Source organism: Leuciscus leuciscus (assembly GCF_965113295.1).
Source record: "Leuciscus leuciscus genome assembly, chromosome: 4".
Classification (NCBI taxonomy): Eukaryota; Metazoa; Chordata; class Actinopteri; order Cypriniformes; family Leuciscidae; genus Leuciscus; species Leuciscus leuciscus.
This window is the reverse complement of record NC_138728.1, coordinates 10,045,020-10,117,108: the sequence shown is the minus strand read 5'-3', so window position 1 is coordinate 10,117,108 and position 72,089 is coordinate 10,045,020. Positions and strand designations below refer to the sequence as shown.

Genomic DNA, 72,089 nt, shown 5'->3' with positions numbered 1-72,089 from the left:
TTTCATCTACATTTTTAACCTCGCTTCGCAAATCCAACCATACCAGTCAATTCTAGCTTATCTGCAATGGAGAAGTTCCCAGGCTAAATCTGCCCTGGAAGCCCTGTTTTTAGACGAATCCAAAAAACCTGTGACACGGTTTTGGTTCCAGAAACACCTCAAATCTGTTCTTCAACAGTCAGGCATTCCAGCGAAGAATTTTTCAAGTCACTCATTTCGCATCGGGGCAGCAACTTCAGCAGCCCAAAAAGGCCTCTCCCAACAGCAGATTCAAGCCCTTGGGAGATGGTCCTCCGATGCTTTCCAAAGCTATATCAGGACGAACCGGTTCCACATTAAAAAAGCTCACCAAACCCTCATCGAGTAAAAAAACAACAAAAAAAACAAACAAAAAAAACACCTTTCTCCTCTTTCTGTCCAGCGAGCATTGGTCTCACAGCGGACGGAGTGAGCTCTTTCCCAGTCGAGCACTTATGTTTTCTCTTTCATCCAGCGATGCAGTGTGAGAAAATCTCCTGGGCAAGCACTCATTTTCCTGTTTCCTTTCCGTCCAGCGAGCATTGGTCTCACAGCGGACGGAGTGAGCTCTTTCCAGTCGAGCACTTACGTTTTCTCTTTCATCCAGCGATGCAGTGTGAGAAAATCTCCTGGGCAAGCACTCATTTTCCTGTTTCCTTTCCGTCCAGCGAGCATTGGTCTCACAGCGGGCGGAGTGAGCTCTTTCCCAGTCGAGCACTTACGTTTTCTCTTTCATCCAGCGATGCAGTGTGAGAAAATCTCCTGGGCAAGCTCTCATTTTCCTGTTTCCTCTTTCTGTCCAGCGAGCATTGGCCTCACAGCGGACGGAGTGAGAACCTTCCCGGTAGAGCACTTACGTTTTCTCTTTCATCCAGCGATGCAGTGTGAGAAAATCTCCCGGGCAAGCGCTCATTTTTTCCGCTTCCTCTTTCCGTCCAACGAGCATCGGTCTCTCAGTGGACGGAGTGAGAACTTTCCCGGTAGAGCACTTACGTTTTCTCTTTCATCCAGCGAGCATTTGGTCTCACAGCGGATGCAGTGTGAGAAAATCTCCCGGGCAAGCACTCATTTTTCCTCCTTTCTGTTTCCTCTCTGTCCAGCGAGCATTTGGGCTTAGCGGAAAAGCGCAAATCCTCCCGATCGGTCACCGTAAACTACAACCGCTCCCCGTTCGCAGACTAACAGGGGCCGTCAGTCCAGGCAGTGCCATTACGGGCCTCCCCGGTCAAGCATCCAGGCCCCTTCTTGAGATGCCAGCCCGCCAAACTCGGCACTCATTTGGGGGGTCTTTAGTCCGGCGGCTGTCCTCTGCTCTTTAGCCTTTGGGGGGAGTACTCTGGGTTCGGGCCGAACTCCGAGCTCGGAGCCCTCCCTCCGGACAGCACGCCAAATACGCATTAAACTTTACCCTTCAAATTATATGTAAGTGTGAACTCGTGAAATTATGTTTTATTAACAAGGTTCGGGAGGAGCACGTTCAGATAATTAACACAGGTGGAGAGCACTCAGCAATCAATGGTAAGAGGTGCATATATACTCAGCAGTCTCACCTCATTACATTGACAGTTTTGCAGCATCCCTCCACCACCCCTTCTCCACCCTTCTAGTCCTAAACACTTACATACGGGGGGGGAGTACTCTGGGTTCGGGCCGAACTCCGAGCTCGGAGCCCTCCCTCCGGACAGCACGCCAAATACGCATTAAACTTTACCCTTCAAATTATCTGTAAGTGTGAACTCGTGAATTCGTGAAAAAAATAGTTCTACTTCTACTAAGTTTTCTAAAGTGTTTGAAGTGATCAGACTTACAAAAATCAGTCACCAGTCTTGCATCTCCGGTGTGCAGTGACAGGCTTTGATGCTGAATATAACCTGCAGTGTTTCTCTATCAATCTCCTTTAAGTTTATAGACTTTATCTCCATCCTGACTTATGAAATATATGATTCTATCCTCTGTGAAGTGTCTTTTCATGCTGGAGGAGGAGTCCTGTTCATCAGCGCAGATGTTCTCTTGATATATATGGAGAAAATAAAAATGCTGCTGTGTGATTTGTCAGTGATTGTGTTTGATGATTTCCTCTGTTGTGTCTAATAAGGGAACAGTGAGTGTCATTGGCAGCTGTGAGAGTCTCTCTCTCTTTAGGGGACTGACAGGAGCCAGTTTCTTCAGTGTGTGTGAGGGAGCAGAGGAGAAACAGAGTCAAACAAACAGTGTGACGAGCAGAAGAAGATGGAGGGATTTCTGACACTCGTTTTACTCTCCTCTATAGTCACTATAACCACATCTGGTAAGTAAAAAAAATAAGGTGAAATTATACATGTTTAAATGAGCAGTTAATATGATATATACAGTATATTATACCACTAGAAACTGAACAGAGGCCTGTGTAATATCTAGAAATATCACTGAAGAACTGTAGATCAAGAGGATGGGGTGTTGATTACTGTGGTCATAATCATCAGTTTGATGCTGGAGTCATTTGCTCAGGTGAGCGGCTCCATACATCACTCTGTTAATACATCACTGATCATGGTTCAACATGCACCAATACTCAACTTTTCTATATATCCTAATCATTTGTTAACAACATGCATTCATTACTTCAATGAGCTCACTGTATATGCCTTAAATTAATACATTGTTTAAATGAATACATTATTAGCTATAACTGTGTGATTTGTATTTCTGAAATACATAACTTGGACACAGTCACTCATCTCTGATAACAGATCACTCTAAATTGTAATGTGGACTCATGCATTTTCTGTAAAGCTGCTTTGAAACGATATGTTGTGAAAAGCGTTATACAACTTTTTTTTGAATGTTCATCCACAAATATTAAAACAACTTGGTGTAATTTGTTTTCAGAGATTTTTATAAGCAATTTGTTGAATAATTAACATGTGTTATTGTCTAAACAATTAATTATTTTTTTTCCATTCTAAAAATATTTAAGTAAAGGACAGTGACTTGCTGTTGCTTTATGTCTGTATAAAAATGATAGTGCCAGATGCCTCTTCAGGACATAACACATCCAGTTAAAGTGTTCTTCTGTGCTGTGCACTCTCTCAATATAATCAGAAACCACAAGACTTGTTGATGGGTCTCACCTGTGCTCTGGGAGGCTAGAGGTTCTTCGTGGGAACATTTGGTACACAGTGTGTGACGCTGCCTTTGACCAGCAGGATGCAGAGGTTGTGTGTAGAGAGCTGGAGTGTGGGGCTCCTGTACAGGTGCTGGGAGAAGATGCTTTTGGCAAAGGAGACGCTCAGATGTGGACACAAGAGATTCAGTGCAGAGGAAATGAGTCTCACATATATTTCTGTCCAACATCATCTTCTCTCAAAAACAACTGTACCCATGAGAATGACATTGGACTGTTATGTTCTGGTAATGAAGCAGAAAGATTTCAACTTATTGAGATAATCACAACGAAGCTTTTTTAAACATTCATTTTGAATATACTGTTTCAGTAAACTCTTTGTTCTTTGTCCAGGTTACTCTGACCTCAGACTGGTCAACGGTCCTGACGTCTGTTCTGGTCGAGTTGAACGTCAGTACTTCAGTAAATGGGGCACAGTGTGTGATGCATGCTGGGATATGAGAGCTGCCAGTGTCCTCTGTAGACAGCTGAATTGTGGGATTGCTGTGTCTGTTGTGGGATCAGACTGGTTTGGAGAGGGAAGTGGTGAAATCTGGGCTGATGTGTTTGATTGTGACGGGAATGAAACAAAACTCTCAGAATGTTCCGTCTCTTCATGGAGTCGAGCTGAATGTTCTCATAGACGAGATGTTGGAGTCGTCTGCTCTGGTGAGCAAATTCACACCGTGATAAAGTCATTGGTTTCAGATTAAAATGTTGTATACATTTTAGATAAATACTGAATGACTAATAAATACTCTCTCCAGAGAGTGAAGCTCATCTGAGGAACTGCAGCTCTCCACAAACTCTCAACTGCAGCTCCACACAACAGCTGTCAATCAAACACTTTGGTGAGAAAATCAACATCTGGGCAGATTCTTCAGTTGGTAATGATAAATAATGTTCATGTACAAGCACTGTTTTTCTCTCTCTGAATATCCGGTCGCGGGTCCATCAGGCTGGTGGGTTCTGGGGGAGACTGTGCAGGGAGGCTGGAGGTTTTTCACAGCGGCTCATGGGGGACAGTGTGTGATGACTCCTGGGATATTAAAGATGCCCATGTGGTGTGCAGACAGCTGCAGTGTGGAGTGGCCCTCAGTAACCAGCAGGTACCAGCCTGGTTTGGTCCTGGTTCTGGACCCATATGGCTGGATGAGGTGGAGTGTGAGGGGAATGAGACGTCCCTGTGGAACTGCTCTTCTCCAGGCTGGGGGAAACATGACTGTCAACACAAGGAGGATGTAGGAGTCGTGTGCTCAGGTGAACAGTAAAGTAATTTGATTGATTTTAATATAATTTCAAATGTTTAAAGGGATAATACGGAGCCCCTAAATCAGGGGTGGGGAACGTTGATCCATTCGGCTGCCTGCAACTTCAAGCTAAACTCTGCAGGACAATGGCCCTCCAGGATCAACGTTCCCCACCCCTGCCCTAAAGAGACGTGGTGGTGGAAATATTTTTAGGTTGGGAGACATTTTTTTTCCAAATCTTTTGCGTTCCCCCGAGAAACTTTGCGTTCCCTCGCAAAACTTTTGCGTTCCCAAAATATGATAAATTCACATAGGCTATTTGAACTTCCCGGATCAATATTCTTGAGCTAAACGTTCACTGTAAAAAGTAATACCTAGATCTAACTTATAAAAAGTGAGGCAAGTGGCTGCATTGGACGTTTTATGTTGATTCAACTTGCAGCCTTTTTTAAGTATATTGAACACTTTAACATTACTTAATACAAACGCAACAAAATCGAGTTGAGTTAACTAATAGTACTAGTATTACTCGGTTAGATAAACCTACTTTTATTGGTACAGGTAACTTATTTATGGGTTGCTACAAGTAACCTGTACTCATTTTAATTAGGTTTTATGAACTTTATTTTCTTAGTAAAATTAACTTAATCGTATGTGAATAAACATTTTAATTGAGTCCTGGCTAGATTAGAACCTCAGAAAATAAATCTAAATGTCTATATCCTGCACTACAGTGATTAACTTTACATAAACAGACTTTGTCAAAAGAAGAAAAAGATGAGAAGATTGATTGAAGACAATAATTTATTCAATGTCAAGTGTCAACCAGTGTCACTTTTAACAGTGACTACAAAACAGCAAATAAATGTGCCCGCACATGTACACTCTAATATAAAACAAACACTGTAGAAGTGTATTTTCAATCTGTTCTGAACAGTACATTGAAATATCCAAACTGCCCAATCTGCAATGTTTGAATAAACGTAAATGTGAGTCATAACATCACATTGTATCACACTGGAACTGCAATGTCAAAAATGACATGATGATGGCTTAGGATGCACGGGGTCCAATCCCACAAAAAGCCTCTGATATATCTCAAGTATACACCAGTTTTGAGGGGTACTTGCGGTCGAGAGCATAGGTAAGTCCAAACAGGAGGCAGCATGCTTTCGACAGGTTTGGCACACCTCTGACCACGGGCTGTCCTTATATGATAATCCCAATTGTGTCGGGGTGATGGCACATGTACATTTTCAGTGGGCAACTGCCAAGCTCAGCGTGCACCTCTGTTTCAGCCCGACTCTATTGGTGGAGACAAAAAAGAATGAAGAGTTTGGTCAGACAAATAGGAAATGAGATGAATATAGCAGGTAGAAGACATAAGAGAGAGACAAAGTCAAAATTGTACTTTTGTTGCTAAAGGTGGTGGATACTAGACGGATACTGTGACTAGAACATGTGACCAGAGTGAAGTCTACCATGACAATGCCATAGAGTGTGGGTACTAAACTATCATGATCTACTCTAGCATGAGTGTTGTCTTTTTCTGGTTCAAAGGATGCATTACAATAAAACGAATGCAATTGTCCTTGCCTGTACCTGATTGGTCATCACAAGCAAAATTATGTCCAAAAGACGTCATTTCAACGTCTTTGTCACAAAGACGTACGTTGAAAAGACGTCCACTGAGGAGCCAGAATGAAGGTTTTTACGTCTTTTTTTGAGGTGTTCTGTAATGAACGTTCATGGAACCTCCATACAAGGTTGAAAACTAGTTCAGATGTGGACAATGCGGACATATTTTCAACGTCGTTTAAGGTCTCATTTGGACAATTTATACTTATTCTAGACCAAATAAACACTCTCAGGATATATTAAATTAAAACTCACATTTATTTCAATGTAATTTCCAAGTGTAATTGCAAAGCAATTCACAGACAGTGAAGTTTCTTTTCATGATTTTTGGACAAACACGCACTGACACCTTTAGACAGCTTAGCATCTGTAATTCACACATATTTGGATTGTGAATGAAATCAGATTCGAACCAGGGACCTTAAGCTGCCTGCCCTAAGTAGACAGTAATGATTTCATGATTTTTGGACAAACACACACTGTCTGTGAGTTGCTTTGCAATTAGAAATTACGTTGAAATAAACATGAGTTTTAATTTAATGCATCCTGAAAGTGTTTATTTGGTCCAGAAACAGTTTAAATTGTCTAAATGAGACATTAAATTACGTAAAATATGTCCACATCTGAACTGGTTTTTAACCTTGTATGGAGGTTCCATGAACGTCTATATTGGACTTACAGAGCACGTCAAAAAAGACGTCATAACATTCATTCTGGCTCCTCAGTGGACGTCTCTTCAACATACGACTTTTTTGACAAAGACGTTGAAAAGACGTCTTTTGGACATAACTGTGCTCAATGGGACAGACATAAAAATAGACAAGTAGCTTTAAGCCCAATACATACGTGGTGCCACTGATGAGGTCTTCCTGTCTCTTCCCCATGTACTCAATCAGGCATCTCAGGACCACTTCTCTCCTTTTCTCCACAGAAGCAGATGAATCCTGTCAAAAAGTATAATCTGATCAAATTGTAATTGAATTATTTTTATATTTTATATTGAATTGAATTATAATTATTTTTCTTACCTGGATGTGAAGCTCGAAGACCCCAGGTAACAAAAGTGCTTGGGTATCTAAAGACCAGGAAAATGCATGTTAGAAAATCAGTTGTAATGTAACTTCTTTAAGTAATAGGTTAGAAATAGTTTAAGGGTTTTTTCAACCAAACATCTGTCATTAATTGACTATGCAGCATTAAAATAACGTGGATCAAATCTCTCAAATCAGACAGACTAAGCATACATCTCTACAGTCTAATCTGTGCATCTGCTTTAGTAATGCAAAAGTATACTAAAATAATCTCTGAGTCCTGTCAAAGACACACAAAACAAAGTGTTGTCCATAAAACACCACATCTTACTTTCCCTTATTTGCCCGCACAACTATTGCCTGAAGGCTCGAAATTGCGACCGTTTCGATCGCATATGATCCCGAAATTTAATCTGTGCAATATAAAAATATAACTGAGGGCATTTGTGCAACTAATTATTACCTACGTAACTTGTAGCCTATGTGTTTTTAAACACTGCTGCTGATAACGCGAGCACCCCACGACAGCTGCATCCCCCACCGGCCACCGTACTGTTCAAATTAATTTAAGTGATGTAGTCATTCCTACTTTGTGTTTTAAGGATACTTTGGCTTTAATTTTACCAATAATATCACTTTTAGTGTTAACTTAAACTAATATTTGACATTAAACAGTAAGCTAAAAGTCCTAAGTTAGATAAAACACGTTAACTAGTAACGTTACTATGCTAGTTTAAGTTTACGCTAACTAACGATTAAAAGTGATATTATTGGCAAAATTAAAGCCCAAGCCTTAAAACACATAGTAGGCATGACTACAGCACTCATTTCATATTAACAGCACGGTCTCAACCGCTGTTGTCTGCCGATCGACCACACTGTGCAGACATCTTAGCTTACCATGTGTGTGTGCAGGATAGCTAGCTATACAGTACAATTTGCAAACCTAACCTCAGCTCCCTAAGCGATTTCGCGTGACTTTACATCACCAGACATTCGGCTAAATTTGCTCAACTTACCGTGTTAATCAGACCCTGAAATTCAGATCCGCTGCAGCGACCAAACAGTTGAAGTGCCGAGGAAGATACTGCATCTGCCTGGAAGGTCCCCGCCAGTGAAAAAGGGATAATGCCAACTTATAAAATTTAAAATATTTACGTTTGATGAACACACCTGCCACATCGACAGCTGCTCAAATAAATTGTGCATTGTCAACTCACTTTTATTGCATTTGTTGTACACAACAACCACATACAAATAACTACCCAAATAAATTGCATGGGTTTTATTTAAAATATATTGTTATATAAAAACTGATATATTTTAAGTAAAGATGAAGTATTTTGATACTTTTTTGTATAAAACCAATAAAATAAACTAGATTACAAATATTTAAAATACATAAAACCTACTTTGTGGGTGTAGCACTTTTTACAGTGTTGTTAAAACACAAACGACACCTATTTACAATCATAGTAACCTAGACAACGAGCTACAACCCAATTCTCATCAAAACGAGCTTTATAATATTATTTTGTCTCTAGACGAATGAGAGACAAGTCCAAATAACTATTAAATAACTTCACACTGTTATACAGTGTAATGCCATCAAATTCAGTAAGCAAATATAATGCAAAAGCTGCGTACAGTACCAATATAATTTGTGTAAAGAATAGGCCTACTTATTTTTTATGTGCAATTACTTCCCAAACTAAGTGTTGTAGGCCTATAACCAACATTAGAGCAGTGATGTGTGCACTAAATTTGGTGTGTTACGGTGAAGTTATTGAATATTTGTCACAATATAAAATGTGCAAAAGCAGTGTAGTATGACCAGTGGGTCACCATTGATGTGTAAACGGAATTGGGTGGCACTACAGTTTGTAACATTGAAGTTAATGACTATTTTTGTATTTTTGACTATTAGTTGATACTGTAGTCGTTTTTTGGGGTTATATTGCACTTTGCAGACGTATTGTGTCTCTCAGCCGCCTGCTCATAAAGATCCATTTAGCCTATACTATAAAAGCTTGTTTTGATGAGAATTGGGTTGTAGATCGTTGTCTAGGTTACTGTGATTGTAAATAGGTGTCGTTTGTGTTTTAACAACGTTTAGCTCAAGAATATTGATCCAGGAAGTTCGAATAGCCTATGTGAATACTGCCAACTTCACTGAACTCCTTGAGTTAAGCACTGACCGCATTTCTTTATATTTGAGTCCAAGTTCAAACACTATGAAACGCTCCATTAACGTACGGAGCTCTGAAACACTGCCAGCGGGACATTAAACAGGAGTCTGTCCGAGCTCAAAACAGGTTTTGCATGGGAAAGCAAATATCTTTGCGAGGGAACGCAAAAGTTTTGCAAGGGAACGCAAAAGATTTGGAAAAAAAAATTCGTAGGCTCCGTAGGATAATGTGCAGCTGGTATTTTTTGCAAAATAAACACCAGGATAATCAGGAGTAGGCTATATTACAACAAAGACCATCTTACATCGATGGTCTGATAGACAGCGCTGCCATGGATGCCGCTACTTTTTAAATATTTTTTTATTGACCAAGCAGAATCAAGCAGTACATAAGTTTCATAGTATATTATGTTAGGGATAATGTATTTCGAGGCGGTTGTTATAGCGAATCAACCCCGACAGGCTGAGCGGGGCGGACCCGACGTGAAGCTGAGGGCCCTTGAATCAGCCTGAAGGGGTTGTTATTCGCTATAACAACCGCCTCGCTATACATTATCCCGCTTATTACATGGCTACCTACAAAATAAATAAATAATTTAACACAAAGTATTGATTTAAAAAGGAGTTTATTGATTTAAAAATGATTGTATTGCTTCCGCTAAAGAAAATAGTCAGAATTCAGGCTGATTCAAGATCCCTAACTTATGCTTTGCGTCGGGGTCCTGATCAGCCTGGTCCATACTTGGCGGGGTTGTATTCGCCATAGACATCATATATAATATCTATGGTATTCGCTATAACAACCGCCTCGCTCTACATTATCCCTTACATAATTAAGTATCTTTTTCAGATGCTACAGTGCTATAGCAGTGTGCATTAGCCTTGTATTAACCAGTTATTTTGGTGATATTTTAGCTCAACTTAAACTCCAATATTTTTAATGCACATCCTTTTCCATCTAGAGTTTAAAGAGATCAGGTTAACTGAGGGCTGTGAAGGGAATGTGGAGGTTTTCTACAATGGATCCTGGGGTAATGTGTGCTGGAACCAGATGGACAGAGACACAGCGAGTCTGATCTGTCAAGAGCTGAACTGTGGAAGATCTGGTGCTTTGTTTGTCAAGACTGATTCTACATCAAGACTGGAATCAGCTCGTAACTGGCTGGATAAAGTGAAATGAATGACTGTGATAATGATGAAGTGGCCAAGATCACCTGCTCAAGTGAGATTATGTTTAAATGTAAGATGGTCTCAGTAGTTATGTTTCTTTAAAGGTGCATTGCGCAAGTCTCTGAGTTTTTGCAGAACTATGCCCCCTCTGGCGGCAAGCGAAACTGCAGCCAGAAGTGTGCACGCTCACGGACAAAAGTTTTCTCTCCATCTTACGTGGAGTTTGCGTTGGTGTGTTAAATGAACTACAAGCCGGTCTCTTAGAATCCATCTTCTACGGAGAATGGCGGCGAATACACAAACCTGCCAGACAGCCAGGTGAGCGTGCCGTGAACGCGCATGACGTCACGCCCAGTCTAAAATTCCGGCCCGAATCCCTTTTATTTATTTTACTTTACAGGATTATAGAGACAATCTCAGTGATCAGCGAAGGGCTCATTCAGCCCATCAGGCAATTGTTTAAGCATGTATGGGTTAGAAAACGGGTATTTTTAACATGAAAAGTTGCTTAATGCACCTTTAAACACAATGTTTGTATATAATGTGGTGAATAAACTGTTTCTGAAACACTAAACTAATTTGATGGACAGAGCCTAAATCATTTATGAGGCTTAAATTATGTTTTCACATGTTTCACTGAGAGAAGTTATGATTTGAGTCCTAATGTTCAGTTCTCTTAATATTTAATCTCAGAGGAGGAAAGTCGTGAGTCTCCTCGGAGTCGTCTGACATGTTCTACCCAGTGGCGCCTCCAGGATTTTTTTCATAGGGTGGCCGAAAGGGGCCAGCAAAAATGTTAGGGTGGCACAATACTGTTGCATGCCTAAATCTAATGGCAGACAAAAAGTTTGGCGTTTTCATTACTTTTCAAGCATATAACGTTATAGGCTTCAAAACTTCAGTACTACTATTCATAGAGCAAAAAAAATAAAATAATAATTTGCTGTGCAATTTAACTGGAAGCAGCCTGTTTATTTGGAGTGCTCATTCATTTCAACAGAGAATAAAAGTAAACAAGAAAGCGTAGATTGTTAACTCATCACTTTATTAAAACAATTGTTACACTGCTGCAAATGTAATACAATGTAAAAAGTTGACCGAAACCTAACCGTAGACATTTTACAGTTAACAAAGAAACTTTTTACAAGTTATATTGCATATTATTCTTAGTCACATATTTATACTACAATTACTAATTATAAAATAATATTTTAGAATATTATTTAAGAATATAAAAGCAGAGTAAGAAGATATACTAATTCATATTGAGTTGTGTGCATAGGGTGTAAGAAGGCATAGGTTATGTAAATGCATTTTATATATGCAACAACCTAATATATATAATAAAGCCCTAACCATAACAGCACATTAGCTACTTTGTCTATTATCCATTTCCTTTGTCTGTAGTCACAGTTGTCTTTGCCTGTATTCGCTCAAAATCAAAACAGCTTTATTCTCCTGTTTCCATGTCTTCTTGCAAATACATCAACAAAATCTTCCAGGTTAATGGCCCGAGCTCTTTCTGATTCTACACTCAGAATTCCTAAATTACTCAGTCTTTCATCACTCATGGTGCTTCTTAGGTAGGTCTTAGTTCGCTTAAGTACAGAAAAACTACGCTCACAAGCTGCTGTGCTGACAGGCAATGCAAGTGCAATTTTACAGAGTTTAAAAAACTCATTAAACACCTCTTTAAAAGGCTCAATAAACACTGTCATTTCCAGTAGATTTTCTGGTGTTTTTAATCCATTTTTCTTCTTTCTCATAATTAGTCTTTTTATCTGAGGAACTTCATATTTCAGGTCATCAACGCTGCAGTTGTATTTCGAGGCAAACACAGAAATAGCATCTTGATCACAGAATGTTGGGCTGGAAGGGTTTACAGCCTGTATTCCAATCAGCGTGTCACAGTTGTCTTTAGAAAATCTTCTCTTTAATTCACAGAGCAGAACATCAAGGACAGGTATAAATGTGGATGTATGAAAGGTGTCTTTGTCCATTTCCATTTGTCTTTTTACTATTGGAGAGGTAACCCAATGTCCATCTAGTCTGGAGCTGACTTTTACTTCACGCTTTGGAGTTAAAGGTGAAATGTTGCACTGTTGGGCAAGATTCATACTATTGTCCCAGATCTGCTCAAAGTGTGATCTCTCTCTGTAGTCAGTAAAAGTCTCAATAAGAGAACCAACAAGGTCAATGGCAGTGCTAAGGTTAAGTTGTGGGGACTGTAAAACATCAGACAAGTGTTTTGCATCTCCAAAAACTTGAGTGAAGATTACGAGCAGTCCAACAAATTTCAAATCAATTTGAGCTAATATACCACGTGCCTCAACAGCCCTCTCTCCATTGGATTCCTGTGAAATTTCTTCAAGTACTTTGATGATAGCCGGTAGTCTGTCTTTCACAGTTTTACAGGCCAGATATCTACAAGCCCATCGAGTGTCTGATAGTCGTTGCATTTCACGAGGTGGCCCCTCATACATTTGCTTCTGAACATCTAACCACTTTTGGTGGACGTAAGACCCTGATATAAAGACATACAGCTTTTGAAGCAGTGAAAAGAAACAATGCGCATCAGGGACTGTTTTAACAGTGTCCACAAGTACAAGATTTAGGCAATGCGCATTGCAGTGCACATAGAATGCCAAAGGAGCTTCCTTTCTAATCCGTGCTTGTACCCCAGAGTTTTTCCCACTCATTACTGAGGCACCGTCGTATGCTTGGCCTACTAAATTATGTTTGTAATCAAGGCCATAAAGCTGAAGCTTTTGAATGATTTTGTCTGTTAGAGCCGCAGCATCCAAGTGTTGCGCAGCCTCAAAATGTAGTAAGCTTTCATGTACTGTGCCGCTGTAGTAATATCTTAAGACCATCGACATTTGCTCTTTCTTACTCACGTCTTTTGTTTCATCAACCATTACACTAAAGCATTCACTCTCTTTAACCTCCCTTATTATAGATGAACGGACCATTTCAGCAAGACAATTCAAAATTTCATTTTGTGTCCCGTGACCTGTGTAAGTTGCATTGTGTTGTTTTGACATCTTTCTTTTAACCGTTTCATCATGTTTAGCGATCAATTCCATTATAGCAAGGAAATTACCCTTATTACCATCCGTATCTCTGTGGCCTCGCTGAGCTATATTCTGTGTTGCTGTAAGTAGCAGTACCTCAGCAACTGTCTTTATATATTCACGATTTGCCTTGACCAGTTTATCGTATTCATTACTTAAGAGTTCAGCAGAGAAGAGCTGGTTGTAGCTGATCTTTTATACTCTGTCCATGCTAGCATTGCATTGATGTGAGATTCTGATTTTGTGTGCGCTGCAAACCCTCCGTCTTTGTAAGTGGCCTTTTTCCAGTTTCGAAAACCCTCAACAGATGTAAAGACTTGTTGTGGGAAAAATTAATCTTTTCTTTTGTCTTTATTTTCAATGATTTAACAAATGAATGCCATACATTCATTTGTCTGTATTTTGAGTTTATTTTATGATGTTAATACAGCTGCAGGGTGTGTGTGTGTGACTCAGAGGTGAGAAGATTAGGGGGTAAGGGGAGCCACAGGGGTTCCTCTGTGTCTTTTGTTTAGTGGGGGCTGTAAGAGATAGCTTTTGAAAGAGATAACACTATAAAAATGCGGGCCCACCTCTGCTCTGGGTCTCACTCCGCCTGCAGCTGGTCTGCGGGTGGACTGGGAACATTTCTTGCAAGAAATAAATATCTTTTAAGAACAATTTGATCCTGATGTCTCTTATGCCTGATGCTGTTTTGTTAGTTACTTGTTTTTGCCTCTACAAGTTGGTGTCAGAAACGTGGGATCCATGAGGTTTCTTCTGGCCCTGAGAAAGCGGATTGACGGACTGATCACCCTAAAGCACAAAAGGCTTTAGTCTTACCTCGCCGAATTGAGAGAGAAGAGCCAAAACTGCTATCAGGGCCAGGAGGAACCCACTGGATTCAGAAAGAACTCGGAGGCAGTAAAAGCATCTCGGGTAAGAGACAGTTAAATTATTAAATTCTTTGTTGGGTGTAAATTGATATAACTGTGAATGAACCATGTTGGCTGGAACTATCTCTTTGGTACGGGCAGAGAAGGTTTTCGAGGGAGAGATTGTAACAAGCAGGGCTCTACAGTGAGAGTATTTCACTCGCATTTACGTTTCATTTAGGAGTACATGTACTCCTTGGAAAAAAGTTAGCGTAGGGCCCTGTCAAGTCAATTTTATGCCGAAAACTAGCTCGTAGGTGGACGGAAGAGCCACAGCTGATTAAGTAGGTGGATGGAAGAGCCACAGCTGATTAAGTAAGTGGACGGAAGAACCACACCTGATTAATTAGGTTTACTCAAAATCTCTGTAACCTGAGAAAGTCTCGTAAAAGTGGACGGAAGAGCCACACCAGATTAATTAGGTGAACCAGAATTAATCGAGCGCTAGAAAGTGCTCACGGAAAGATTTTGAGTAAACCTACTAATTACTGGAAGCATATTTGCTAAACCTTGCCGATTTGAGGTGACAAAATCGGATCTGTCAGAGACGTCTCACAGATTATTAGACGCGCGTCGAAGGAAAATCCAGGAGAGATAGAAATCAGCCAATATGGGGTCATCTCAAAGCAAGCTTGAACAAAATTTTATAGGCTACACCAGGTTTTCTGTAAAATGGAAAAAATTACAGCCAGAAATGCATGCATGAAATTGGGAAACGAATGATTGTTAAACAAAGGGTTGTTGTAGTCGTGTTCAGCATGTAAAACTGTGAACAGACAGTAGTTTGTTGAACTGAAGAAGATTGTTGGATGGAAAATCAGATAAAAAAGAACAGAGTCGATAGGAGAAGGAACTGGCATGTAGGGAAAAGAGAATGTTTTTCCTGATGGAAAATACAAACAGTGAATTGTTGGATTGAACAGATACAGAGGAAACTGGCATGTAGGGGAAGATAAAATTCATATTTATGAACGCCTGATTAAGTCAAATTAAGTTGAAATGATATGAAAAGTGAGTTTTAGATAAAAATAAGGCATTGAGTATGATTAACAGGGATTAACATGATATAAAGATAAGGAATGTTTCATTAAGCAGAACGGGAAAAATTCTATATTTTAGAGATAAAATAATTATTGAAATGATGTTTATTTTGACAACCATTGTCTTTTGAACCTAAAGGGTCCAGCTATGCTGGGAGTATAGCAACAGCGCTTGCTTGTTCAACCCAGCTTCTGGATGTTAATATGTACGTGATTTGTAATCAGTGTTGATGATAACACAATTAGATAGATGTAAAGACAGCTATGTCCGAAGATTTGGGAAATCAATAATGTACAAAGTCAGATATTTTGTTGAAATTAAGTCATTGAAAGACAAGGACATTGTCTGTTTTATAAAGGAAATTATGGGTTGGAGATAATTTCCCTAGACACGTATGACTAAAAGTTAATCAGAAACTTTGTGAAACCCGCTTAGAATATTTAGATTTTCCATGTCGCTTATGAAAATTAATGTTCTGCCAATAATAATGATGTGGATGTGCTTTATTGTATTAATGTTATGAAAACAAGGTTATTTAAGAGTAGATTGCCATATTTTTATAACAAGAGTTGAAGGTGCAAACGGCTAGGATAGCTGTCTGTGTAATTTAGAGACTGAGAACAAGATTTGAGGAATCTTGTGATTTCTGTGGAACAGTAGAGATAAGTGGGACTGAATAATGATAATATTAAGTTGAATCTGCATACTAACCATTTGAATAAGCTATCAAACCAGTGTTAATGAAATTAATGACATGCTAAATTTCTTTATACTGTATGAAGAGTAACTGAATAGTCCTGATACAAAAGAGAGCAAATGCTGTAAGCAGCTCTGCTCTGAAGCTCTCAGTTTAAAGAGATTTGCAGATTATGTTTTTTGTAAAAGTTTGATTCTGATTGGAAAGATAAACTTTGACTGGCTCCAAACAAAGAAAGTGCCAAACTAACACAAATTTAAAGAAAAGTCTGTGTTAATATGGGTTAGAAAGTAGATCAGTGTTAATATGATGAAGATTGTGATTCGGCTATTGTAATTGAATTTAAAGCGGACAGTGGGGGAAAATGCAGAGAACTTATCAGGGGCTCTGTTTGCATTTCATGAATAAGAACACTCTGCTTCAGGGGTGTAAAGTAGGGTGGAGATGTTAGAAAGATCACAGGGATAAGACTGTAGGTAGAATAACAAAGAGTGTTTTATTGCGGTCAGCGGGGTCATTCAGTGACTGTAAAATGTGATGATATAGAGAGACAAATCTAACGAATGATTTATAGTGATAATCATAAAATGTATGACAAAGCAGAGAGTGCAGCCTCAAAAGCTAGTAGGAACCATAGAAGCAGATTGATAAACTCCTAGAGAAAACATTGAAGTCGGGTATTAAATTATGGTAATTGAAAACCTGACAACTAAAATTGAAATGAAATTTTAAACGTTATTAAGAACTAGAATAATTCTTATTATTTTTTAAGATAAAATAAACAGAAGCAGTGTTACAGGATTAACAGTTGCTAAATGTAAAATGTGTAAAAGGCATTTGATTAAACAAAAGCTTGTTGTTGACTATGAAAAGAGCTAACAGCTGATGTTTTGGGTTCAAAAGATAAGATTGTGAATTGGCCAAAACAGGTTTGCTTATCTGAATTTTGTATGTGCTGTGACTGAAACTGCCACAGTTTCAGTGCAACAGAGACTCATTCTGAGTGGAAATTTGTAATGTCTAAATTACAATACATGTAATTTATGGAAAAGATGCCTTAAGATGGTAGATAAAGTCTGAAGTTAAAAGTTTATGAAAATGCAGTGTATCAGTCCTGAGTGCCTCAAGAGTCTCTCTCTCATTCAATGTCAGCTGAAAGCTGTTGTCTGAGCCTGTGTAAAGCACAGTGTTTCAGTTGAAAATCATAGACACAGAGATGTTAAAGGAAATCATTGCCATTCAAAAGGGCAATTTGTACTTAAAACGTTTTAAAAGTAAAACTGAAAGACTTTAAAGAAGTCTTTAAAATAATACTGTTTTGAACTTGTTTATTTTAGGACCAGTGACTGTCTCATTTTAGCCTCCACCATAAAACAGGGCCGATGGCTCCGGCTACAGAAGTAACAGTACACTGAATGTACGATTGTGATCTAAATTCACTGAGTATAATCTAAGCAGCTAGGTTGCTGCCTTTAAAATGATTAATGAATTTAAGTGATTAAATACTGCTGTTATTAATCCGTCTCCCTATGTTTAACACTAGTAGGCAGTCCGAATGGCTCTGATGACTCTTGAATGCGCCTTTTCCTAAGCTCCAGAAAACAACAGATTATGTTGAAGAAAACGGTCACAGATTCTGTAATGGGGAAAAGCGGTTACCAGTGTGTACGAGTGATTACTTCAAAGACGGGTAAGATCTTAAGGCCAAAAGGACAACCTAAGACAGAAGGATCACGCAAAAACACTGGGCATTTCCTGATGGAGGTGTTTTTTATGTGAGATGGATATGAGAGTGGCGCTGATTGACTGAGTGGCGATCAGCCAGCCCGATCTCACGGGAAAACGTACAAATTCTACAAAGTGGCTTATTCGTACGAATTCATACGACCTGACTCGTACGAATTAGTACGATTTTTGCAAAATCGTACATATTTGACGAATTGGCCAATTCGTATGAATTCATACGAATGACCTACCCCTGACCCCGCCCCTAAACCTACCCATCACGTGGGTTTAGACAAATCGTACAAATTCGTACGAGTGAGGTCGTACGAATTAGTACGAATTAGCCAACTTTTTATCATTCGTACGAATTCGTACGAATTGGTCGTGAGATAGCGTTGGATCAGCTTCAGCAGATCATTGAGAGGCCAGATGAGCTGTAAGAAGTTCAGTCTGCCCCAGAAAATGTGAGCCCCTATACCACTCACAAGAAACCGCGTTGATTGTATGGCTTGTCCTCCATTGTGACGTGTCTGCATCTATGCCAGGGAGACAACACCCTGAAGAAAAGAAAATTATTGCTTAAGAGCTAATGGAAATAGGCTTTCAAGAGCCAACTGAGACCGTGAGGTGATTGTCATTATTTGTTGTGGAGACCGTAACAAGACGTATTAATTTATATAAGGAACATGATGTTGGTTGCCTTATGGGCAAAGAAAATTTTTGAACTTCTGAAGGTCGTTAGACATGGTGGTGGCTAAAGATGAGAACAGCTTGTGATGAGTCAAGAGAAATTTCTGAAAAAACGAAGGTTAGGTGAATTGAGTATTTAAACTAAAGATAACCTTAGAAAAGATCATAGCATAATGTATTTTAGATTATTGTAATGGTTCTAATTTGAGTCAAATATTTGTATTTTGACATTTGTGAACTATTAAGGATTGACTATGACTATGATTATTTTAGTTACAGTCCTAGGAGGCTGTTGAAAAGATTATTTGCTTATAGTGAGAGAGAAAGAGACTGCTTGAGTGGACTGCTGAGAGACTGCTTGATACTCTGTCTGTCTTTCTGTTATCAGTCAGCCAAAGAAAGCTGAAGCAAAGTAATAATGCACCAACACAATCCAGCTGACTTTTCTAAAATCAAATGAATAATGAACAGACATGCTTTGAAACTGGTTAAGAGGCCATAAATAAAAACATTAGATAAAAGATACAGGAAAATGTAAGGTTAAACTGTCATTTAAAATTTAAATATTTTTAGAGAAAATATATAAATTAGAAATATGAGCGGTTCATAGTCAGGGATGAGTGTGAGTGTTAATTCATGTTTTGAACAGTATGTGTTAGTTTAGGACAACCATTCTGTCTGAATAGTGTGTATAAATTTGTCATTTAACCTCTGGAAAGAGTGTTTTAGTATTAAGGCAAATGACAAATTTGAAAGTAAGCTGAGGATTGTGAGTCAATCTGATGAGAAGGCAACACAGAACATAGGACGAGCCTTAAGTTAATTGATCATCGAGCTCTGTCTGTTAATTGTTATTTTGGTCATTTATGATGTGCAGTAAATTTGAATTACTTTCTGGACAGGTTTAAGTATTGATGTGTACATTTTGTTTCAGAGGCAGAGAAAGATGTCTAAAGGAAATTTGGCTTAAGGACAACGTTTGGGTTAGCAAACTTTATCCAAAACAAATGTTACCAAATAAATATTAACAAATATTGCAGTTTTTCCTGTAGCTCAAACATTAGAGTGTGACACCTGTAACGCCAAGGTCATGGGTTCAATTTCCGAGGGAAAGCAAGAACTGATAAGAATGTAAATGTGTACCTTGAAATGGAAGTCACTATGGACGTCTGATAAAAGTAAGAGAATTTTATTACGTTAAATTTATGCACGAGATGAGTGTCGTGCATAAAGAGGAGGATGAATATGCTCGAGGCGGGAACAAGAGAACGCACAGTAAAACAAGTGGTCAGATGAGTCTTTGAACTTTTTAGTATGGATAATTTGTATTCAGGCCACAAACAAAGACATTTCGGCCTCACAGGGGGGGGGGCTAAACCCACTGTCTTCACAGCAGGCTGAGAGGTTATCTAGCTTTGACCTCATCGGTATGTGAGGACAGTAAAAGTCCAGGAGGAACCCACTGGTGGTCAGATAAGAGCCTTTCAACTCTTCAGGGGGTCAGAAGGACAATTTGGGGTTCACATTTGCTGAAAGCCATCGCACAGGTGGGAAGATAAATGTTGGGAGGACATTGGGTTTAATTGTGTGCATTGTTTGTATTTTAAGTGTGCTAATAACAAGAATTGTTTCGACAGGAAACGCCAGGGCAGATGTGGCAGCACAGCAGACAAAAGAAAACTATGTGACAATAACCTCAACATTTGTTTTTCTTTACAGAAGATGCAGACTTTTACACACACACACACACACACACACACACACACACACACACACACACACACACACACACACACACACACACACACACACACACACACACACACACACACACACACACACAAATGGTCAGATAAGAGCCTTTCAACTCTTCAGGGGGGGGCTTGAACTCTTCAGGGGGGGCCTGAACTCTTCAGGGGGGCACCTTGCGCATAACTTAACATTTTTCATTTTGCAGGATGTCAGAACGGATTGAACCAAACAGAACTGATTCTGTATTGTTTTGTTAACATGAGCAACATGGGTTGAATGTTTTTTAGGGGAACAAGGACCCTGAGTGCTATTCAATGAGCAAGAAATTATCCGGTGATATGTTTCAGGTTGAAAATTTCACAGGTCACACCAAAGGGACGGCAAGACAAGCGGTCACTAACAAAATCACTTAAGGTCTGCTTTCGCAGGTGACAGCAGACAGTAAATGACTCATTCCAGTGGGGGTGCGATCGTGATCTAAGGGAAAATCTTGTAAGGATTTGAAAATGATTGAAGAGTGTTAGACCTGGGTCCAAGCATCTGACCTTAACCACACCAACCAACGTCAGCAACCCAAAACGCCAACGCAAAGAATAAAGTGGGGGATCAATGATATGTGCTAGAAACTATCTACCCCGCCAACGTTGGAAAAATCCTCTCTACGGCATGCAAAGTGTCATATTGGTGAAGATGGAACGTCCATGAGGCAACGAGATGATCAACATATCTGGAGAAAATGTTGACCAATTAATGGTTGAAGAAAAGTTTTGTGATTTTTTTTATTTGATTGAATCAAATTAGGGCTTAGTATTGATATAAATCTAATCATTTGACTTGTGCAAAGAAAAATGTGTTTTCAGGTAGAAGATTTATTAATTAATGTGAAGTATGGTGATAAGAAAAAAAAAACGGTATGTAATGGAAAAGTCGGGTTAGATTTTATTAAATAGATTTTAATTAAATACAGCTTTAGAAGTAAAACCATTTCCTGACAAAATATTGTGATTAATTGAAAAAGCTACATATACAAATACATAGTGTTATGATTGTATGTGTTATTCTGATAATTTTGTTATTAATGGGTACAGTCTATCCTAGGGATGAACAAAATATGCAGATGGTACGAGTGACGGAAGTTGCAATTATAATCATTTACGTTTTTCTTACTATATGCTTTGAGCTATGTCTGGGATGACTGAGGGTCTGGTTCTCAACCAGGAAAATGCGATAACAATGTTTGTTCATTTTTAGCCCGGTTTCAGGCAAAATGCTTATTTATTTGATACAAGCTTTTTACTTTTTCAAAGTTCAAGTAGAGTGATCAGGTATACGAGAATCAGACATGAAGGATATAACTGTGATGTAAGAAACTTGAATTAATTCTAGTCTTATGTAAAGACTTGAATTGATTCTATTCTGAAGATTTAATAGCGTAATGGGTTTAATTAAAATTAGAAAACAAGGCTGAATTTTTATATATAGTTTATCAGAGAATGATAAAGAGGAGGAATTGTTGTGGGAAAAATTAATCTTTTCTTTTGTCTTTATTTTCAATGATTTAACAAATGAATGCCATACATTCATTTGTCTGTATTTTGAGTTTATTTTATGATGTTAATACAGCTGCAGGTGTGTGTGTGTGTGTGTGTGTGTGTGTGTGTGTGTGTGTGTGTGTGTGTGTGACTCAGAGGTGAGAAGATTAGGGGGTAAGGGGAGCCACAGGGGTTCCTCTGTGTCTTTTGTTTAGTGGGGGCTGTAAGAGATAGCTTTTGAAAGAGATAACACTATAAAAATGCGGGCCCACCTCTGCTCTGGGTCTCACTCCGCCTGCAGCTGGTCTGCGGGTGGACTGGGAACATTTCTTGCAAGAAATAAATATCTTTTAAGAACAATTTGATCCTGATGTCTCTTATGCCTGATGCTGTTTTGTTAGTTACTTGTTTTTGCCTCTACAGACTGAATCAGATTTTGGAAGACAGAAGTGTCTGCAGGCGTAGCAGTAAGCAGAGTCCTTACTTTGAGAGTATTCAAGCCATTTGTGAGTCTTAAACCATTCTGCTTTAAAACAGCGTCTTCTATCCCCCTGGGCAGTTCTTGGAAAGAGCTTTAGATGGGGCTGTTTAGGATCCTCATCTCTTGATTTTGATATATCTAATGAAGCAAAAAGCAGCATTAATAGTGCAATTCTTTAAGTATATGATCATTCATTATATGATTTATTTAATGCTTATGTTTTAGACAGATACATCTCCCCAGTTTACTTAAAATATTTACAAATGATATTTACAAAATGATTTTAAAGTCTAAATAAAGTAGTGCTCACCAATCTTTTTAAATTCAAGGCCCAATTACAATTTCTACTCAAAATGTCATAAAAAGCCAAATGCTAACAAATATCCTTATTTTTACTTGTTTTAATTCATTTGAAAAAAAATATAAAATTATTTTAAGACCCCCTTGGACATTTGTTAAGGTCCCCTGAGAAAAGCCTAAACACCTTCAGGAATATTTGCTAAGTGTGCTGTTAGTGAGTGCAGCACAGCAGTCCGTACCTGATGGGTCACAGTCTGTGTGTGCAGTTGTCTCTTCCAGCTGCTGTCGGTCCGTCTCTTCCAGCTGCTGTCGGTCCGTCTCTTCCAGCTGCTGTCTGTCCGTCTCTTGTCTGTCCGTCTCTTCCAGCTGCTGTCTGTCCGTCTCTTCCAGCTGGTGTCTGTCCGTCTCTTGTCTGTCCGTCTCTTCCAGCTGCTGTCTGTCCGTCTCTTCCAGCTGCTGTCTGTCCGTCTCTTCCAGCTGCTGTCTGTCCGTCTCTTCCAGCTGCTGTCGGTCCGTCTCTTCCAGCTGCTGTCGGTCCGTCTCTTCCAGCTGCTGTCTGTCCGTCTCTTGTCTGTCCGTCTCTTCCAGCTGCTGTCTGTCCGTCTCTTCCAGCTGGTGTCTGTCCGTCTCTTGTCTGTCCGTCTCTTCCAGCTGCTGTCTGTCCGTCTCTTCCAGCTGCTGTCTGTCCGTCTCTTCCAGCTGCTGTCGGTCCGTCTCTTCCAGCTGCTGTCGGTCCGTCTCTTCCAGCTGCTGTCTGTCCGTCTCTTCCAGCTGCTGTCTGTCCGTCTCTTCCAGCTGCTGTCGGTCCGTCTCTTCCAGCTGCTGTCGGTCCGTCTCTTCCAGCTGCTGTCTGTTGCATTCTGTACTCTCTTGGACTTGGTCCTCCATCCTAACTGCCTCATCACCTTTCTCAGAATGTACAGACCTTTTGCTGAAGAAGGTGGATATGTCGACTGCCTTCCTCTTCATTTTGATTAATCATAAACCCTATATTTGTGTGAAAATATCCAGTCAGAGTTTAAATTGCATATTTTCTGTTTCTGTTGTTTAGACATATATTAATAAAATAGTACTTGTCACAATAGTCTAATAAATTAATGGGAAACACTGACTAACTGTTCTACATTTGTAACCTTAGAGCAAATGACAGTGCATTAAATGTTACCCAAATCTGCAATAATTTATAGACAAATTGATGGAGTAATATTAAGGGTTCATTAACCCAAAAATGAAAAATCAGTCATTAAATATTCATCCTCATGTTGTTCCAAACCCTTAAGACCTTCGTTTATCTTTGGAACACAAATTAAGATATTTTTGATGAAATCCGAGAGCTGACCCTCCCATAGACAGCAAGGGTACTACTACGTTCAAGGCCCAGAAAAGTATCAAGATGATCAAAGAAAATAACAGCTTTATTCCACATTTTCGTCTCTCCACTTGTGGAAGCGCGCGTGACGCACCATGACGCACGCGTGTGGCACCGCCGGGGCTGTTGCTTTCGTGATTTGTTGGCAAGCAGCTTACAGGTGCATTACCGCCCGCGCCACCGACTGGACTGGAGCGTGGACCAGGATATTTGCATATACACGGTGCCGACCCAGATAAGGCGTTATGACATTGAACACATGAGCCGCCCGTGCCTTGTTTACACACGGAGAAAAAGACTCTGTTATATGTTCTCCATGCCTATGTATGCTTTGGCAATGCAAAATGTGCTTCTTTCATGCCAATAAAGCTGTTTAAATTTAATTGAAAGACTCACGCTGTATGAAATCTATCGAGTCGGTCAGCGCCACCACCAACACATGCAAGTGACGCAGACAGAGATGAAAATTTGGAATAAAGCTGTTATTTTTGTTTTATTTGCGCAAGTATTCTCGTAGCTTCGTAAAATTACAGTTTAACCACTGATGTCACATAGACTACTTTTTCGATCATCTAGGAACTTTTCTGGGCCTTGAACGTCATACTCTGCTGTCTTAATTTGCATTCTGAAGATGAACGGAGGTCTTACACGTTTAGAAATGACACGAATGTGAGCAATTAATGACAGAATCTTTATATGACATACGAAAACCAAGTTTTACTTACATTATAAGTTTCCTCTCCTGCGTTGCTTGATCCTCCTGAACTTGAACGAACCATGTGCTGCATGCTTCGCGGTATTGCGGCTGGCGGCTGCACGTGCGCGAAGTTGCCGCAATGCACGTAAAGAGGGGGAGGGGTTGAGAGCGTATTATACAGTTCATATAATAGGCTACAAGTTTATTATTTAAATTTTTTAATATAGTGTTTCATTAATGTCTATGTTAATTTATAAAATAAAATCACTATACTAAAAACTCCACTCTTTCTGGTTGGGGGGGCCAATGGGGTGGCCAGTGTCATTTTGGGGGTGGCCGTGGCCCCCCCTGGCCCCCCCTTGGAGGCGCCACTGGTTCTACCTCTCCATCTCCTCACCAGAGACAGTGTTCAAGTAAGATTTTTAATTTTAGACTGTTTTCCATTAAAATGTGCATTTTAAAGAATTTACTTGCATTTAAAAATCATAATCAAATTCATAAATGTAATCTACTAATCATACATTTAAAGCCGTCTTAGTTAAGTTTCTGTGTTTTGTTGTAAATGGTGTCCTGAAGCTGGTCAGTGATGTTTCTGTGTGTGATTTAGATCATGTTCCTCTCAGACTGATTGGAGGTTTGGGCCGGTGCTCTGGGAGGCTGGAGGTGTATCATAACGCTGTGTGGGGTTCAGTCTGTGCTGATCTGTGGGACATCAGCGATGCTCAGGTGGTCTGCAGGCAGCTGGGTTGTGGAGCAGCACTGAGGGCTGATGGGAATCAGTCTTTGGTGCTGGTGAAGGTGTTGTGTGGCTGAACAGAGTCGAGTGCAGAGGGAATGAGATTCACCTGTGGGACTGTCCTCTCTCCCTGAAGAACCACACTGACTGCTCCCACAAAGAGCACGCTGGACTCACCTGTGCAAGTCAGAGCAAAACACTGACCAATATTAGTCATTTTCACATCATTTTAGTGCTAATAACTGTGTATTTGCATGATTTTTAATCTTTCTTTGTCTTTTTTGTCAGATTTGACAGATGTGTCAGTGTCCACTACTCCTGCCACAACAACATCAGCTTCTCCTCCAGTTTCTCAGACAGTGCGCTCAACATCAGTCACTCCTCCACAAACTCCTCCAGTGTCTCCTGTGCTTGTGATTGTACTGGGAGTTTTGCTCTTACTGCTCTTAGTGCCACTGCTTATACTGATTCAGCAGAACAGAGTGATGAGGAGAGGTAGGAGAGATCCAGAGACTGTCATATTGTGTCTTATTCAGTGTGTGATCAGTCATGTGTTGTGAACTGACAGCAGGTTTGTCTGTCTACACTCACAGCTCTCTCTAAGAGGAGACACAGGACGACGACTGAGGCCGTTTATGAGGAGATTCATCACAGACACAATCACTTCACTCAGAGAGGTGAGACATGAGATGTGAATCTTATTTAATATGATTAATAAGTGAGTCTGTCAGACACTTGATGTTCATCTATTATTAGTCCTGTTAAACCTCCGGCTTTAAACCAGAGAATTCCTCACAGAAAACCACAGAGCTGCAGGTGCATGTTTATGTGTGTGTGTGTGTGTGTGTGTGTGTGTGTCAGTGAGTGTCTCTTCCTGTGTGTATTTTAAGGGTAATAAGGAGGGGTTTGTAGCCTGGTTAAAACCAGACTCTTCTCAGTTGAAACTGAGTATAGGATCTGGGGAAGCTATGTAGACAAATCATTTCCAAAGGGGTGTCACCAACCGACGCAATTGGATAGTCATAAAACCAATCAGATCGATGAAGGAGATGATGTATGCTTCGGGTGTTGTTCTTTGCTCCGGTTTTAACGAAAACGGTAAGTTTAAATCGCTCAAAACAGACGCGATAACTGATTCGTTTATATACTGTCTATGATTCGAACGAGTGATGTTCCACGGCGGCATCCATCTTTGTAGTGAAATCTCCTTCAGCGTCGCTGCGCTGTCGTCATCATGTAAATCCCTCCCCAAACGTTTCTGATTGGTGCCGCGATTTCGGCGGCACAGAAATGAGTTTGAATGGGCTCTTCTCCAGACTATCCTGGAGAGAGAATTAAAATTCGCCGGAAGTAGTCTGGGTTTTCCCAGGCTAAGGGGTTAGTAAGTCAAGGTGCAGTTGTGTGTGTGTGTGTGTGTGTGTGTGTGTGTGTGTGTGTGTGTGTGTGTGTGTGTGTGTGTGTGTGTGTGTGTGTGTGTGTGTGTGTGTATTTGTCTCTTCCTGTGTGTATTTCTGGAAGGCAGTGAGGAATGGGTTCATGTGAGGATACATGTGTGTTTGCTAATAGGCCTAAAACTTAGGATTTTCTGCCTCTAATGCTTTTAAAATGTATGTTATTAATATTTGTGTTGTAAGTAACACAATGCTTTATGATCCAAATGAGAAATGGGGATTCAGTCTGTATGGAATGATGAACATGTTTCTGACTGTTCTGCTGTCCTTTAACAGGAAGTCTCGTCTCTGAAGAACTGCATTCTGGGTATGAAGATGCTGATGAGCTTTGTAGGAGCCGCATTTGAGTTTATTTTTGGTTTCATAATTTACTTATAATTGTCTTTTCTATTGCATTTGAGTGGTACACCTTCTACAGCCAGAGAGGGCGCTATCCTATAAGTTGGAGCATGTAGCGCAGAAGGAGAGACAGAAGGAGAAGGCGTGCCAGCAGATACAGTCTTTGACCTCGGCCTGGATCTGCGTTACTGGAGCGCTACAAAGGAATGTTTAAAGACATTTAAACCAGTTTTCATTTTTGTTTATGTACTTTATATTTATTTGCAATAAATACCGACAAACATTCAACGACAACACTCTTGGATTTTCTTGGATTCGGGCTGTGAGTCTGACCCCGTGCTCGCATTCTCCAGGTGGTTGGAAACAATAACAGGGGGTTACAGGAAAAACCCAACATTGTTTTTTGCCACTACATTTCGTCAAAGACTTGCTGTGAATTGATCAAAAACGGATTTATGTTGAAACTACGCGATATGAAGACAAAGGAAACGTTGGTCTAAGTGTGGCAAGCCAAACAAAGAAACACTTCGATGGAGGTATGTGCTTTCAAAGTGAATAATATTTGAAGGATATAGAAACAAATCTCACCACAGCTTTGTGAGTTGGTGAACTGTGACAAACAAATAAGAGCGGTGAAAACACAGCCAAATTGGAACGAATGAAATGCAACGATATGTTGATTTTTGGAAAGAATATGAACTGCTTTCTACATTTTTGAGAACTTTTGCATTGATTGAAGTAAGATAAATACTTTCTGAGATTTTGGGAAGTTTTTTTTTTTTTTTTTTTTGAGAATAATGGCTGATTCTAACGAAGAAGAAACAAACCCTGTTAAAGACATGAATGAAACTGTCGCGCAATTGCGCTCATCTAGAGGAGGAAAAATGTCACATGTAACACGGAGAATGAACATTGTGAATGATTTAATGACTAGTCCGGAATTTCTGGATGAAGTTAAACAAAACATGATTAAGTTTAATGAATTTCTTGAAGAGTTCAAAGCCGTGCATGCCTCCTATAGTGAAGTATTGGATGAGGAAGCAAATCAAGAAGACCACGAAACATGGTATCAGCCTAGATGTGTACAGATAACGGCTTTTATGGCTAACGTTGAAAAATGGATTTCAGCCATAGAAAACCCAGGTTCCCAAGCCATAGTTGAAGCCACCTCTTCTGTCAGCCAAGGAGAAGATTCTGATACTGATAGTGATGCACAATCATTTGGATCACATACATCGTCTGTGTCATTGCGCATCAGTGCAGAGGCAGAAAGAGTGGCTTTAATGGCTAAAGCTGCAAAGCTGCAGGAAAGGCATGCAATTGAGGAGCAGGAGCATATTCTGAGAAAAAAGAGAGAAACTTTAGAGTTGCATTCTGAAATTGAAGCCACTACTGCAAAAATTAATTATCTGAAAGAAGCTGAAATAGAAATGTATAAACCTGCCCAGTCTGATGTCACAGTTCAGATGCCTTTGTTGGGTGCAGAAGCAGATGAAGTGAAGACAAAATCAACAGTGACACATGTACCATTGGATGAAAAGCTTGAAAGCTCACTTTATTTTCATGACAGGACTTCCCCAGTAGTTAAAACTAGGCCAGGTGTTCAGGTTCAATTTCCGCTTCGCAGCAGACCTGTTTGCCAGCCCATGGCTGGCAGTGATATCCGGCCACAACTACAGCAGACCTCGGCTCACAGTATTCCCCCTGTCATTTCCCAGCCAGCAAGGTCAGTCCCAGCCATTCAGTCCACTGTACCTCAAGGGCAAATTCCTACACACAGTTCAGCACAAGAAAGCCACATGATTAAAATTCTGGAAAAGCAGAGTGAATTAACAAGGATTCTTATGAAACAGCAACTTCTGTCTACACTACCGCAGGGTAGCATTCCACTCTTTGATGGACAAGTTCTTGAGTACAAGTCATTCATTCACTCCTTTGAAATTATGGTTGAAAGTAAAACTGATAACAATAAAGATAGATTGCAGTTTCTTATTCAATATACTAGAGGCCTAGCACAAAGGCTAGTCAAGAGCTGTGAGTACTTGTCACAAGATAGAGGCTACAAGAGAGCAAAGGAGTTGCTAAAGGAAAATTTTGGAAACGAATACAAGATCTCTTGTGCTTACTTGGAAAAAGCCCTATCCTGGTCCCAAATCAAATCTGAGGATTTTAAATCGCTACAGGATTATGCCATGTTCCTTAGGAGCTGCTGCAATGCTATGGAGGAAATGGAATATATGGAGGAGCTGGATACAGTTTCCAACATGAGAAGCATTGTGCTCAAGCTACCATACAAGCTTCGGGAGAGATGGCGTAACAAGGCTTATGAGCTGCAAGAACAACGTAGTCGTAGGGTAAGGATTTTAGATCTAGTCTGCTTTATTGAAAGACAAGCTCGCATAGCAGCTGATCCAGTATTTGGTGATCTTCAAGATCAGTCAGCTAGTAGAGGAAAGGCTAGATCCCCAGTCAAACCACAGGCCTCGAAGTCATCTGGCAGTAGTTTTGCCACTAGTATAGCTATTGCCCAAAAGCAGATGAAGTTTGATCTTTCTTGCCCCTTCTGTAGCTCAAGACACACATTGGACTTGTGTAAAGACTTTTTAAAGATAACACATAGAGACAAGCTCAGTTTTATAAAGACCAAAGGCATATGTTTTGGATGTCTCTCCACAGGCCACATTAGCAGAGACTGCAAAAGGCGTCTCAGCTGTAAAGTATGTAAGCAAGCTCACCCTAGTGTCCTACATATTGAGGCCAAGGATAGTATCATCAAAAAGGCAGAAATATCCTCTGATGTTACAGGCAATGCATCAGCAGGGTTATGTGGTCATATAGGGGCCGGAGACCAAGAGAGTGTGCTGTCCATTGTCCCAGTTCAGGTTAAGGCAGCAAAGGGCAGCCAAGTCTTACAGGTGTATGCTCTCCTGGACCCTGGATCCTCCGCCACCTTCTGCTCCGAGGATCTTATGTTTCGGCTCAATCTGAAGGGAAGAAAAACACACATTCTTCTACGCACAATGAATCAAGAAAAAACTGTTCCAACTCATGTCGTCTCTGAAATGGAAGTTTCAGCACTGAACAGCAATAACTTCTTACCTCTTCCTGATCTCTTCACTCAAAAAGAAATGCCAGTTACCACAAACAGCATTCCCAAGCAGAAAGACTTAGCACAATGGAAGTATCTAAGTCGAGTCAAACTTCCCAGCATTAATTCAAAGGTGGAGCTGTTGATTGGCACAAATGCTCCAAAGTGCATAGAACCATGGGAAGTTGTTAATAGTCAAGGTGGGGGCCCCTACGCAGTTAGAACCTTATTGGGGTGGGTTGTAAACGGGCCACTGAGAAGTGCTGATGGCAGTGCAGAGAATGTGACTGTGAATCGGATATCAGTTACAAGTCTAGAACAGCTTCTGATCTCACAGTATAATCAGGATTTCAGTGAGGTAGCATCTGAGGAGAAGACCGAAATGTCAGTTGAGGACAGAAGGTTTTTAGAGATAGCCAATGAGGCGGTCTTACAAGATGGACATTACTATCTGAAGTTGCCCTTTAGGAAAACTGATGTCAGCATGCCTAACAATCGCCAAGTTGCAGAACAGCGCCTCCAAACCCTGAAAAGGAAAATGAAAAAAGATGAACAATACAAACAGGAATATGTTGCCTTTATCAATGACATCTTTGAAAATCATTATGCAGAGGAGGTCCCAGAGGAAGAACTCACACAGGCACCTGGAAAGGTATGGTACATACCACACCACGGAGTGTATCACCCCAAAAAGAAGAAACTTAGAGTGGTGTTTGATTGTGCAGCTACTTACAAAGGTGTATCCCTCAACACAGAGCTACTACAGGGTCCTGATCTGACCAATTCTCTTGTCGGAGTCATTTGGAGATTCCGCAAAGAACCCATTGGAATTATGGCTGACGTTAAGTCAATGTTCCATCAGGTGGGAGTAGAGAAATCAGGTGTGGACTACTTGCGCTTCCTGTGGTGGCCACAGGGTGACACCAGTCAAACCCCAAAGGAATACCGTATGCTTGTGCACATATTTGGTGCAGTGTCCTCCCCAAGTTGCGCAAGTTTTGCATTACGAAAAACTGCTGATGACAATGAAAGCTGTTTTCCCCTTCAGGTAGCTGAAACAATCCGGCACAACTTTTATGTGGATGATTGTGTTAAGTCCGTGGTTGAAGAGTCTGAAGCCATCCAGCTAGTAAAAGACCTCACTGCACTATGCTACAAAGGTGGATTTCAGCTGACTCAATGGGTCAGCAATAATCGGGCAGTTCTAGCATCCATTCCAAAAGAAAAATGGGCAAAAGAAATCAAAACACTGGATCTTGACAAAGACAGCCTACCAATGGAAAGAGCCCTGGGATTGCAGTGGTGCGTGGACTCTGACCATTTCCAGTTTAACATCAATTTAAGCCAGAAGCCACATACCCGCAGAGGCATACTTTCTGTTGTAAGTTCCATTTTTTATCCCCTCGGTTTTCTTGCTCCTCTCATTCTCCCAGCCAAGCAGTTGCTACAGGAGCTCTGCCAGAGAGGCTTTGGATGGGACGAACCTTTACCCCAAGCTGTAGTAGACAGGTGGGAAGGATGGACAAACAGTTTAGAAAGAATAAAAAGCTTCAGTGTTGCACGTTGTTTGAAACCAAAAGGCTATGGAACAACAAAGTGTGCAGAACTACACCATTTTGCTGACGCCAGTGAGAATGGCTATGGCTCAGTGAGCTACATAAGACAAGCTAATGAACAGGACATTGTACATGTCACTTTTCTCATGGGAAAGTCCAGAGTCCTTCCTTTAAAGAACATCACAGTACCACGTCTGGAGCTGGCCGCTGCAGCATTGTTGGTAAAGGTGGACAAAATGCTAAGGAGAGAACTACATCTACCCTTAAAGCCCTCCGTTTTCTGGACTGATAGCCAAACCGTACTTCAGTACATTAGAAGTGACACTGCAAGATTTAAAACGTATGTAGCCAACAGGGTCTCGCTGATTCGGGATAACTCGGAGCTGTCTCAATGGAGATACGCAAGAAGTAAAGACAATCCAGCTGATGATTCCTCGAGAGGATTGAGTGCAGGTAAATTCATGGAACAAAGGAGGTGGATGCATGGCCCAGAGTTCCTATGGAAACCTGAGGAAAGTTGGTTAGAGGTGGAGGCATTGGGCTCAGTGTTACAGGATGATCCAGAGGTCAGGAGAAACACTACTGTGTTTACAACAGTGGTAAACACTGAAACACCCACAGACCAGCTTATTTCATACTTTTCAAATTGGATTAGGCTACTTAAAGCAGTGGCATGGTACATCAAACTAAAAAAGGCCTTGATACTGAGAATCAAAAAACAAAAGGGCTTCCCATCGTATCAAGTCACTACCCGCTCCCACAGCCAAAAGGTGAACCCAAAACTTGAGGGCGGTGGACAGCTCCTCACAGTGGAAGATCTCTTACAGGCAGAAAGGTCAGTTATCTCTTATGTTCAGAGGCAAGCATTCCCAGCTGAAATTACAACACTGCAAATGACCCCACCTAAAGTGAAAAGGAGCAGCAGGATCTGTAGGCTTGATCCTGTGCTAGATGAAGGCATCTTAAGAGTAGGTGGCCGGATGCATAAATCTGCCATGCCTGATGAAACTAAACACCCCTGTATCTTGCCCAAAGATTCACACGTTTCAATTCTTCTTTTAAGACACATTCATGAACGTTGTGGTCACAGTGGCAGGAACCACATGCTCTCAGAGCTCCGTAAGAAATATTGGATTATTAAGGCCAACTCCTTAGCAAGAAAGGTGCTCTCAAGATGTGTCATGTGTCGACGTGTGAAGGGCAAAGCAGGTGAGCAAAAAATGGCAGATTTGCCGCTAGAAAGAATCCTACCTGACCTCCCTCCCTTTACCAATGTCGGATTGGACTACTTTGGCCCGATTGAAGTGAGGCGAGGAAGAAGCACCATCAAAAGGTATGGAGTTCTGTTTACATGTATGTCTAGCAGAGCTGTTCATTTGGAAGTAGCTTTCTCATTAGACACTGACTCATGCATCCACGCTTTGAGGAGATTTGTTTGCAGGAGGGGGCAGATTAAGCACATCAGATCTGACAACGGAACGAACTTGGTGGGTGCTCAGGTGGAGCTCAAGAAAGCTCTGATGACACTGGACAAGTTGAAGATCCAGGATGCCCTGCTTCCTGATGGAATCAAGTGGAGTTTCAACCCACCAGCTGCATCGCACCATGGCGGAGTCTGGGAAAGGCTTATAAGATCTGTTCGTTATGTGCTGTACTCCACACTCCATCAACAGTCCATCGATGATGAGGGTCTTCAAACTCTATTCTGTGAGGTAGAGGCTATTCTAAACAACCGTCCTCTCTCCACAGTGTCCTCAGACCCATATGACCTAGAACCGCTGACCCCAAACCACCTTCTCCTGCTGAAAACTCAGCCCATTATGCCTCCTGGAATCTTCCTGAAATCAGACCTTTATGCTAGACGCCGCTGGAAACAGGTCCAGTACATGGCAGATCTCTTCTGGCATAGATGGACCAAAGAATACCTTCTTCTACTCCAGGAAAGGCAAAAATGGACTGTAGTGAAGAAGAACCTGAATGTTGGAGATCTTGTTCTGGTGGTTGACCCCACTGCTCCTAGAGGGTCATGGCCATTAGGAAGAGTTCTAGAGACCAAGCCTGATCGAAAGGGGCTGGTCCGATCCGTGAAGCTCCAGACACAGACTTCAATCCTTGATAGGCCCATTACCAAGCTGTGCCGAATTCTGGAAAATGAAGAGTGTCCAGTGCCCCTTAAAGATCACCAATAAGGGATGTAATGTATACATATACATATTTTTCTAAAAGTGTTAAGAGATTATTTGATTTCTGGCTCCTTTTTTGTATTTATTTTTAATTGATTCTATAGAGAACAATTAGGGGCCGGTGTGTAGGAGCCGCATTTGAGTTTATTTTTGGTTTCATAATTTACTTATAATTGTCTTTTCTATTGCATTTGAGTGGTACACCTTCTACAGCCAGAGAGGGCGCTATCCTATAAGTTGGAGCATGTAGCGCAGAAGGAGAGACAGAAGGAGAAGGCGTGCCAGCAGATACAGTCTTTGACCTCGGCCTGGATCTGCGTTACTGGAGCGCTACAAAGGAATGTTTAAAGACATTTAAACCAGTTTTCATTTTTGTTTATGTACTTTATATTTATTTGCAATAAATACCGACAAACATTCAACGACAACACTCTTGGATTTTCTTGGATTCGGGCTGTGAGTCTGACCCCGTGCTCGCATTCTCCAGGTGGTTGGAAACAATAACAGGGGGTTACAGGAAAAACCCAACATTGTTTTTTGCCACTACAAGCTTCTCTCAGGTTAGAGCTGAAGTAGATCCAAATCAATAATTTGATTTACATATATAAAAAAAATATTTACACATTTTAACACTAATTCAACTGTTCACAATACTAAAACTTTTATCTTATTAGAAAAAGAGTTCAAGACTGCATATTATGATGTCACCAATGGCAGTGTCCTGAAAGGTCAGTGATCCTGCTGTGTCCCAATCAGAGGCTGTGTCCTCCGGAGGTCGCATCTGAAGACTGCATACGTCATTGAGGTGGTCTCGTATAAGACAAATTACCGTTAGATTGCAAAGTAAGAAAGAAATTTCAGTATTTTACACCTCATGAGGAATAACAGTCAATTTTATTCTCTTAAATAAGACATCCTTGATGAGGTATACAGCCTTCAAATGTGACGACCGGAGGACACAGACTCTGAATTGGGACACAGCTAACATTCATTACCCAAAACCTGCAACAGTATATTTTACATCTATTTTGTTTCCCAAAATATAAAAAAAATTCCTAAATTATACATGTTTTGATGCAGAAGAGATGATGAAGGAAATCACACCGGTATACTATTATGATGTCATCACTGACGGACTGAAACCAGATCGTGAGACAGGTGTCGATCGGTTATTCTATAATAGAAAGAAATATTTAAAATATATTAAAATCTGTATATATATATATACAGTACATAATAAATTGTCTCATGTTAAATTTACAGAATACACTCCTGAGAGTTATGATGATGTAATGACAAGTGGACAGAACTCTATCAAAAATGGTGTTTACTTTTTATTGTTATCGGTGTATTTTCCATAATCCTTTTATAGTGATTTATGATATTATGTATTAATCCCATTACATTGTAAGATATAATGCAATGTTTGTTCTGTCTATATGTTCATGTGTAGTGGACACACCAGAGCATTATGATGATGTCATCATTAATGAACAGATCTTTCAAGAAGTAAAAGGTGAGTCACACAGAACTGCATTTCATTATCACCCTTCACCCACTAATATTGAACATTTCTACCATTAATGAATCATCACGACTTTATCAGGAGTAAATCTAATAATCTCAGACAGTCATGAGGTGAAAGAGATCAATGACATCATTAATGACACAAGCTGATTTACAAACTACAATGTGAGGTTTTTATTTCACATGTGAATCAGAGGGAGATCAGGAGGAGTATGATGATGTGAAGAACAGCAATGAAGATGAGAGGAACCTGTTGGGTAGGTTATTGTTACATTTCTATAACCTATATCTACTTTTATTTGTTATGTTTCTCATTTAAACTACATGTAAATATTACAATGAAAATGTTTTTAAAAACAGACTATGATGATGTGGAGGAGTCAAATAAAGAGGGAGGAGCCATATGACTCACTGACCACACCCACTGCCTCTTCATCAAATCATATTACAGTTCCTGGAGCTACTGGGAGATTCTTTTGTTGTTTCTAATGCATCAGTGCCTTATGTTTTTATGCTATTTCAAATCTTTTTGTATGAAATGCTACATGCCGCAAAATTTGATTCAGTGTTTGGCCTGTTATTTTTCTATTGATCAACGGATACTCAAAAGATATGTTTTTTAATCAATTAATTAATTTGTATTATGAATTCATTTTTTTAAAGAACATTTGCAGGATAGTGAACAAAAGAAAATGTAGGGAAATAATTTTTAGTTACAGTATTTTAGGCAGTTGACAGCACTATCCAATGACAACATTTAAAATCAATTTAGAGCATAACAATTCCCAATGCAGTTTTATTTAATACATTTTAGTGATAACAACAAAAAGGTAAGCAAAGATAATTGTACGAATAATTTTGGTCATCAATATTAAATAACACACATTTAAACACCGATCTCAACTTCAGTTTATTGTGTGATGGTCCATTTTAAATTTAAAATGCATTAAATAATTGTACGTTTTTTTGTCTTATTTTGTGGTAGATCAAATATTTTGCATTAGCTCTTCTGCAGATTATTTTGGACTGTCCATTCTTGGTTTTTCTTTTCAACAACTTTTCAAAATTTCATAATTTCAAAAGTTCATAATTAATTTCATAATTTCAAAATTTCATCTTTCAAAAATTCATACAGACAGACATAAGAAGACATGCATCAATAATTTGCCAAAGACTTGACAGGGTGCTGAATATGTTTACATGATATTAAATACAGTACATTCACTAAGACAAGGTAAACGTATAAATATATTCCATCTTTTCTTTTCTTCTTATCTAATCATATTAAAAAGAGTAAACTAATCCAGTTACCTCAACATGAAAGTAACATGATAATACTGAATTATTTTATTTATTATAATTTTTATTTAGTATTTATTATATCTATATTACTTCAAGACCACACATGCAAATAAAGAAACACAAACAGCATTTTTGTATTGATTCTCAAAACAAAGTAATAAATAACAACAGAATACAAAAAAAAAAAAAAACTGGGGGGGATTACAAATAATGAGAATTACATTACACTGAAAAAAGGAAAATAATTGCAAAAAGATAATGTTTCTAAGACTTTATTGTTCTCAGACAATGTATAATTGAAAATAGGTATTTTTTAAAGTTCTTTCATAAAAATAAGAAAGAGAGGTTTAGCATTTAGATTTATGAATGTGGAATTTAGCGAGTAACAAGATCAGATTAATTACATAATTGACATTTGTTTAGATTGATCATAATCAACAAAGCCTATATCACATCCTTCCAATACAACAGACATTCATTATAAATTTCATTCCAAATAAATCCTGAAACATCTTGCCAAAACATTTTCGTGATTGGTAAAAAGGAAAGAGATTTAAGCATCCACACTTTTTTCACTACAGATATAGGCCTTGTATTCCAACTGCATTATTCCTGTAAGCGGTCACTGGTGGTTAAGGAATGTCCTGATGGAATAGTGTACGGACTGATCTATTATTATTTTTATTGGGTGAAGCAAAACACAATTTGCCAACAGGAGTATTGACCAAACTCAGAGAGACTGGAAGTAGAGATCGAGCATCTCTCAATAATAAAGCAAGAACACCTGAAGGGATTGAACCCTTCAAACATGAACAGCATCAGATGGTTGTGACGCCAAGTTCGCTATAAAACACGGTGAGTTTCGGTGTAATGAATGGATACATTGTATTTCAGTCATGGACATGGATTGAGTTGGAATTGTTGATATGCTAAATCAACTCAGTAATGTAGCGGGGATGTTCAAATGGAAAGTTCAGACGGAATGGAGCAAGCGCGATAAACTGAGTTCAATAATGGATGTTGCTGTTCTAGAAATGTATTTACAATAAAATCACTGACCAGCACACGTATAATTTGATGTTCTGTTGGTCTAGGGGGAGATATTAACTGTTAAAAAGTATTATTTTATTTTTCCCATTTAAAAAAACAAGACGTTTTATAATTTGCCCCTTTCTTTTATGGCTTCATTTGACAGTTTCATTAATAAACACTTACCTTTAGAAACGATTCTTATTATTAGGTTCTTATTATGATAAGAGAACCTGCTGAAAATAAAATAAGCTTCTCACTCTCACTGCTACAGTAGCTTATATTTACATCATTGTCATTCTGTGTACTGTGTATTACAATAGTGGAAGCTTGTTTCCGCCACAGAAAAAAAAATATAAAAAAATAAATTGCGACTTTTTATCTCACAATTCTGACTTTTTTTCTCAGAATTGCGAGATATGAAGTCAGAATTGTGAGATATAAAGTCGCAATTCTGAGAAATAAAGTCGCAATTGCAAGATATAAAGTCAGAATTCTGAGAAAAAAAGTCAGAATTGCGTGATATAAAGTCAGAATTGCGAGATATAAAGTCAGAATTCTGACTTTTTTCTCGCAATTGCGACTTTATATCACGCAATTCTGACTTTATAAAACATAATTGCGAGATATAAAGATGAATTATGAACAGATTAAGGAGTATTTCGATCGTAGTTTTACAAATGATGAAATTCTTGCCGTACTAGCTGAACGGCATGGAATAGCTCTGAGCAAACACACTCTTGAGAGGATTTTAAGCACTTTGGCGCAGAAAGAACAAAACGGATGTGGCGGAGGTGGCAGCTTTCATAGAACAACAACTTCAAACATCTGGGCAATGTCATGGCTATAGATGGATGCACCAAATATGTTGGATGAATGGGACTGTAACTGATAGGGAAACAGTGAGAGTTCTGCTGTATGGAGCTTATAATATGACAATATGATTTGAATTTGAATTGTGTAGGCTACATTTGAATTATTTAGGCTACAAGACGTGTAATCTAACAAATTTGAATTTTGTGTGGTATTTTAAATAGTTCTGAATTTGATTTCTTTAAAATAATATTGAACATTTGAAATTTAACGAATTGAAATGTTTTTATGGCTTAATTTATTAGACATGTATTTTCAAACAGCTATTTTTTTGTTCTGAATTCTTAGACTGCAAATATTCAGTTTTAAAAAATACAGATTCAAGAAGAAATCCAGAACTTCAAATTCAGTTTTCTAAAATTCAAACCGCGGAAAAATCAGATCTTACAGAAAGTAGGTCACAGGTCATCCACAGGGAAGAGTAAAGGATCTAAGAAAAGTCGAACAGAGCATTTTGGCTGCCGCAAATGCGGTGGTGGTTCAAGATAATCCGTGTATCTTTCGTTCAGTCGTTTTTATTATTATTTAATATTAAGAGTAGAAAAATGAGAAAACAGCTTGAGTATTAGATTTCTAATATTCTAGTAATAATAGTCCGCTGCAGCAGTTGCACGGAGATTCACAAAACTTAACGCGTGTATTGCAACTAGGCTACATTTTCTCATCAAACAAATAGATTAACGAATGGCTCGGTACAACAGAAGAGCTTAGACAGGGCTTTCTCTCTGTGTAGACCAGCAGTTGGTCTGAATTTGCTATAACCTATACTGTAGCCTATTTTCCGGACTAGGCTAACACGTTTTTATCATGAATATATAATGCATTTAACGTTAAATAATCTGAATGTTGACTTTCAAAAGGCGCGTCAAGAAGGCTATTCTCTGTATTTTGGTTCATTTTTGGTGAGTGCCAGAAAGATCTTAAAGGAGACCGAGACGCGCTAAAGCAGCGCATCATCTTGTTTTATTTATTTTTCAATGGCATGGTATTTTGTAGTCATTTTGAATGTACACAAATAAAAATATACATTTTACTGTTTCGAATGATGTCATATTATCTGTCTGACTATAAATAACAGAGTATTAAGTTATTTCCCAGCAGTGGAACAAATCCAAGTGATGGCGCTCGCGCATCGCGCTCTCACACAACATAGTATCAGTTCTGGCGTTGCTTCATATCGCAGACTGCTCATTATCAAAATGAAACACAGTCAACCAAACATATAAAAAGTTCTTCTGCCTAATTTAATTGGTCTGTTGTACAGTATAAAGGGCAAGCTGTGCCGCACAGTCCTACTTGTTATTCCAAACATTTCCCTTGCTGTGAAGATGATGATGATTTAGCCTATAGCCTACTATAGGCCTACGTGTATCTTGGGACTCGACTGAAGTATGACGCCTTCTTTATATTAATAGTTAGCATCCAAATGTTACATTGCAAATATGAAAACTTTTGACTGAATGAGAGATGCGCGACGTTTCGATTTAAATAAATTTGTTTAGGCTTGGCATTTAAAATAGGCTAAATGTTGTTTGTAATAAAGGGCACAATATAGGCTATTTTATAGCTATGTAGCCTATATATAATTTTATTATACATGGCTACTTATTTTTCATTCTTGTTGTTTTCTACATTCATTTAAGGATTTGTCATACAGTAAGGGAAAGTAAAATAGGCTACACATAGCCTACATGTTAATAGTGTTTATCATGTAAATGTTGTATTTTATTTACAGGTCTTTACACTATTGCTGAATAGGCTAATATTAAAATGTGTTTTTTTTTTACGACGATGACGCGCGCGCGTTTCTCTCTCAACATGATCTGGTGTGACTTGCACTCAGGTGCATGCGACTTATTTTCTGGCAAATACGGTCAGTTAAAAAATGTTGCTGTATTACAAAATGCATAGAGTGGAGACCATTTGGGCAACCCCCACCCACATTTGGGCTTAATCACTGTTATTATTAGGGGGTCCTTGGAAATGTATTTAGGTGTAGACAAAATCAGTTATGTTTATTTCATATATGAATGTACATTGCATCTCCCGGACACTAGCCATTAGCCTACTTCTTTGGCCTATTTTTTTTAGCTGGCCAATTCTCAAAATCTGTGTGGAAAAGCTGCGGAGCGCGGAGAGAACGCAAAATGGCTTTGCTTTGTAAGTTTTTTTTATTTAGTTTTCAGGTTTTTTATTATTATTTATTTTGGAAGTTTAGTTGCCAGAGAAAATAACACACAGTTTTGTTTGACATCAATTGATACGCAATATTAATTACATAAATACATAAATAAATAAATAAATGTAATGTCAAAGAATGCACAAAGCGTATCATTTTGAGATGTAAATTATAATACATTTTAATTAAAATAAAACACAAGGCCTACATCATAAAACTCAGAAGATTATGTATTTTAATATCTCTGATAGTCAGTCTGAATGACAGTTCATGCGTGAACGTTAGGCCTATAGCCTATACCCAATCAATGCATTATTCTTTCCTTTATGTATTAGTGTGTGTTTAAATAATTTAATTTACTACTAATTATATTGATTTATATCTTAATTTATTTTCTTTTTTTAACTTACCGGGCAAATATGCAGGCTATGACAGCCGTCATTTACCCTGCCATACCCAGCTGATGCAAAGCGTAGGTTAATTTATATCTACACAGAGAGAAAGTCCTGTCTAGGCTCTTCTGTTGTGCCGAGCCATTCGTTAATCTATTTGTTTGATGAGAAAATGTAGCCTATAGTTGCAATACACGCATTAAGTTTTGTGAATTTTTACAAAAGGACTATTATTACTAGAATATTAGAAATCGAATATTCAAGCTGTTTTCTAATTTTTCTACTCTTAATATTAAATAATAATAAAAACGACTGAACGAAAGATACACGGATTCTCTTGAACCACCACCGCATTTGCGGCAGCCAAAATGCTCTGTTCGACTTTTCTTAGATCCTTTACTCTTCCCTGTGGATGACCTGTGACCTACTTTCTGTAAGATCTGATTTTTCCGCGGTTTGAATTTTAGAAAACTGAATTTGAAGTTCTGGATTTCTTCTTCATCTTGAAAACTTGAATCTGTATTTTTTAAAACTGAATATTTGCAGTCTAAGAATTCAGAACAAAAAAATAGCTGTTTGAAAATACATGTCTAATAAATTCAGCCATAAACATATCATTTCAATTCCTTAAATTTCAAATGTTCAATATTCGTTTAAAGAAATCAAATTCAGAACTATTTAAAATACCACACAAAATTCAAATTTGTTAGATTACACGTCTTGTAGCCTAAATAATTCAAATTTACTCAATTCAAATTCAAATCATATTGTCATAAGCTCCATACAGCAGAACTCTCACTGTTTCCCTATCAGTTACAGTCCCATTCATCCAACATATTTACATTTACATTTACATTTATTCATTTAGCTGACGCTTATATCCGAAGCGACTTACAATTGCTATATATGTCAGAGGTCGCACGCCTCTGGAGCAACTAGGGGTTAAGTGTCTTGCTCAGGGACACATTGGTGTCTCATAGTGGATTCGAACCCGGGTCTCTCACACCAAAGGCATGTGTCTTATCCATTGCGCCATCACCACCCAATAGATGGATTGGTGCATCCATCTATAGCCATGACATTGCCCAGATGTTTGAAGTTGTTGTTCTATGAAAGCTGCCACCTCCGCCACATCCGTTTTGTTCTTTCTGCGCCAAAGTGCTTAAAATCCTCTCAAGAGTGTGTTTGCTCCATGCCGTTCAGCTAGTACGGCAAGAATTTCATCATTTGTAAAACTACGATCGAAATACTCCTTAATCTGTTCATAATTCATCATGTGTCGGGTCGCGTGCGTCAGATCAATGAGCGTACCAGTCGGCAAGTCATAATTTCGATTTAGTTATGTCATAATTTTGACTTTTAAAGTCATAATTTCGACTTTTTAATCTCATAATTTTGATTTGGTATGTCAAAATTGTGACTTTTTATCTCATAATTACGACTTTTAAAGTCATAATTTCGACTTACTATGTCAAAATTTCAACTTGGTATGTCAAAAGTTTGACTTTTTATCACATAATTATGACTTTTAAAGTGGTAACACTTTATATTACGACCCGCAAACTACTGCGTAAGTAAACCGAAATTACGGTGTACGTTTCTGTAATTATAGTGTACTTCCGTGTAGGTATAAGGGAACAATATGTTAAGTTTTGGGTAATAAAGGGGTAACAAGCAGATATACAACCTTCAAAGAACTTCGTAAGTAAACCGAAATTACGGTGTACGTTTCTGTAATTATAGTGTACCTCCGTGTAGGTATAAGGGAACAATATGTTAAGTTTTGGGTAATAAAGGGGTACAACCAGATATACAAGCAAATTATTTATAATGTAATTATTTTAAAACTAACATGTACCTATTCTGTTAATATATTCCAGGAAAATTTTTTACGTCTGTAGTATATACAATTTTTTATCAAATTTCTGGCAAAATATGTTCTTGTGCAATGTAGTTACAGGGTAATTTTGACATATGTGGGTTGTAAATTAAACTTACTAAACTACTTAACGTTAAGCCCAAAAAAATGGTTTCTGCTATGATTTTAATTTAGAACGTACCATGTAGTACTTAGTACTTACCTTATCACATTGTATTGCAATGACACTTAAATGTCAGGGCAAATATACTGTGTAATTAAACGTTTTTTTTTTTGTTTTTGTTTTTTTTATAAGAGTACCTTTCTCTGTAATTACTGTGCAAATAGTGTTGTTTCGTATTGTTACACAGTAAGTAGTGTTTGTTACCCGTTTCAACGGTGTATTTACAGGGTAAGTGTAACTCCTGCGGGCTGTAAATTAAAGTGGTGCTTGTTACCCCCTTGTTCTGTGTATAGTTACAGGGTAAGTGCAGTAAATATACAATAAAGGATCCCATTTAATTTCTGACTTTTAATTTATAGATGTTTTATATTTTATAGTGATAATGACTAGTGCAGCAGAAAATGTTTTTAAAAAAAGGCATAGTTGTTCTGGCAGCAACAAAAAACAAAAAAGCATGAATCACAAACCTGCTGTGGCACTATAGGAACAGTATATCTTTGTGCCATTGCAGATGGGACAGCAGACTTCATCTTTTCAATTTCCTTTTAAAAAAAATCACACTCATCTTTGAGCAAGGTGATCTCTGCTTTAAGAGTGATAATCTTAACTTTAATTTTCAGCCCGCAGGAGTTACACTTACCCTGTAACTACACAGAACAAGGGGGTAACAAGTGCCACTTTAATTTACAGCCCGCAGGAGTTACACTTACCCTGTAACTACACAGTTGAAACGGGTAACAAACACTACTTACTATGTAACAATACGAAACAACACTATTTGCACAGTAATTACAGAGAAAGGTACTCTTATTAAAAAAATAAATTAAAAACAATAACTTTTAATTACACAGTATATTGCAAGTGTCATTGCAATACAATGTGATAAGGTAAGTACTAAGTACTACATGGTACGTTCTAAATTAAAATCATAGCAGAAACTAATTTTTTTGGCTTAACGTTAAGTAGTTTAGTAAGAAAAGCCAATAACTAGCATTGCCAATGTTTTTCGAAATCAGCTGTTTATAAAATTGTTTCAGTTTCAATTTTTATCATACTGTGCTTACATACAATGATATATATATATATATATAATTTACAACCCACATATGTCAAAATTATCCTGTAACTACATTGCACAAGAACATATTTTGCCAGAAATGTGATAAAAACTTTTATATACTACAGACGTACAATTTTTGCCTGGAATATATTAACAGAATAGGTACCTGTTAGTTTTAAAATAATTACATTATAAATAATTTGCTTGTATATCTGGTTGTACCCCTTTATTACCCAAAACTTAACATATTGTTCCCTTATACCTACACGGAGGTACACTATAATTACAGAAACGTACACCGTAATTTCGGTTTACTTACGCAGTAGTTTGCGGGTCGTAATATAAAGTGTTACCAAAAGCTCTTACATTTCAACTTTTGTTTTTGTTATTGTTGTTGTTGGCTAGACAAAGTCTAAATTATGCAATCACATAGCTTTATGGTTTAAGCAATAGGCCATCGTATGACTAACTTTATTGATATAATTTAATTCGTTTTTAGTCGGGGCACTATGCACAACTACATATTGTAATTAAATAAAATAATACATTTTAATGATGGCAGTTGGAATGTAGGCTATTGTGACGTAGCTATTTATACTACACAAAGCTCAACATATTCTCTGGTAGGATCTTTATTTTTGGTTCGTTGGTCACTTATTTCCACGACAACTGCATTAATTAGCCGCACTACATGTGACCATAGACAGTCCTTTCCTCCAGGACCACGGACAGCGACCGCTACAACTCGGATTCCGGGGGGAAACACTCGCCATTGGAAGGTACTCAAAATACGACAGAATTAATACAATGATATTTCATAAACTTTCGAGACAGGGAGGGTTTTTTTTTTGCATTTCTCCAGGTTATATAAAAAGATTTAGGCCATATTTAAAACAAGTTGATTATACACTCCTGGGGGATGGCTAAACACTAAGCTATTAATTGTCTTAACCACAAATCATTGGTCAGGAAATTAGCACAAAATTAAGCTAATGCATTACTGAAAGAGCCATTGCTGTCTCAGAAAAAAAAACACACATCAACGACAGAATTAAGTTTTTTGGCTGAATATGGGAAGTTGTGTGAATTGGTGATGCTCCAGAGAGAGGCGTTGTCTTCTGAAATCTGGTGAGAAATATAATAATAAATGCATTGTGTCATTGTGTGGGAGCCTTTTTTGCTGCTGGTATTGGTGAGCTGCTTTACTTAATGCTTTGAAGTACAGGAGAATATTGTAGAATGGCTTGCTTCCCACAAATGATAAGTTGTTATCTAAAGAGGAATGATCGGATGTTATTTTTCAACAAGACAATAACCCTGCCAAAATTGCAAAGACATCCAAGAAGTGGCTTGAGAACAAGTCCCTCAGGCCTGGTCAGAGTCCAGATTTGAACCCTATAGTGAATATTTGGTCTCAAATGAACTTGATGACATTTTCAACTACTCATGAACTGTTCAAAGCCATTAACATTGAATGGAACAACACAGACTCTTCCTGTAATAAGCTGTCATCAAGTTGGGGAAGGCTATTTCAATGCAAAGTTACTTTTATCTACATTATTTGTGCAATTCTTGCTAATTTCCTGACCAGTGATTTGTGATTAAAATGGTTAAGACCATTAAAAGACCACTTCATATTTTGCCATTTTTGGCTTGTACCTTTTTTTCTTTCTTTCCAGAAGAGTGTATATTACCTGATATAAAAAAGCACCAGGAAGCAAACAATAATAATACAATTATTATAAGAAAAAAAAACAGTAGAAGCAGTAATTGTAGGCAGTTCACACACAGTCTTTCTGTTCATTTGGCTCCTCTTCCACATTCTCTGTTAAAAAAGGAAAAAAAGAAATAAAATGAATAAATATCATCATAATTTACAGACTAGACATGCACCAGCTGGTGACTACTTGAGCTGACAGCCAATGAAAATAAGTAAGATGGTGAACAAATTATTTATTTTAGATGAAGTTGGTTGCCGGAGGTGAACATTATAAGACGCATCTGATTGAAACCCCCTCAGACTCTTCCCTTACAGCTCCAACATTTCATTCACAAGAGATGACATCATCATAATTCTTCAGCGTTTACTCTAAAGATGTACAGCAGATGTAAATATTTTTCATATCAAAACAAACCGTGAAAAACTAGACTGTAAAAATCACCTTCTCTCATGGTTGTGGCATCATCATAGGTCTCATTCGTGCTATCTGTGTCAAAATAAAGAGATAACATCACTGTCTCTAAACAAGCACTAAGTGATATCTGCTCTCCTATTTCATATTTATTTTGAAGTAATAATTTATGGAAAAATTCTCACAATTGAGTATATCAGTGATTGCATCATAGTCCTCTGGAGCCTCTTTATCCATTTCGTCTGCATCAATTAAAAATAAAGCATACCAATAAATCATACACTCAGAAAAGTCAGTTGAAACCAGGCACAATATACTGTGTTAAAATCAGTAAAGAAATTACAGAACATTTTGAAAATTACCAGTACCCTTTCTTCTTTTTTTCCTTTTTTTTTCTTACAGTGTAGAACCAGTATAACAACCAAAAAGTTGTTAAATGCTAAACTGCATTCAGAAACTGAGTTCAGAAACGCTGACATGGATGTCTCTCCTCACACTAACACCTGTGTGCGCTCTCACTGACTGCAGTACAAACACAGCGCTGTGGTTTTCACAGCTGAATTCAGTGGTTAACGGCAGGAAGCCTAACAGGATTAACATTTCTTAACTTTAACTGTCAAAAAGACCTGTAGAATCATTAAACGTCAGGATGGTCAAATAAAATAAAATGAACAAATACTTTCATCGCTTTGACTATTCACATCTACAGTATAAATAGTTTTGTCATTATTATTAATAATGGTGATCATTTTAGCAGCCTCACCCTTCTGAGTGATGAGACTGTGTCTGGGCCTGTAATGGATCTCCTCATAAACGGCCTCAGTCGTCGTCGTGTGTCTCCTCTTAGAGAGAGCTGTGAGTGTAGACAGACAAACCTGCTGTCAGTTCACAACACATGACTGATCACACACTGAATAACACACAATATGACAGTCTCTGGATCTCTCCTACCTCTCCTCATCACTCTGTTCTGCTGAATCAGTATAAGCAGTGGCACTAAGAGCAGTAAGAGCAAAACTCCCAGTACAACCACAGAGAGAGACACTGGAGGAGTTTGTGGAGGAGTGACTGATGTTGAGCGCACTGTCTGAGAAACTGGAGGAGAAGCTGATGTTGTTGTGGCAGGAGTAGTGGACACTGACAAATCTGACAAAACAGACACAAACACATTCAAAATCATGTAAATACACAGTTAGCAGCACTAAAATGATGTGAAAATCACTATTATCAGTCAGTGTTTTGCTCTGACTTGCACAGGTGAGTCCAGCGTGCTCTTTGTGGGAGCAGTCAGTGTGGTTCTTCCGGGAGAGAGGACAGTCCCACAGGTGAATCTCATTCCCTCTGCACTCGACTCTGTTCAGCCACACAACACCTTCACCAGCACCAAAGACTGAATTCCCATCAGCCCTCAGTGCTGCTCCACAACCCAGCTGCCTGCAGACCACCTGAGCATCGCTGATGTCCCACAGATCAGCACAGACTGAACCCCACACAGCGTTATGATACACCTCCAGCCTCCCAGAGCACCGGCCCAAACCTCCACTCAGTCTGAGAGGAACATGATCTAAAACACACACAGCAACATCACTGACCAGCTTCAGGACACCATATACAACAAAACACACAGAAACTGGAGTAAAGATTCATTAATTATGAATGTAAAATAAAAAATTATTCAGTGCACAAATAAAAATTAATATCAGGAAAAAAAAGAAATATAAGCTTATGATAAACTTGCTTGAACACTGTCTCTGGTGAGGAGATGAAGAGTTTGAACATGTCAGACGACTCAAAGGAGACTCACGATTTTCCTCCACTGAAATTTTCAAATTTCAAAACATCACTGAACTGATTATTAGACATAAATAATATTTAACCAAACATGATCATGTCAAACTATCTTAAATCAGTTAAATATCTTCTTACCTGAGCAGGTGATCTTGGCCACTTCATTATCACAGTCATTCTGTCCCCAGGGTGAAGATGGACACTGCCATAGAGTGGAATCATGACGTCGACATTTAAAATAATCAAGCCAATTATGAGACTTCAGTCCCACTAAATAACTGGGTTCACTTCCAGATCTTCCACAGTTCAGCTCTTGACAGATCAGACTCGCTGTGTCTCTGTTCATCTGGTTCCAGCACACATTTCCCCAGGATCCATTGTAGAAAACCTCCACATTCCCTTCACAGCCCTCAGTTAACCTGATCTCTTTAAACTCTAGATGGAAAAGGAAGAGATCAATGCCAACTTTCATGTGAGTCTGTTCATTTGGGATGCAAACCATTAAAGAATTTGACGAATAAATCAATTGACGTTTTTTTTCAGTGCTTTTAAGGTATAAATATTTGCAAATCCATTTCCAAAGGATAAGATCATTTAAATAATAAATATATTTTTTATATGTGAAATATATAATATATATATTTTATATATATATTATATAAAATATATATAAAATGGGGGGGGGGGGGGGGGGGGGGTATAATGTAATACTCAACCACTTTAAACAAACAAAAATGTGAATAAATGCTACTGACCAAATGCACACTATGTATATTTAGCTACATTTTGTTGTATGAGCATCCAGTCAGTGACTATATTTCAGTCTCAAAGTTAGCAAACTGTATGTTTTTGATTCACTGAACAAAATGTACCCATTTGTTCAGGAATCACTACACTAGTTATGCTGTGTGCTGAGAACCGACTCATTAAAGTCATTCATTCGGACTACATTAGTCACGCTATGCATTTCATGAAGTAATGTTGTGTTGTGGTAACGATAACTATAGTACTTCAGAAAACTCTGTCAGAGCACATAGAAAAGTGCATGTGAAAGAACAGTTATTGGTTCTAATATTTTATATATATTTTCAGAATAAGAACATATTCTCAGTTCCCAACACTGCTGTTGATGTGCATTACGTGAGTGTACTGGATATTATCGGTCACATTGATAGGTTATTGAAATGTTATTATTTAAATTATTCGTTACAAGTTACCTGAGCACACGACTCCTACATCCTCCTTGTGTTGACAGTCATGTTTCCCCCAGCCTGGAGAAGAGCAGTTCCACAGGGACGTCTCATTCCCCTCACACTCCACCTCATCCAGCCATATGGGTCCAGAACCAGAACCAAACCAGGCTGGTACCTGCTGGTTACTGAGGGCCACTCCACACTGCAGCTGTCTGCACACCACATGGGCATCTTTAATATCCCAGGAGTCATCACACACTGTCCCCCATGAGCCGCTGTGAAAAACCTCCAGCCTCCCTTCACAGTCTCCCCCAGAACCCACCAGCCTGATGGACCCGCGACCTGATATTCAGAGAGAGAAAAACACATTATTGATCACTAACAACTGAAGAATCTGCCCAGATGTTGTTGTTCTCACCAAGGCAGGTGATTGACAGCTGTTGTGTGGAGCTGCAGTTGAGAGTTTGTGGAGATCTGCAGTTCCCCAGATGAGCTTCACTCCCAGAGCACTGGAAGCCCGTCACACACTCATGACTGTGTTCAGGACTGGATAAAGAGGAGCCGGAGAAGTTCAGCAGAGAGCCACAGCCCAGCTGTCTGCAGACCACAGAGGATTCAGTGAGACTCCAGGAGTCCAGCAGAACTCTCCTCCAGACCTGATGGATGGAAACTTCCAGCTCCCCCTCACACTGTCTCTCTCCAGACAACCGCACCAGACCGTCACGAACAGCCAGAGAGGAATCTAGAGAGGAGAGCTCATGTTTTATTTGCAAGTTTGGTAATATGCTTTACATTAATACATTTTATAAAAAAATAAATGAACATAAAGAAAACTGAAATATTGCATTTATAGGCCTACTAGTTAGTCTTTCAGGAGCATGAAATCAATGAAGTCAGTAATCTAAACTCACTAGAGCAGACGACTCCAACATCTCGTCTATGAGAACATTCAGCTCGACTCCATGAAGAGACGGAACATTCTGAGAGTTTTGTTTCATTCCCGTCACAATCAAACACATCAGCCCAGATTTCACCACTTCCCTCTCCAAACCAGTCTGATCCCACAACAGATACAGCAATCCCACAATTCAGCTGTCTACAGAGGACACTGGCAGCTCTCATATCCCAGCATGCATCACACACTGTGCCCCATTTACTGAAGTACTGACGCTCAACTCGACCAGAACAGAAGTCAGGACCATTGACCAGTCTGAGGTCAGTGTAACCTGGACAAACAACAAAGAGTTTACTTAAACAGTATTCAAATAAATGTTTAAAAAAGCTTCTTTGCGATTATCTCAATAAGTTGAAATATTTCTGCTTCATTACCAGAACATAACAGTCCAATATCATTCTCATGGGTACAGTTGTTTTTGAGAGAAGATGATGTTGGACAGAAATATATGTGAGACTCATTTCCTCTGCACTGAATCTCTTGTGTCCACATCTGAGCGTCTCCTTTTCCAAAAGCATCTTCTCCCAGCACCTGTACAGGAGCCCCACAGTCCAGCTCTCTACACACAACCTCTGCATCCTGCTGGTCAAAGGCAGCGTCACACACTGTGTACCAGGTGTTCCCACGAAGGACCTCTAGCCTCCCAGAGCACAGGTGAGGTCCATCAACAAGTCTTGTAAACCGTCCGTAGTTTATGGTTTCTGATTATATTGAGAGAGTGCACAGCACAGAAGAACACTTTAATTGGATATGTTATGTCATGTTTATACAGACATAAAACAACAGCAAGTCACTGTCCTTTAATTAATTAATTAATTAATTTGTTCTTTAGGCAATAACACATGTTAATTATTCAACAAATTGCTTATGAAAAGCTCTGAAAACAAATTACAGCAAGTAGTTTTAATATTTGTGGATGAACATTAAAAAAAATTTTGTATAACGCTTTTGTATAAAGCTGTATAGCAGCTTTACAGAAAATGCATGAGTCCACATTACAATTTAGAGTGATCTGTTATCAGAGGTGAGTGACTGTCCAAGTTATGTATTTCAGAAATACAAATCACACAGTTAGCTAATATGTATTAATTTAAACAATGTATTAATTTAAGGCATATACAGTGAGCTCATTGAAGTAATGAATACATGTTGTTAACAAATGATTAGGATATATAGAAAAGTTGAGTATTGGTGCATGTTGAACCATGATCAGTGATGTATTAACAGAGTGATGTATGGAGCCGCTCACCTGTGCATCTGACTCCAGCATCTTCATGATGACGACAGTCATGATCACCCCATCCTCTTGAGCTACAGTTCTTCAGTGTTGACTCTGATCCACTACAGTCCACATCATCCATCCAGATTTGTCCTGATCCTTGTCCAAAGTAAGCATTACGCACAGCCTCTAGAGCCTCTCCACATCCTATCTCTCTACACACCACTGCAGCATCAGTCATATCCCAGCGATCACGACACACTGTTCCCCACTGACCATCATGATGAACCTCCACTCTACCAGAACAGCGACTGTTACCACCAACTAACCTCACAGTCTCAAAATCTGTACATGAAAGAGAGATTTAGCTAGTAGAACATTGCAAAGTTGAGGATATATTCAAAATAATAAAAAATTGTTATGGCAAATTAAATTGGTTGCCTGTAAAAATGTATTATTAAAATTTAATTAGTATTAGATAAATGATAGTGTCATAAGATCTGTTTTCTAGATATTACACAGGCCTCTATTCAGTTTCTAGTGTTATAATATATATATATATATATATATATATCATATTAACTGCTCATTTAAACATGTGTAATTTCACCTCATTACTCCCTATTTTTTTACTTACCAGATGTGGTTATAGAGACTATAGAGGAGAGTAAAACGAGTGTCAGAAATCCCTCCATCTTCTTCTGCTCGTCACACTGTTTGTTTGCCTCTGTTTCTCCTCTGCTCCCTCAAACACACTGAAGAAACTGGCTCCTGTCAGTCCCCTAAAGAGAGAGAGACTCTCACAGCTGCCAATGACACTCACTGTTCCCTTATTAGACACAACAGAGGAAATCATCAAACACAATCACTGACAAATCACACAGCAGCATTTTTATTTTCTCCATATATATCAATAAAGTGTGAGCGCTGATGAGCGGGACTCCTCCTCCAGTGTGAAGAGACACTTCACAGAGGATAGAATCATATCTTTCATAAGTCAGGATGGAGATAAAGTCACACTAAACTTAAAGGAGATTGATAGAGAAACACTGCAGGTTATATTCAGCATCAAAGCCTGTCACTGCACACAGGAGATACAAGACTGGTGACTGATTTTTGTAAGTCTGATCACTTCAAACACTTGTAACTTAGTAGAAAACAGTAGAAGTAGAACTGTTTTTTCATGAATTATTTGAATAAATGTAACATTTTAATCTCATTGTTTCTGATTAAATTATGCATAATATTAGGCTATACGTCGATTTTACTCTTTTGTTCTTTTATTTAAAAAAAATAAAATTGTATTACACCATAGAATAAACTATATTGTTGCTAAGCTATTCAGATGTGTTTTTATTAAATCAATTAAATACTATCTACATAAATAGGTAAACCGTAGAGAAAAATAAATAACAGCAACGAATGTGCGTTTAATGCTGTATCTGTCCAGTAGATGGCAGCAAAACACCTATTACTGTAAAGACTAGTGTTGCACACGAGGGAGAGTGAACGTATTTCAGGACGGCAATCAATGGTTTTTCGGTAACGTTTTAGATTACAGCCCGGAAAGTAGGCCTACTGCGTTAAGACGAATTTACAGTGTAACTTTTGGTAATTATAGTGTACCTATAAAGTAGGCTACTTACATGTATAGGCCTAAGTAAAAGGGAACAATATGTAAAGTTTGGGGAATAAAGGGGTAACCAGGAGAAAAATATTTAATGTAAGATTGTTGTATCATAATTAGAATAAGTAGACTACCCCTTAGTTATATAATACTTAGCCTACAGTATAAATCATTTTTTAATTCTCCTGGTTCTTACCTCTTTATTCCCCAAACTTTACATATTGTTCCCTTATACTTACATGCAAGTACTTAATAGGTAGGCCTACACTATAATATCACTTTAATTACGCAGTACTTTCCAAGGGCTGTAATCTAAAGCGTTACCAGTTTTTCTTCAGTTATAGCAACATTTATAAGTAACTTGTTTCGTGTAGTAGAGCTCATTTCACTGCACATTGATTTTACACTTTATCTGCTGTTGTAATAGCCTAGTCCTATAGCCTATATGCACAGAGACATAATGTATGTAGGCCTAATCTAATGACACTCTTTAGCGGGGTTTTATTATAAGGGTTTCCACTGACATTTTTTTTTTTTGATTTGCCCTATAGCCAAATATTGCATATTTGGCCTTTTCATGAGTTAGGTCAGAATGTACATGTCACGGTATCAAATGAGGAGAAGGATTTGCAGGTTAACAGTGTTTAATAAAAACATAAACTCACAGCCGTACACAAAATGATAATCCAAACAGGTGACACAGAGAAGGCAACAGAACAACCAGTGACATCAAACAATGAACCAGCAAAAGACACACAAAGACACAGCTTATATATGCAGGTTAATGGGAAACAGCTGGTGACAAATGATCAATGATTAACAGACAGGAGTATGGGAAATGCAGTTCATGATACATATGACAGTGAGGGGAAGAGACATCTGGTGGCAACTCAGGAAACAACACTAATACAATAACACAAAACAGTCTCACACTGTGACAGTACTCCCCCCTAAAAGGAGTGGCTTCCAGACACTCCATAAGACCAAGCACAAAAGTTCAGGTGGGTGGAGGAACGGAGGTGGATCTGGGGGAGGGATGGAGGGTCTAGAACCCCAGGGCGGGGCCGCAGGCGGTGCAGGGAGCCAGGGCGGGGCCGCAGGCGGTGCCGGGAGCCAGGGCGGGGCCGCAGGCGGTGCCGGGAGCCAGGGCGGGGCCGCAGGCGGTGCAGGGAGCCAGGGCGGGGCCGCAGGCGGGACCAGAGACCAGAACGGCGCTGGAGACCAGGGTGGTGCTGCAGGCATCTCCAGACACCAGAGCCGAGCTGCAACCCATGGTGGTGCTGGCGGTAACAAGAACCTGGGCAAAAAAGCACAAGAGGCCCTATGGGCCAGGTTAGCTAGGGCAGACAGTTCAACTAGCTTGGGGTCGGCCATCTTGGGCCAGGCAGAGAGTTCAAGGAGCTCGGGGACGTCCATCTTGGGCCGGGCAGAGAGTTCAAGAAGCTCAGAATCGGCCATCTTGGGCCAGGCAGAGAGTTCAGAGACCTCGGAGTCATCCATCTTGGGCAGGACGGAGAGACTTTCAGTCGTGACAGGAAGTGCAGTAGACTCATGTTCAGACCTCTCAGCTGTGACAGGAAGTGCAGTAGACTCAGGTTCAGACCTCTCTGCCGTGACAGAAAGTGCAAGAGATTCAGGTTCATATTCCTCAGCCGTGACAGGAGGTGCAAGAGACTCAGGTTCATCTTCCTCAGCCGTGACAGGAAGTACAGTAGACTCAGGTTCAGACCTCTCCGTCGTGACAGGAAGTGCAAGGGACTCCGATTCAGACTTAACGGCCGATTCAGGTTCATGGGCTTGAGAGACATCTTGCTGAACAGAAGAGCAGAAAGCAGACCACACACACCACAGAGCCATGGTAAACACAGGAAATACTGAGTCCAATGAACATACCTCTGGTGCCTTCATACAATCGGGTTTAAATCAATAAACTCCCTTTTAAATCAATATTTGAGAGAGAGAGAGAGAGAGAGAGAGAGAGAGAGAGAGAGAGAGAAAGAGGGAGCGCTTCAGAACTCCTGACCTGATATTTAGATAGTATTCTATTCTTCAATAAATATATTTGTTTGACAGGGAAGCTGTGCGCAAACAGGAATATATATTATTAAAAAATGTAATTAAATAAAAAGCACCCCAGAAAAAAGGGCACTTTCTCTCCTGGAATAAAAAGGGCAGGTGCTCAAGCCCCCTTTGATGTCTATGTGTGCACGTGCCTGCCCTCGACCATCTAGTCCTCTCCCTCAACCATCTAGTCCTCTCCCTCGACCATCTAGTCCTCTCCCTCGACCATCTAGTCCTCTCCCTTGTCTAACTAGTCCTCTCCTCTGACATTTTATTTATTTTTTTACTCCTCTGTGTTGTTCTGTGTTGCTTTGAACAAAACTAATCCAAAGAGTGCCTTTTTATTGTGTATGTCCATGGAAAGTCTTCAACATCTGTCTATGTCTCTGATTGAGATTGGAATCAGCTATTTCTTACTGTAATGATCAGTAATTTAAAAATGCTTATCAGCTGTTTTTTTATTTTTATTTGTTTCAGTACTTTTGAGCTGATATTGTTGCAGAAGTAGAGGCTTTATACTGTATGGTTTGGAACATTATGTCTTAATTTCTGGCATGCTGCGTTTAAGCATTTGTAAAAAAAAGACTATACAGATCCATGATTTTGGTATTGGGTATGCTTATATGCTTATATGCTTATATGTAAAGAAAATGCAGGCATTCTAGAAATGTGTTAATTGACTGCATTTTGTGTGAACATGAATTGTGCTAATGGTATGATCACAAGAGACAGATGTTGTGCTAATTGTGTTTAGAGTTTTGAAAATGTGACTACAGATTGGACAAAAGGATGGCAATTGAAAAAAAAAAAAACCCTGTAAACTCCAATATTTTTTAATGCACATCCTTTTCCATCTAGAGTTTAAAGAGATCAGGTTAACTGAGGGCTGTGAAGGGAATGTGGAGGTTTTCTACAATGGATCCTGGGGTAATGTGTGCTGGAACCAGATGGACAGAGACACAGTGAGTCTGATCTGTCAAGAGCTGAACTGTGGAAGATCTGGCAGTGAACCCAGTTATTCAGAGGGACTGAAGTCTCATAATTGGCTTGATTATTTAAATTGTCGACGTCATGATTCCACTCTATGGCAGTGTCCATCTTCACCCTGGGGACAGAATGACTGTGATAATGAAGTGGCCAAGATCACTTGTTCTGGTAAGATGATATTTAACTGATTTAAGATAGTTTGAAGTTGTCATGTTTGTTTAAATATATATTTTATGTATTATTTATGATGTCTATTTGTAATATTCTGTTCAGTGATCTGAACCTTTAACGTTTTATTCTCAGTGGAGGAAAATTGTGAGCCCCTCAAAGTCATCTTACATGTTCAAACTCACCATCTTCTCATCTTCTCTGTCTTCTCCATTATCTTTTAACCCTGATTTTCCCTTAACATTACAAAATATTGAGCTTTCGACATGGCTGTCTATTCTTCTTGTCTATTTTCAGAGGATACTCTAAAGCCTTTCCAACAGATTGTGGAAGCAAGAGAATGTTCCAAAATATATATATATTTTTTTTTTTACAAATATCTTCAGTTGCAACTTTAAAAAAAAACTAAAGATAGACAAAGGAGAGTTAGGAATGGACATAACAGAGATTGAATACCTTTTACTAAATCCAATCTGCTTAAAAGGGATCAATATTAAGGACATATGACATCTTGTCTAGCAATTGCCTCTGCCTTGCCGGAACTGAAGGGTGTCTGGGAGAAGGACATTGGTCAAACCATTGAAGAGAATGACTGGGATGTTGTACGTGATAACGTGTAACCTAAATGTACCTCCCTTGGGATCCATGAGCTCAATTTCAAATTCTTTAATAGGATATATCTTACACCAATGTGTATTAAGAAGATGTTTATCAACTCTACAGGCCTGTGCTTCAAGTGCAATAAAGATAAAGGTACATTCATGTATTATTTTTGGTCCTGTGACTAAATTTTGTCATACCTGAAGAAAGTACATAGTGTAATGGAAGATCTTCTTATGGCGCTTTTCCATTACCAGTACCAGCTCAACTCGACTCGACTCAGCTCGGCTCGCTTTTCGCTCCGTTTTCCATTGCAGATAGTACCTCCACAATAGTACCTGGTCGTCATAGCGACGCCGCAGGAAACTGCCGTGACTTAATCTTTTACGGGAGACGCGCGAGACACACCCGCTACCCCCACACACAGGACAATGGAGGAAATCGAGTGTATGCTGTTTTTGGATGTTTTTGTTTTTGTTTTTGCTTTTTTTTATGCAATGATGACGCAGTGAATAGTGACGATTCTCTGTGACCAATCAGCAGTCTGCCGTGTTTTCACGTCACATTTTAGTATCGCCTCAGCCCTCAGCTCGCCTCAGCTCGCTTGGAACCTCGCCGGAGGTGGTACGAAAAAAAGTACCTGGAAGCAGGTACCAGGGCCGGTGTGGCGAAGTATTCAGTCACCCTGAAGTATTCGGTCCGGGCTGAGGACCCAATTAGTATGCCAGTAGTATGCCTGATCTAAATCTGTTCTCGCGATAACTTGTAGCTAACGTGAGCTATTTTAGTGTTATTATGTGGTAGCTTTATGTAGAATGCTAAATCCCGCTGCTATATGCAAGGTAAGATTAAATTAAATTGTATATTGTATATGTAAATTGTGTATATTCTATAGCTAATATTTAAAATCTCAAGTTGCGTCAATAGCAGGAGAAAGACCGCGAAATTTAAAAATACTACTGTTAATGTGTCACGAAATGTAGTTTTAAGAGTTTTTCAGTCGATAATGTAGTTGTTTCAATCACAAATATGTTGTTTGTTTCTACAGATAGCGCCTATTTAAAAAATTGATCTGACGTTTTCGGAGATGTGAGATCCAAGGGATCACCGGGTGCTCAGCGCTCATGTATCCCGCCTGAAACAGCCTTAACTCGGCTAAATCTACTGCCGTCTGCCGCTGGTTTATGTCTCTAGTCTAGTGGTTAAACATGAGATATAATTCGTCTTGTGTAGGCTATATCTAACGGACGATCTTAGATATCATTAATCTATTATTTGTTCCCTGGCGAATCGTTTTGGCTGAGGGCAAAGTTTTAGCTTCATAACTTTATATAACGTTAAATTATTTAGGCTATTTATCTTTAACGATGTAGCCTGCTGACTTATGTTTGACTGAATCGTTTTACTTACTTTATTTCTTGACTTGTATAGCTTCTTATACCTTTTAGGCTGCTTTTATAATGGCTATTATTGATCAATAAAACAGAAATTTAACAAAAAGAGACAGGGTTGTGTCATTTTATTTTATATAGCCTATGTAAGAATATTTTAATATATATATGATATCACCAATACGGCATGTATTTTTTTTATTTTTTTTCATGTATGGGATGGGAAGTATTTCAGGTGTCTTGAAAGAAAGAAATCAAGTATCACTGACAAAGGCTCAAAAGAGACTATGACTTTCTAAAAGATCTTTTAAAAACAGATTGTTTGTGTTTTTTGTTTTACTTTTAGGACTGGAGAAAATCTGGCAATGGGCTGTCACGACTTCTTTTCTGTTTGTTAAATGCTCAGTTAGGTTTGGGATCTCTGCAAAGGAGTACCTTCTCACAACATAGCGACACTTTATAGTTAACTTAATGATTTACTAACGTAATGATAGCAGTAGCACCAAAACGTACTTTGCAAGATTAAGCGCTGTTTTATATGGATTAACCCTTTCATGCATATTGTTCACTACAGTGGACGGCTATTAAAAAAGCATTTGCTTAAATTTGCACGGGTTTTGATGGCTTAGTTGCACATCATCCTCTTCAGTGGACCCTGGTGCATCATCCTATACATTGCAACCAATTGTTGGCAAGCCGTTGTGTTTCGATTTTTTTCCCCCTCCAAACCAAGATGGTCAATGGTCAGTCAGAAATGCCAAGTTGCTCCGGAATATCCAACCATTCCTTTCCTAGGAGACTCTTGTAGGTAAAAAAAATATTGCAGCATCAAACAATATCTAATGAGTCATATCACAGTTCAATTTTCCAAGTTTTGATTTTAGATTGGGAGAAAAATCTGATTAATCATCTGTCCACTGTAGTGGACCTCATGCATCAATGGCTATATTTCAGCTACAATTCTTATACTGTGAATATTGTTTTTGAAAATACTTAATCTGCAGTGACATTTATGTAAATAAATGTATTATTAGAATGTAACGTGCTTACATAATGTATGTGACTTGTATTGCATTAATTTACTCGTATCATCAAAAAGTGATCTGATTATGTAATGCATGTTACTTGTAATGTATTACTTTACTTGTAAATGAGTAATAAATGAGAAGAGCTGTAAATGAGAGATAACTTCTTAATGAGTTTGATAAAAAAATATCATTGCCTTTTAATGTGTTAAATGTATTCTGTGATTTACAGTATCCGCTACGTTTGCTTATGATAAAACAACTAATTTTACATAATATTTTCTACAATAAATAACATGATTTAAATACTGTGTGTTGCGTTCCCTCACATTACCTCTTTATGTCTCTAACACAGGTGGACATCTTTATTACAAGACTGCAGACGGATCAAACCGTCTAGTTGTCATGGATGAGCAACAGAAGGAACGAGTCCTTCGGGACTGCCATGACAGCCCAGCTACAGGTGGGCATCAGGGGATAACAAGGACATTTAATAAGATTGCAAGCGCATACTACTGGCAAGGCATCTTTCCGGACGTCACGAAGTGGGTAAGATAATTGTAGACTCAAATTCCTGACCCACGAGATGGTTTCATACAGCCCCTCAAGTGTAAATAATTAACTCATTGGTACGTTATGTAGAGGCCACAACATATTATATTGAGGACCACAACATCATATTCTATTAAATACTTAAAGGAGAACTTGGTAACTTTTTTAACTTAATAAAACTGTCTAGAAATCATTTGGATGGTTAAACAACCTGTTCTGGTGATATTGGTGACTTTCCCCGCTCCCCCCAGCGTTCCCAGGCGGAAAACCAACCTTGCAACTTGCGCACTGCCGTCCCGGCAAAGTGAAATTGGAAGTCTCGTGAGAAGCGAGAACTAGAACGAGAACGAGCGCGAAACACAAATTGCTTTACGGCAATTCGACATAAACACACACGCATGTATGATGTATTACCAGATTACTCACCTCGGTAGACATAGTTCCACACGATACAGTTGGCTTGCTCCGATCAAAACAAACGCACATGAGCAGCGGTAGAGAGGGGGAGGAGGCCGCCGCAAGTGTGTTTTTTACGACTGTGTTGTGAAATATACGCCCCCCCACAGCTGTAGGGGGAGCTCGTGGGGAAAACATGCGACAACAAAAGGGAAAATCAGCGAAGAAGTGACTAGAGTTCGCTAGAGTTACAGAGTTCTCCTTTAATGGTGTTAAGTTGTGTCCTCAAGATCCTATGTTGAGTTTGAGACCCCTGATGTAGTTGTACAAAGTAATGTGTTTCTGTTGTTTGTAATGTTACAAACACCTAAATTTTTTTTTTAGGTTGCCCAATGTCCACAGTGTCAGTGTAATGATACTATTAAAACAGTGGCTCCAGTGTTGCACCCTATCAAGGTCACTAAAGCCTGGAATGTAATAGGAATGGATTTGATGGGACCATTTCCAACCAGTCCTCAGGGGAACAACAGAACATCACTCACACACATCATCAACTCATCCCTCCATACTGGCACCTTCCCTACAGCATTCAAGCAGGCTCGGGTTACTCCACTGCTCAAAAAACCAACGCTAAACACATCATTTGTAGACAATTACAGACCTATCTCTCTCCTACCATTCATTGCGAAGACACTTGAAAGAGCTGTCTTCAACCAACTAACATCCTTCTTGTCTCTAAACAACCAGCTGGATGTCAACCAATCTGGCTTCAAGAAAGGACATTCAACTGAGACTGCATTACTGTCAGTCACAGAAGCCCTACGGATCGCAAAAGCTGCTTCCAAATCTTCAGTCCTCATTCTCCTGGATCTGTCTGCTGCCTTCGACACGGTGAATCATCAGATCCTTATGTCCACCCTCTCATCACTGGGCATCACAGGAACTTCACTCCACTGGTTTGAGTCCTATCTCACAGGTAGGTCCTTCAAGGTCGCATGGAGAGGTGAGGTATCCAGAGCACATCAGCTGACCACAGGGGTTCCCCAGGGTTCAGTTCTTGGTCCCCTCCTCTTCTCCATCTACACCACATCACTGGGACACATCATACAGGCACACGGTTTTTCCTACCACTGCTATGCTGATGACACGCAGCTCTTCCTCTCCTTTCAACCAGATGATCCCACAGTAGCTGCACGGGTCTCAAGCTGTCTGGCGGACATCTCCACATGGATGAAGGAACATCACCTGCAGCTCAACCTGGCAAAGACTGAGCTTCTCGTCCTCCCTGCCAATCCGTCTCTACAGCACGACTTCACCATCCAGCTAGAGTCATCATTAATCACCCCATCAAGATCGGTCAGAAATCTTGGAGTAACGTTTGATGACCAGCTAACCTTCGCAGATCACATTTCAAAGACAGCTCGATCATGCAGGTTTGCACTGCACAACATCAGGAAAATCAGGCCTTTCCTAACTGAGCATGCAACACAACTCATCGTCCAGGCCCTGGTCATCTCTAGGCTTGACTACTGCAATGCTCTTCTGGCTGGACTTCCAGCATGTGCAACCAAAACCCTACAGATGATCCAGAATGCTGCAGCTCGTCTTATCTTCAACGAGCCCAAGAGGGCCCACGTCACTCCTCTGTTCATCTCTCTGCACTGGCTACCTCTCGCTGCTCGCATCAAGTTCAAGGCACTGACGCTTGCTTACAGAACTATCACAGGCTCAGCTCCCTCCTACTTTCACTCACTCCTACGAGTCTACATCCCTACCAGACACCTACGATCGGTCAACGAGCGACGTCTCGTGGTTCCATCACAGAAAGCCACAAAATCACTTTCCAGAACATTCTCATTCACAGTTCCATGCTGGTGGAACGCTCTCCCCACCCTCATCCGGAATGCAGAATCCCTGACAACATTCAAAAGGCAGCTGAAAACCAATCTCTTCCGTGAGCACTTAACCTTATAAAAAAAAAAAAAAAAAAAAAAAAAAGTTTTCCTTTCCCTTTGTAACATCACTTATCAGGCTTATGCTACTCTGAATAATACCTGAACTTCGTACTTTGAGCACTTCTTGCGTTGTTGTTGCTTTTGCCTCTTTATGATGACTCGCTGAATTTTGTCCTAATTTGTAAGTCGCTTTGGAGAAAGGCGTCTGCTAAATGACTAAATGTAAATGTAAATGTAAACATTTATGTCCTCACAATGACTGACCTCTTCACCAAATGGGTTTTCGCCAAATCCCTGAAGTGTAAGACCGCAGTTGAGGTGGCTAAAGGGGTCTTACAAGCATTTAATGCATATGGACTGGTTGAAAGAATAATCACAGACCAGGGGAGGGAGTTTGTGAACCAGGTTATTATTATTTAGTTAAGAAGATTTTATTATTACATTTTTTGGCTATATGTTATAAGAATGTACCATGTCTTTGATACCTTTTGGATAACCGCTAAATGAGGACATATTTAAGGAATTGGGTGTGAAGCAGTGTGTCACGTCAGCTTACCACCCTCAGTCAAATGGACAGGATGAGAGGACTAATCAGACTATAAAGAGGTCATTGTCAAAGTACTGCAATGACATGCAGAATGACTGGGACGACTGGTGCATGCCATCAACACCTCAAAGCAGGTGATTGGAACTGCTTAAAAAAGAAATGACTATATGCAATTGATTGTGTAAATTTAATTTGTTGAAACACTTTTTTTAGGGCTCTACAAAGTATACACCATTCTTTTTGATGTTTCACCGGCACCCAAACACGCCAGAGGTTCTAAACACAAAGGTAGTATCTGAGACAGATTGCTTTGTAGCAGAGGATCCGAATATTGTAATGCCAACACGGATGGTAGAGGTGACAGCAGTACAGGCAAAGGTAATTGTCTCTAGTATGAACTATAATTAAGTAATAATTCACATTATTTAAGGTATTCTATTAAGTCTGTTTATTGTACATTATCTTCATAAGGTGCGGGATCACATTGCAAAAGCACAGGGGAAGCAAAAGGCGGAGTACGAGTCCCGGAAAAGAAAAAATGTGAAATCATTTCACATCCACGAAGGAGAGGAGGTACTCAAAGCAAACAAAAGAAAAGAGGGACGCAAAGGTGGACGTTTAGAGGGGAACTGGACAGGCCCTTTTGTAGTCGAAGACATTACCGGAAAAGGGGTTGCTACACTTGCAGACAAATCAGGCAACATTCTCCGCCAGAAAACCAATGTGTCCCAACTCAAACCATTCCTGCGGCGTGACATTAACCTGAATGGTGAGAAAGGCAGTACATTACAGTAGATGGTCCACTTTTTGAAGTAAATGTTTATGGCAAATTTAAAATATTACATATACAACCTTTTTCAGTGAAAATTCATGACGACCATGATTCTTACTGCCTGAAGACAGACATGGCAGGAGGTGATGCATCACGCACAGGTATGCTTTATTTTATTTAATTTAAAAAAAGTACAATAAGTAACTTTGACAAAGATTTGTGACTGATCCAAATGTGTTTACAGAAATTGAAAAAAAAAAACAGTTTTCAATGGATCGCTTTCACATCTTGGAGCTAGAAGAGGTAAGATGTTAATTAAATGGAAGTCTGTTATATAATATATAATATTATATATGTAAGACAATTACAAAGCTTTTTTTTTCTAGGAAATGTATATGAGAATTTTGAGTGAGGAAACCGACAGAAAGCGGCCACTCATTCAGTTTCCGAGATGCCAGGCCACAGTTGAAGATTTCGAGACACTGTGTCCACAGAAGAAAAGTTTCCCATGGCTGAATGACGATGTTAGAATTTTAATTTGCGAGTCTCTATTTGCCCCAATGGAATAAATGCTTTGTGGGATCTCCATATCTCAGCTCTGGAAGGCTCTAGAGCCTCCAATCATTCATTCATGTCTATGTCTCAGCACCCTCTAACAGAATCCAAGATTTCAAGAATATCCAAGAAACTTTATTTTTTGACCCAAAATATCTATAAGACGTACGTACACCTTATAGTTTTTTTGGGGCGAAAAATAAAGTTTCTCGGATATTCTCGAAACCGTGGATTTTGTTAGAGGGTGCTGAGACATAGACATGAATGCATGATTGGAGAAATTTTGGGACTCAGGCGAGCCCTCCATATGTGTCCAATGGGAGCTTATTTATATGGTCTTTTGTACACAAACCTCCTATATGTACTTCTTTTATTATTCAACAACATTTTATTGAAATCTACTATTTCTTTTAGATTCTTGACACAAGGATTGCACTGCTCTGTAAAGCACATGGTGGAACTGCTTTACAGGTGCACACGTTCGTTCTCTGGTGGCGATCCTTCACTATCAAGAAACATGTGGATGACAGTCACATTTCTTGTCTGAAGGTAAATGTTGTTATGAAATAAATTTCAGGGCCAGGGGACACACTTACTTACTTATTTACCTAAAAATATTTTAAAGGACCTTGATGAGAATGACACAGTCCTTATTCCAAGAATTGTTGGTGGACAGAGCCCCGAAAAGGGAAACCACTTCATTTTGTGGGTATGTATGGATAAAAAAAAATACATTTTTGCTCAACAGTTGTTACTCTGGTTAAAGCGGTTTCTGTTTATGTTGTAAAGGTCTTGGATGGTTTGCTGAATCGTATTCGAGTTTACGACCCCACTGGCAACTACAAGTCAATTTCTGCGATGGACCTGGCTATACTATGGTATTTTGTGCTTTGTAAATGTCAAAACTGTTATCTTTATTTACTAATGTACATTTCTTAATTTCTTTTTTCTTTTGTGCAAAAGCAATGCCTTCCGAAATACTTGGGACTTGGAAAAATGGACTGTTGAGTACCCAGAACAGTGGAGGCTGGCTGACTCTAACAACTGTGGGGTTTTGGTTTGTACAGTAAGTTAAATAAATGCTTTTATTTATTTATTTTATTTTATTTTTATCTACATTACTTTAACAACTGTGTTTATTTCATTAGATGGCAGAAATGGAGGTGAGGGACAAATGGACCTCTATGAAAAACGAGGTGATACAGGGAGACGATCTGTGGCATCTGAGAAGATATCACGCATCATCAATGGCAGCATATGCTGTTCAGCATATGACGTATAAAAGGTATGTGTATAATGTGTGTCCTCATTCATATAAATCAACTTAAAATTGTAATAAATCAAGTAGATCGATGATTTTTAAAATATAGGACAGTCGAGGAGGTGGGAAAAAAAGGAATTTGTTCTCTTGTCAGTGATACTGAAATTCAGGTACATATAAGACTTTACAAAATTTAAAATGGCTAGATATTGTTTGCTATACTAAATATTTTTTTCAGGAGTTTCAAGGAATTGTAAAAGGCTCACTGAAACCCACATGGAACAAATGGTGGCAAATGAAGACTGGAAAAATGGCAAAACCTAAGAGCTTTCATCCTGCCTTGTCAGCACATGTTGAGGAACTTCTGGGACACATCGACAACATTGTGTTTGAGCAAAAGAAGGACAAAAAACTTGAAAATTTTGACCTTTTAATGTGTGAACTGATTCCTGAGGTAAGCATTTTATGGGATCGTTTTGGTACAAATAAGTACTTGAATTTTTTATATCACCAAAAAAACACATCATTTTCTCACCCTGGTATCATTTGATAATATGTTGGGAGAAACTGATGGCTGATTTTTATATGTTTTGGTGAACTAACTCATTAAACTAACTCATTAAGTAATTACTTTTTTTTATCTTTTGTACAGATCAGCCTTCTAATACTGAGACGAACGGAAGGTTTCAGTCACTTTTGGGCTGATATATCTTATCTTGTGGAGTGTGTCATTAAAATAGCCTTTTAATGTCACAACACCCCAGGTTCAACGAGCTAACTACGTTCTGCTGCGTTGCACCTTTGGGCTTGCATATCAAAGTAAAAACAGTGAGTGATGTTCCATAGCACTAAAGACTGTGCAAATGTCCAGTTGAACATGATGTGTTGCAGCATGTTTGTGTGTTTTTACAGAGTTCCCTCAAGCCAGTCCATGACACCTAGTCCAGCCTCCTCGCCTACAGGTCACGACCCCACCATCTAAAGGGGAAATTGACTGACTGCATCATCTAGGCCTTAGGATGGTTCCACAAAGAATTGACTGCATATACAACATGAATTTACTTCAAACTAAAGATTTGACTTTTCATACAGCAAAAGACACTGCATCCATTTGTGTCTCATTAGTTCTCAAAAAACTTTAACCTTACAGTTCATTAAATATTTAAACACAGCTAACTCAACATTAGTTGTTTTTAAATCTTCACAATGTATAGCCAGAGAACTATCACAAAAGTATTTAGGAAAGTAACGACATACAAAAGTATGTCTGTTTAAAGCTGCTTTGTATTGTTGTGTATTTTTAAAAGCTCTATAAATGTCCTAAAACGATGTGCATTTTGCTTGTAGTTTTGTGTTAATAAAAATGTAATATATTACATCTCATAATTCAGTTGAATTCATTATGTATTGTATTGTGTAATTTAATAAAAATGTTATACAAGTTTTGGTTCACTAATTTTATTACATTAAATGTTATTGTGTTGTATGATGTTCTGTATTAAGAAATAATTATGCCATAAATCATATGCATTAGTACACAAATGACATGCTTGTAACAAAAAAAAAGCATTTTATGCCCTATTGCCCATATTATGCCCTATACATACTTAAAAATGGTATTTCTTTAAAATAAAAGATTATTATATGAACTAAGTAGTTTGATTACATTAAGATTTGTGATTCTATAATTTTATTATACTGTTCTTTAGTCAAGGCTTGACAACCAATTAATATATATACACCCACAAAACATAGCTAGCATTCTGTAATTTATTTAAATGTCTAAACTGTTAATAAGAAAAACAGTAATATACACAAATAAACATTATGTTATGGCTCTTTTAATAAATAAAATTGTACTTGTAACATACTGCGCTGATTATTGCGATAAAAAACAATGACATAATTATAATTGCACCACGAATTGCTGTGAATACGGTAAGGCAGTATAAGCTCAGTAAAGCTCATAGCACGATCATCAGATAACGTTAGCTCTATGCTATGCTACTATCTAAGCTAACTAAAAAACACACTAACAACGAGAAATGTTTAATTTCACAATCTATAGCTTCGGTTAAATACTAGTATATGAAACGTATCATTTAAAATACATTAAATACATTAATGATTCGTTATAACGTAGTACAAACGTCTTCTATAATAAAGTGATTTTGTATGATTTGTAAGCAGGCACTAAAGCGATTACCCATAAAACGTGCTTTGAACCAATCGGATTGCTTGGGTCCTCAGCCCGGACCGAATACTTCAGGGTGACTGAATACTTCACCACACCGGCGCGTCCATATAGGCGAACTAGGCAATTGCCTAGAGCGGCACTTTTGTAAGGGCGGCAAAATGTGTGCCAATCGGGAATGAACAATTCACAAAATAGGCTATATGATTTGCTGAGCTGCCGCTGCGCCGCCCTGCGCCGCCCCGCCCCGCCCCGCCCCCTGCTCTCACGAGTCATGACTCATGACTGAGTGATGGGAAGTTCGGATAATTTTACTGACTCTCTTGTTCGATCTCGTTCATAAAAATTAACGAATCTTTATTTGAGTCATTTCGTTAATTTAAGTGGCTTTAAATGTTACACAGCCAAAATCCCCGATCACATCCACCTATGCATATAGTATATGTATATATTTGCTTCCTCTTGGTGTTCTCTGGCTAGAGCGCAGAACAGCGGAGTTTGTATGGACAGAAGTGCATGCCTGAGCTTGTGTTTTGGGTTAAGCTGCGTTGCTTTGACATTGTGGAAAATATAACAATAGAAACAAAATATAGGCTATTAGCCTTTTTACCCATTATTATCAATCTAAATTAATCTCGGTTTTAATTTAACTTAATTTCGTTTTTCTTTATGTAAATTTCGTTTTTCTTTATTTAAATTTCGTTTTACTTTATTTAAATTTCGTTTTTTCTTTATTTAAATTTTACATTTAGTTTTTTTCTTTATTTAAATTTTGTTTTTCTTTATTTAAATTTTGTTTTTCTTTATTTAAATCTACCCTTTACTGTGTCAGTAATTTGTTAGTCAGAAAAATATAGACTACCTTAAAGTATTGCTTAATTTAACATACATGTGTGTGTGTGCGTTTTATATTGCTAGTGCAGCGTGCGTCAAGTAGGCTATATAAGCCCTGCCCGCTTGAGGTGCGCCGCTTCCCGCTCGCGGTGTTCTGTAGTTTACTAAAAGTTTATTAATTCTGAATGTGTCGTGTCTCGCGTGTCCATCTATATTGCACCACCAAATGCTACACTGCACTCCCTTGTGAAGTCGATTGGATGAACGGTTCTCGAAATAATCAAAATGCAAACGGACATATAGACACATAGAGATTCCTGCCTTTATTAGAGAGAAGAATATCTTCAGCACCCTCTCGAAGCTTTGAATATTCGATGTTCATTACTACCGCAGCTTCGAAGCTCAAAAAATGGTATTCGGACCAGCCCTAGGGGCGGCACAAATGTTTTTCGCCTAGAGCGGCAGAAGTGCACGCGCCGGCCCTGGCAGGTACAGGTACAACTTTTACACAGTGGAAAACCAAACAGAGCCGAGTCGAGTCGAGTCGAGGCGAGCCGAGGCGAGCTGGTACTGTGTAGTGGAAAAGCGCCATTAGACTACACTTCAATATGACTCCAACTTTGTATTAATTGAATCTTAATGTGAACAGTCTGTTTTAAAAAGAATGCAATACAGCTATTTGTTGTCCTGGTATACTCAGCTAAAAAATGCACTTATAGTTACTTTTGTTCTGCATCACAGGCTCCATCCCTTAAAATGTGGACATCACAGATCGCTACATGGTTACCACTTGTAAAGCTCACCTACAACAAACATCAAAAATCTAAAATTCTGGTTGATATGATCTCCCCTTTGGGAATATATAAAGGAACTCCCTCAACATATCAGACCGCTTTTAATCTCTGCTAATTTCCTTTGATTTCCTATTTAAAGGATGCTCTGAATTAATGACATTGTTTATCTGTGGATGTTGTTGTTTTATTATTATTATTTTTAGGTTTTGTACACCCTGTAACATGAAGAGAACTTTATATGATACTGTTAATATAAGTTTTCAACTGTGGGCAAACAATACAAATAAAATAAAATAAAATAAAACACCACATAGACACAGGATGAGTCAAAATTATTGTAGGTATTTTATGAGATCAATGAATAATTCTAGATAACTTATTATCAGAGTTGTTTAGATTTTGAGAATGCACATTAGCTTTTCTTCTATGAATGTTTAAATTTACAACAGCGCATAAAAATGTGATTTGAGTTTCACAAACAAAAAACGCAGACAGACTGAATGAAGATGTAAATCCACTCTCTGTCAGAAGGTGCTGCTTATGGAACAGAAGAAATATAATATTGGTTTTCCCGGTAATCAAAGCAGAGCTGAGCTTATAAACACGGTTTTAATGATGACCATACATTTTTTTTAAATAAACATCAAACGAAAGTGAGCTTGGCGACCTCTTGTAAACCTTTAAACCTGTGTGTGTGTTTAGATAAAAAATTTTAAGCTAAATTAAATCTCTTTAAAATACTTTCTCAAATCATATGGATTAATTTTATGATTCCTTCTTAACATTTTTGGATCTTTTACATTTTGTTGACTTGGACTTTCAATAGAGGGACACAAACATTGCAAAGATAATTTCACAAAAAATATCTTAATTTGTGTTTCAAAGATGAAATGTCTATAGAACGACAACAACCTGAGGATTAGATTATGATGACAGAATTTTCTGTGAAATTGTTTCTGTCTTTTTGTTGTGAATGTTGTCCTGAAGCTGGTCAGTGATGTTGCTGTGTGTGATTTAGATCATGTTCCTCTCAGACTTGATACATTTAGTCTGTTTTGTGAACATGTTTCTATGGTTCTGCCGTCCCTCCACAACAGGAAGTGTCCTTTCTGAAGAACAGCATTCTGGGTATGAAGATGCTGATAAGTTTCTGTCAGGTTAGAGGACTCAAATATAATGTATGTCTCTGCATTTTATTTTTGCATACATGATGTTGCATATATTATTTATTTATTTAATTATCAAAATCTGCGGAATCACGCCTGATTATTATAATGACACATTAAAATCCCAACACATCGTGCTATAGATTTATTTCTGTAATTATTAATATTATTTGAAAATGCATGTGTATTTGATGTGATTTCATTAAATATGTTTAATTGTCAAAATCCAACATTTACATAAATAGATGCATTTTATTTTGTAATATTTTGTTGCAAATGACATATCAGAAACCTATGATGATGTCGTCATCATACGACAGTTCTCCAGTAATAAAGCAGGTGAGCGTTTAAATATATATATATATTTTTTTTTTGGGGATGTAGCCTGATAAAGTATTTTTCTTTTCAAATTAGTGTTATATAAAATAACTTTTGCAATTAATCATTATTACATTATAATTTATATATTATATATAATAGTGTACTTTAAAGCGCAGTGTGAGTTTTGTTTATGAAAATAATGATTGACACATTTGTATCAGAGGAAGTATAATAATGTGAGGAATGTTAAGATGTGACAGACCTGTTAGTTATTGTGTCCTGCTTTATCTCTCACTGAATAGGTCCCGTTTAATTTTCATAACTAAATATTCTAATGAATTTAAAACATTAATGAGCTCAATGTGTTATGTCAATGTGTTATAAACATACATTTTTTTTTTTTAACAACAGATGATTATTTGAGAGAGTTTAATTGCTGCATATTATTAAGTTTTAGTTGCAATCCATCAATATTTTATGTTACACTTAGTTTTGAAATGTACCAGATCAATACATTTAGCTGATTTTCTACATTTAAACTGAAAGAAAATATCATTTGCTTTCATGTTGTTTCTTATTAACTTTATCTGTGTGCTTTTTCTTTCTATTTGCCATATTCTTTGTAATTCAAAGTGATATTATTGGACAATCTTTCAGAGGCATGTGAGAAATGATGTACTTTGCTCAATTGGCAAAAAAGATGATTCAACAGGACTGTGACTGAACCTCTTACCAGTTCAGAACATCACTATTAAACAGAACAACCCAGTATTTAACAATTCACTGCACTTCAACTTATTTAAGATCATATATAGATGAACGTGTGGAAAATGGATTATAATTCAGGCATGTGATCAGCTAAGGACAAAGGAAACCTCCCATTTTTTCCCTCATTCAATATGACTATGCAATAACAACTACAACAGGAATAATAATAATTTATTTTATTATTGTTTGAACTTTAAATAAAAAAAATCTATAAATATATTACTATTGCAATAATAGCTAATGTAAAATAAAAACAAGCATTTAATAAAAATAATTCACGTTAATAATATTATTAATATCAATTATATTGTAAATAATAATAAAATGTTAATTGTAATATTTGAAGTCATCTTGCGGACCCA

At 38.6% G+C, this 72,089-nt stretch overlaps 2 protein-coding genes and 3 long non-coding RNA genes across 5 annotated transcripts; 2 read left to right on the top strand and 3 right to left on the bottom strand.

The window, feature by feature from the left end:
* Nucleotides 1–5,200: 5,200 nt before the first annotated feature.
* LOC309496298 lies at nucleotides 5,201–8,513 on the bottom strand. Its single transcript, XR_014205093.1, has 4 exons — nucleotides 8,099–8,513; nucleotides 7,077–7,123; nucleotides 6,895–6,992; nucleotides 5,201–5,715 (listed from the first exon to the last, which is right to left on the bottom strand). It is a non-coding gene; the product is annotated as an uncharacterized lncRNA (long non-coding RNA).
* Nucleotides 8,514–13,723: 5,210 nt separating this feature from the next.
* Nucleotides 13,724–23,106, bottom strand: LOC309496310. Its single transcript, XR_014205104.1, has 3 exons — nucleotides 22,883–23,106; nucleotides 22,284–22,481; nucleotides 13,724–13,827 (listed from the first exon to the last, which is right to left on the bottom strand). It is a non-coding gene; the product is annotated as an uncharacterized lncRNA (long non-coding RNA).
* Nucleotides 23,107–34,740: 11,634 nt separating this feature from the next.
* LOC309496293 (uncharacterized protein) lies at nucleotides 34,741–36,454 on the top strand. Its single transcript, XM_082166292.1, has 5 exons — nucleotides 34,741–34,790; nucleotides 35,143–35,220; nucleotides 35,326–35,385; nucleotides 35,516–35,578; nucleotides 35,784–36,454. The coding sequence occupies exons 2-5, from the start codon at nucleotides 35,148–35,150 to the stop codon at nucleotides 35,906–35,908; spliced, it is 321 nt and encodes a 106-aa protein (XP_082022418.1). The 5' UTR covers nucleotides 34,741–34,790; nucleotides 35,143–35,147; the 3' UTR covers nucleotides 35,909–36,454.
* A 9,231-nt stretch (nucleotides 36,455–45,685) lies between these two features.
* On the bottom strand, nucleotides 45,686–52,906 carry LOC309496296 (scavenger receptor cysteine-rich type 1 protein M130-like). Its single transcript, XM_082166295.1, has 14 exons — nucleotides 52,391–52,906; nucleotides 51,784–52,098; nucleotides 50,909–51,235; nucleotides 50,491–50,805; nucleotides 49,959–50,321; nucleotides 49,604–49,921; nucleotides 48,525–48,821; nucleotides 48,337–48,414; nucleotides 47,848–48,162; nucleotides 47,550–47,744; nucleotides 47,362–47,451; nucleotides 46,784–46,840; nucleotides 46,629–46,673; nucleotides 45,686–46,291 (listed from the first exon to the last, which is right to left on the bottom strand). The coding sequence occupies exons 1-14, from the start codon at nucleotides 52,446–52,448 to the stop codon at nucleotides 46,248–46,250; spliced, it is 2,817 nt and encodes a 938-aa protein (XP_082022421.1). The 5' UTR covers nucleotides 52,449–52,906; the 3' UTR covers nucleotides 45,686–46,247.
* A 3,580-nt stretch (nucleotides 52,907–56,486) lies between these two features.
* On the top strand, nucleotides 56,487–70,096 carry LOC309496309. The gene is made up of 3 exons (XR_014205103.1): nucleotides 56,487–56,596; nucleotides 56,894–57,349; nucleotides 69,420–70,096. It is a non-coding gene; the product is annotated as an uncharacterized lncRNA (long non-coding RNA).
* Nucleotides 70,097–72,089: the final 1,993 nt, after the last annotated feature.

What these genes read in the sequence shown, in the direction of transcription:
- LOC309496296 (XM_082166295.1), bottom strand. Translation starts at nt 52,448, where the DNA reads ATGGAGGGATTTCTGACACTCGTTTTACTCTCCTCTATAGTCTCTATA. An exon ending in AATCACTGATATACTCAATT is followed by an intron (nt 46,674 to 46,783) that starts GTGAGAATTTTT and finishes ATTTTGACACAG; the next exon opens with ATAGCACGAATGAGACCTAT. An exon ending in TGCCACAACCATGAGAGAAG is followed by an intron (nt 46,292 to 46,628) that starts GTGATTTTTACA and finishes CTTTTTTAACAG; the next exon opens with AGAATGTGGAAGAGGAGCCA.
- LOC309496293 (XM_082166292.1), top strand. Translation starts at nt 35,148, where the DNA reads ATGATGAAGGAAATCACACCGGTATACTATTATGATGTCATCACTGAC. An exon ending in GAAACCAGATCGTGAGACAG is followed by an intron (nt 35,221 to 35,325) that starts GTGTCGATCGGT and finishes TTAAATTTACAG; the next exon opens with AATACACTCCTGAGAGTTAT. An exon ending in ACAGAACTCTATCAAAAATG is followed by an intron (nt 35,386 to 35,515) that starts GTGTTTACTTTT and finishes GTTCATGTGTAG; the next exon opens with TGGACACACCAGAGCATTAT.